Source organism: Equus asinus, chromosome 8 (genome assembly GCF_041296235.1).
Source record: "Equus asinus isolate D_3611 breed Donkey chromosome 8, EquAss-T2T_v2, whole genome shotgun sequence".
Lineage (NCBI taxonomy): Eukaryota > Metazoa > Chordata > Mammalia > Perissodactyla > Equidae > Equus > Equus asinus.
This window is the reverse complement of record NC_091797.1, coordinates 73,181,569-73,253,657: the sequence shown is the minus strand read 5'-3', so window position 1 is coordinate 73,253,657 and position 72,089 is coordinate 73,181,569. Positions and strand designations below refer to the sequence as shown.

The window sequence follows — 72,089 nt, the reverse complement described above, 5'->3', positions numbered from 1 at the left end:
AATCAAATATCCCTGAAAGGTACAAGTATAATTGACAGGACTTCTGAATTGGCTAATTTGTAGAACTAGACAATCTTGAGAATGTCTTCCTATTTCTAAAGGTTTACATGTAAAAAATGTCTGAAGCAAGAATCTATGGAAGGAATGTGAACAAACTCTCCAATTCTCAGGGGAAAGCAAACTATGCTGATCCATAGCAAAGTTGTCATGGCTCTGGTTTTATTTTAATTGACCAGGTTAATGTGGTTTTAGCCATTACACTAGTCCAGGACCCATTGGCTACCTAAATTAACGTTATGTTTTCATGGAAAGGAGACCATCTCAAGTTAGCAAAACTCAAAAGCAGAAAGTATTATAAGAAACAGAGGGTCCCATGGGACACAAAGTTGAAGCTGAAATGGGACCCAGAAACGGGGAACTGGAAAGCTCCCAGGAACCCCAAGGTTATTTGTCTCTGCCTCCCACCTCTTCTGCACTCTCCTCGGATGCTGGAGACCTACTCTCTCTTCATGGCAGGCAGAAGATGACTTCTTTGATTTCTAAGTTTGAATGTTGTGGTCTGGCTGGGTCAGATCTTTGGGGAGCTGCCTTATTTTCCATTGCTTGTATGCACATGATATCAACCATAACATATGCTTTCCCAGACTTGTAGAAAATGCTCAGCCAATGTGCAGAGGGAGTTGGTTGACATTCAGGCTCCTCATCTAGGACGTGATTCCTCCCAGGACGTGTCATTCAGTCTTAAGCCACAATCAAACTTGACATCCAATTACAGTCACTATTGGTTACAAACACAATTTTACTATAATTAACATGCCAAATTACTGCTAACAAATCCAGTTAAGGAACATAAATTTCACCTTGTTATGCATAACTATGACTTATGAAGGACAGCAGGGGATACTTTTAAATCAGTTTTCATATTTATAATGGTAGGTTATTTTCCCATGGAGAAGGAAACAGCATCCTCTCACAGATGGAATACTTCTGTTTTGAGAAGGAAGAAACTTTTACTATTTTCCAGTTTCACTGAGGTGTAATCGTCAAATAAAAATTATTCATATTTAAGGTACAACCTGATGTTTTGAAATACATATACGTTGTGAAATAATCACCAGAATCAAGCTAATTAAAATATCTATCACCTCATAGAGGTGAGCTCAGTTAAGATCCACACGCTTAGCAAATTCAAGTATACTGTAGAGTAGTATTAACCATAGTCTCTGTGCTGTAAATTAGAGCTCCAGAAAGTATTCAACTTGCGTAACTGAAACATTGTACCCCATTTATCCCTGCTCACCAGGCCCTGGAAACCACTTTTCTACTCGCTACTTTGATGACTTTAACAATGTTAGATTCCACGTATAAGTGAGGTCATACAGTAATTGAAATGTGTCTTCTTTACTATCTCAATATATTGGATCTATTAGATACCTAGGAAAATAGAAATATCTGTTTGTCTATCTATCTATCTGTCTATTATCTATTACCTATGTATCTATGCATTAACCATACATCAATAATTTTGGGATTTGAGGGAAATGGAAAATCTTTAGTCTGGGCTCTGTTATGTGATCAAAAAGCAGACATCACTCTAAAGGAAGATCCTTTATTGCAGTGAAATGTTTCCTTATCTGTGTTAAGTAATCTCGCCAGAAAATAATGTCAAACTACTTAGAGTCAATGAATATCAGAAAGAGAGAAAGAAAGAAAGAAAGAAAGAGGAAGGAAGGAAGGAATATTCTTGCTACTTATGTCTTCCTGGCCCTACAGGAAGTGGCTTATATAAAAAGTTTCTGAATCAATGACATGGTGTAAAAACATGTGGGTCAGCAGCAACCACAACATAGTATAACTAATACTGATAAGCACTGTCTCTTGTTACAAGGAGCCTACAAAGATTTTCAAATCTAATTCTCATACCTAATGACTATAAGAGTGTTTATTAGACTATATGCCGGGCACCATGGTAAGTGCTTCACCTACCTCAGTGGTTCTCAACTAAGGCCCATTTTGCCCCCAAGGGGATATTTGGCAACATCTGGAAATAACTGTGGTTGTCACAACTGGAGAGATGCTACTGGCCTCTAGTGGGCAGAGTCCAGGGATTCCGTTAAATATGCTTCAATGCACAGCACACCTCCCCTGAATAATGAGTTATCTGGCCCCAAATGCCAATAGTGCTGTGGTTAAGAAACCCTGACCTGCATTCTTTCCTTCTATTTTTTCAAACACCCCTTGGGACAGTTAATATTAGTGTGGCACAGATGGGCCTCGAGGTCACCAAACCATTTCCCTTTTCCTCTTGGACCACATATCGACAACATTTCTCAGAGGCCAAAAGACTGATTTCTATCCAACGGAATGTGGGTCGAGTGATGTTGTCACTCCATTTTGGACTTATAAACCCTCCTGCTCAGTCCTCCCTGTTCTCTCTCTTCCCTCACTTGTTGACCAGCTGCAGAAGATCAGACGAAGGACTCTAAGTAGCCATAGAAGATAGAAGAGCCACAATGTGGAAGAAGCCTGGGCCCCTGAATGATTGAGTGGAGAGTCCCCTCACTGACCCACCCTGGACGGTGAGTGAGAAATAAATCTTCCTTGTGCAAAGCCATTGAGATTTTTGGTGGTCTGTGGCATCAATCGCCCTATTTTGACCAATGTAATTATTGTACTCACTTTCCAGATGAGGAAAAATGAAGGTCACAGAGAATCGATGCTTGGTCAGAAATGTGGTTCAATTTCTCCGTAATTCTCTCAGCTCTACCTACCCCATGTCACCTTGATCCTCATTACTGTTTCAATTCCACACCTCCTTGACCTACATTATCCTCAATATCCCTACCCTGGCACAATAAAAGCTTTGCTTTCACTGATTGACCTAGTTTAGGTTGCTTGCCCACCTTTGAACCAGTCTCCATGACCAGAGCGAAGTTATGCACTGATTTTCTTGGGTTATCTGCCTTAACCAGTCACGGAGACCACGTGAGAACAGAGTCATGTTGATTCAGGCATCTGATATTGGAGCTTAACTTCATCCACTCAAACCTCACGGCTCCTGTACCATCTGCTATGGGGCCGACCTCTCCTAGGACATCTTGTGGATGGGAATATGACTTGGGATTTTCAGGCTATAAAGAACCTTTGAGAGAGTCACCTTGGTCCCTAAAGCAAGAGGGACTCAGCTTTGCTGAAAATTTCACACAGCTCAGAGAGAATGTGATGTCTAAATGGATGTTTGCAGTCAGAGATATGACCATCAGATTGTACACATGAGATACAATGAAAGGAGCTGCCTCCATGACTTCCCAGCCCACTGTGACTGTCATCCAAAGACGTGAGTTCTAAGGCAATTTCGCAATGCTCCCATCTCAGGACTCTAACTGTCTCGGGATCTCTCATCGCCTGGTGAAAGGGCATCGGCTTCCACGGTAGGTGAAGAGAGACTATCAAGAATCATAAAACCCCAGCAGTTCTGAGCAAGGCAGTAGAGACCCGGACCCCTCACAGTCCACCCAGGAGAAGCGCACATACATGCTCTGTATCTGACTACTACTGTTGGGTTTATGTTCCTAAACTGTTGAGTACGGACATACATGTTTTCTGTCGACTAGTTTTATCTAAGTGGAGTTTTCTTATTAGTTTCCTCTGACTGATTTAAAGTCAAAATTGGCCTTGACCCACGGGAGCAGACGGAGTGAGATGGCCGTAAGGATGACTTAATTACTTCATCAGGCTCGTTGGATGCCCTTACCAGAAGGGATGTTCTATGTGCGAAATCATTTAGATGGTAACAAGTGTCTCTTGACCTCGCCACATTAGGAGTTAGAAAATTGTGATTTTCAGCTCTCCTTCCTGATCAGTCAGGGGGAAATGTTGCAGCCCCTTGGATGAGGGCCAGCTCTATGATTAGTTAACAAAGGTCGCAAAGGAAGCAAGTGTTGGGGCCCCAAATCACACCCAAGCCATGCAATCCAGAACTTGACTATTAACTGCTTGACTGTGTCAGTCCTGGATATCAATTAAATTAATTCCAAAATGCCACCTTGCATCACCCTTACCACAAATACAAATGGATCAAGGAATCAAAGTTTAGGGACATTCATATTTAGTGGTTTTGTTGTAGAGGATCTTATTCTAGAAAAGGTCATTATCTGTATGGGTGACATTTAACGGTTTTGCAACCTCCTGTGACATTTCCTTAGCGCATAAAAGGTGGTAAGTGATTAATATCTAGAGAACAATGAAACAATTGAACTAGAAATGTCAATCACAAGGAAAGGTCAATTATCAAAATACCCCAACCTTTTCTGGACCCGAAGGAGAGAAACATTTTGGAGTTCATACCTACTTCACTTATGGGACAAACATTGGCAGCTCATTCACATTTGCTTTAAGTAACATATTAGAGGGAATGGCATCCTTCACACTTGTTTTGTTTCTTCTTAGTTTAATACAGTAAATGACCCACTCAGAAGAAAAAGAAATATTATTTTTCAATCAAAAAGTTTATAAGTATGAAAACAATAGAATATCCAGTAAAATACATAAAAAATGGAGTTTACAGTATTTTCTTAATGGAAATTTTAAAAATCTTTTATTGCAGTTTGTTTACTGAGCATGATTAATATTTTGTTCTATTGTATTTTGTAACCTACACCTCTGATGATTCTCACTCCTTCAGTATTAATGTTGTCATAAGTGTTGCAGAGTGTCATGGCAAAGACCGAACCCCACAGACTTTATGAAACCTTGATGGTTAAACTTGAGGGGTGGTGGAGATTGTCTTTCTAATGATGTCATAAGTTTTCCTAATTCTTTGGAAGTTATAGCTTTAATCATTGTACCCTAGGTTAATTACAGCAACCTAGCAGCAGTAACAGATAAATCCATAGTATCCATCACCCCAAGGAAGCGTATTTAGAGTCTAATTGGCTGCTAGGGTGTGAGGGGCTCTGCTCCAGTCACTTGGGGATCCAGTCTTTTCCCATCCTGTGACATCCCCTAGGATCCCAAAGACGTTGGCTGGCTTCCTTGCCTTTGACCTACAGATAAGGAAAGATAGTGGTAGGAAGATTACATAGGAGGACATTAAGGGCCACACCTGAAAGTGCCATAGAGGAATTTTGCCCACATTTCATAAACCAGGACTAAGTCATATAATCCACTTATTGCAATTACCCAAGAAGTTGGGAAATGGAGTCTAGCTGTGTGTCCAGGAAGAAAGAAAAGCAGACATTGCAGAGATAGAGGACACACACTCACTGTACATTTTAATGGATCCCTTCATTGTGAATCCAGCTTCCCAAGAGAGACTAAAAACACCGAAAAGCTCTATTTTTCAGTCTCACTGTCACAAGTGTGTACGCATGTGACGTGGGCTCTGACAATTAGACACTTTCATGTGACTTTGATATGGGAGCTACATCAGGCTAGATAGGTGTGACTCAGGGCGTCCCTATCATGGAAGTGGGTAGCAATATGCAGCACGTTTCTTGGATCAGTGGTGGTGCTGGTGGCTTTCCAAGTGTCACAACCCTTATGGTTCCCTCTTATTTAAGGTTCCTCTCATTCCCATGGCCCATCCCATATAATGACCCCTTTTATATCATGGCTCCATCCATAACATGGCTCCTCCTACATCATGGCCCCTCCCATCAATTACTCCTCTCATATCATGGCCCCTCCCATTCCATGGCTCCTCCCATATCATGGCTTGGCCAATCTTTATTCTTCCTTTGCCGTCCTGGCGCTGAGGAGTGTCTCTGAAAGCCGTCACTGGAAGCTTAAACAAGAACCTCTTCTACCATTGCTTGTAACTATTTTTGAGCTTTCTAATATTCCTTATAAGTCCTTTCCTGATTAAATAAGTAGAATAAATCTTATCTGCAACAAATGATGCTGAATGTAATAGGCCTTTGTTTTTAAGAGAATAAAAGCAAACATAAAAGACACACATGCCTTAACACTGACATTTCACTGTCTTGGACCAGAAGAAGAGATTTCTTTTAAGCCACACAATTTATTATTGCTATCATTTAAATATTACAGGATTTCATCTCTAACTTTGATATCCAACTTCTCTTTTAAAAAGATAGAAAAGTCTGGCACATTCAAGAATAGATATAGAAGACACTTCATTCATTACTTCAGGAAACATTTATTTAATGTCTATGATTTACCAAACGTTGGCAAAAGAAAGCAAATTCTAAGGTGTTTCCTTGTGGTCACATTGTGTCATCTGATGCACATGTAAATATTGTCTCTTGTGAGATAGTCAATAATGTCTCAAAGAACCTATTTCCACTTTATTTAATGAGAATGGGTCTCAGTTAATGGATTCCTGGTCCTTAATGTCTAGATAGGTCTCAGAATGAGAGAGTGTTTTGGCAGCAGGAGTGCGCGTTCCCACAATCACACGAGTGCTTAGCCCTCCTGAAGCTGAATCAGCAGCATTCAGATTTGGGTTTCCTGCCTGGTCCTTTTTAGTGGACCAAATTTTGGAGCTCCATAAAACGACTTTATGGTGATTGAATTACTCTTGTCCTTCGGGAATGACCAGGCTCCCAAAGATCTTCATCACTGGGGCAGGGGACAGGGGCATGAGGTTATTGCAGTTCCTGGTGACACAAGCCTCATTCTGCTCTTTAGACGGGGCATTTCCTGGTGCAAAGTAAAGGTGTTTAATGCAAAGCACAAAAACATCAATTTTCGGAGGGCACAGCTCTGGGTCCTACATTTCTGATATAAATCAGGGTTCCTCAAACTTGGTATGATTGACATTTGGATGGAGTTATTCTCTGTTGTGGGCCGTCCTGTTCTTATAGGATATTGACAAGCATCCCTGCCTTCTACCCACTAGACACCAGAAACATCCCCCATTCAGTTGTAACAACTAAACTATCTCCAGATATTACCGAATTCCTCTGCGAGAGAAAGCACCTCCACCCTGGTTTGAGAACTAAGTGTTTTCTGGGGGGAGGAGGGCTATTTCCATGATGATATTATAGCACCAAGGTTTGAAATCACACACTCCTCAATTCCATGGAGGCATTTTGCCTGTAAAGAATTCATTATTTTTAAAGTGTTCCTAATCTTTGCAAATTCACTTGGACCGATAAATTTGACACTTAAGATGGTCATCCAGTTTAGGTAAAAATTCAGACATAATTTCTTAATTTGCTTTAAACTTGACGCATTTTTCACAACGTTTTTATATGGATCATTTTGTTTGCAAAAACGCTACGTTGGATCTCCCACCTCATACTCATTCCTTACACTACTGTAACACCATATTTGATGCCATTGGCGTTTTCACAATGATGTGACCTCCACATGACTGCTTACGTGCTTGAGCAACCAGGGAAGAACCCATCTTCTCCATATTAAATGTAAGGAAACTGAGGCTCAGAGGGTCATGAGATCAAGGTCCCAGTTGCAGGGCGAGAACAAAGACTTGGACCCATGTGACGCCTAATCAAGTGCAGCCCCCACACACCTTGCTGTCTCCACAGGCACTCCTGGCCCCCACACAACAAGGGCATCACGAGTGTTGGTTCTCCCCTTTTCCGCTCACTCTCCTACCACCTGGCCAACTTCTGTGGTGGATATTGCGGAAGGAGAGCAGCAGGAGGGACATAGAAGGTTCTGGGAAAGATCACAGGATTTAGGGTCTTGGGCTCAAGTCTCCACCTGTCCCCATTCTGCTGCATGATCCGGGCGAGACAGCTCAACTCTCTGAGCCCCACTTTCCTTATCTTTAAAACTAGGCCATGATGATCAAATCTAACTCACGAGGCAGTTTGTGAGGATTTGAAGACAATCAAGCTAATAGACTCCAATTGTTAAAAAAAAAAATGAACTCCGCATTTGAAAAACTGAATACAAATTACGAAGTATGCTGCGTAAGCAATTCATAGAAGATGAACTGCATATGACTTGTAAAATTAATTTTAAAAATTTAAATTCACTAGTAATTGATGAAATGGAAATTAGTATAATAGTTTGATATCAAATCATGTCACCTTTGGGACGATAGAGTTGAGTCTATTCCACGTCTTTCTCTTTCCCCTCCATCAGTGGATTATGGAGGAGGATGAAGTCCAGGAGATGACACGGCCACAGCAAGAAGAAGACCTGGGTCCCTGAGTGACTGCATGGAGCAGATATGCCTATTCTCCCACCCTGAGCTACGATGTAACCAAAAACCAGACCTCATGGATTTAATCCAAAGAGATAATACAGCCCTCCATAACTGAATGAAGTCATGTGATTTCAATGTCTAAATTGATGTTTGTATTCAGAGTCACATTTGCCTCAAAGATGCCATAAAAGAAATTTTGCCGTCTCTCAGCAGCATACTGGACCTCAAAGATGTTCCCTTTAGTCAGCACAATGTAATAAAGATATCGAATTAGTTACAAAGTTTTAAAAATCCAGAAACTCCACATAAAATATAGATTTTTAGTATTCCGTGAAAACGTTGGCACTGTTGGGCTCATGTCATGACAGGAGGTGAGTAGTAAGTGTCCACTATGACACGAAATTTCCCATTCTCCCCGTGGGGCACCCTCACTCATTTGTGTTACTTCCCTCTCTTTTGACTTGGTGACACATGCCACATACTGAGAGTGAATAATGGTAATTCAGGATTTTCCACACTAGCAATTTGAAAATTATTCTTGGGGTATCCAAACATTATTTGACCTTTAAAAGGAGTCTAAACATTTCAGAAATATGAACTTCATTTATCTCCTTTCAACGTCTGTATTTCTGAACGTCGGCTCAGTCACAAGCAAAGAACTACTCAACTGTTCGATTTCTTTCTAAAAGAAGTTTTGCTAGAAGACAGACCCATAACATTTCTTTCCTTTTTCTCTTGTGTGGCAAGACAGGAAAAAAGTATCCAGGGTCAATATCTAATGAATCGGTCATTTGTATTAAGGTTATAAATATCCGCCATCCCCGGTCCAATGTGAGACCTCCATCAAGACTTCTCTTGAAGCATGAAATCTAATTCATTATTGTTTTAGAAATGATTTCCCTAGAGTATCAGCCTAGAACAAGCTTCTTTATCAAAACCTACTACTTTGTATCATTTGCAATCCAATTAAAATTCCTTTTTTCATACTAATGATACTTTAAAGGTGGTGATTTAGTTTCAGATACATCAACATGGTTGACAGTGCATTTTATTTAGTGGGTGGCGTCCTTCGGGGCAGAAGAATACAATTTCCACGGAAATTTTCAGGCTGGCTGTTTAAACCCTCCCGGCTTCTCAGATTGGCTATTCAGCTAAAACTTTAACTTCTCACTTTCGTCCGTAACATTCTTCCTATTCCTCCCTCCTTTCTTTCTTTCCTTTCTTCCTTCACACCTTTCTTTGAATGTCTTCTCTTCTTTTCTAAGGACCACAGTAAACCACAAGAAGTAAGATAACGTTGTGACTATATGGAATAAATAAATTATGTCTCTTTCTTTTGCAAGTGAAAAAATGTGTTAAGCTTATACCAAAAAAGGGGAATTTATTGGCTCACAAAACAGGTATGCAGAGAAGCTGTGAGCTGCGGCGTGGCTGTATCTAGGGCTCAGTATAATGTGGTTTCTCTTTTTCCAACTCTCATTTGTTTTCTGTTGTGTCACCTCCAAGAAGATATACTTCTTTAGTGAAGGCAACATGGGCTGCCACAGTTCCAGGCTCACATTCCTCCAGTTATATGTCTAGTGGAAATGAAAGTTATTTTTCTTCCCTGGAGCTTCCACATATCTTGGGTGAAGTTCGCGTAGCAGTCTTGAGAGTGCTGTCCTTTGAAAAGCCAGTTGACAAGCTTGGCCCTTGGCTGCCATCTTGGAACTTGGATTTCAGGATGGTTCCCGACATCCCTGATAAGAGGGCTCACTGTGTCAGTATTATTTATATGCAAACATTACCGTTGATCCTGGCCACCTACGTTCCTTCCAGAAGTCTGGGATTTTGATATGTGCCAGGCAGGGGGTGCTTACGTGACCGGCACCCAATAAAAACCATGGGCGATTAGTCCCTGGTGAGCCTTCCAGGTAGACAACATTTCAGACATGTTGTCGCATGCTGCTGGAGGAATTAAGTACTTCGTTTGTGACTTTACTGGGAGAGGATTCTGGAAGCTTGCCTCTGGCTTCCTCTGGACTTCTCCTCACACACATCTTTCATTTGCTAACTTTGCTTTGCATCTCTTTTGCCGTAATAAATCACAGCCATGAGTTGGCTCTGTGCTGAGGCCTGTCAGTCCTCCTAGGGCGTTATTGACCCTGGTGGTGGTCTTGGGGACCCCCGCACACTGGGATTCACTCCGACTGCAAACTTGATTAGTGTGCTAGATCCCGGCAGGTCTAAGAGGTCAGCCTCCCTAGGTCTTCAGGGGATGGTGTGTGTCCACAGAGTAGGGACTGTACGTAGTTGCCAGTCATTTGGGCGCTTTTGATGCCAGAATCTGTCCTACCAAGAAAAAAAAATGGAAAAGAAAAGCTGATAGGATTCATTGTATTTTTTCAAAATCAAATTTTGCATGTACGTATCTAGAAGATTCAAATAACCCGGAGACTTATTTAAAAAAAAAAAGAGGCAATCTCTTACCTTTTACCCATTTCCCTCAACCGGCAGGCAATCACTTTTTACTACTTTGGTATTTTAAGTATTTGTCTCTGTAGTTCTAAACAATCTGCTTACATTTCTGTGTCTTGTTTCTTTGCTATTTGGGGGCGTTTTCGTCGCTTCTGGGTTGCTTTGTTCTATATTTGTTAACTTTTTGCTTGGGTACCCTTTGTGTTGTAGGATTTCCTCATTTGTGTGGTGATCCCCATTGTCCATTCACATCAGAGGGTGGGGAACAATCCGGGAGAGTGCTTGGCAGAGCGTGTGCTCCGTGGGCATCACGACCGAGTGGCCTGGCTGGTTGTTTATTAAGGAAGCCCCAATCTCAGTCACTTTAGGCATTTCCTCTTGGGCTGGTCAGGTCAAATTCTTCAGAAAGAACTTCCAGTCTCTTGTCAGGAGGCTCTTGGCCCAGCCAGCATCCTTCTGGAGCAGAGCTGGAGAAGCAGGCTGTGGTCTCAGGATGCAGCGTGCCCTGGGCTGTGTGGGAAGGGATGTTCTTTGTGCCTGAGACTTTCTGCTTCACTGTCTGCAGAGAAGAATCCAGTATCAGGAAGGGGCAAGGACCAGGTGAATCTAAACTCTGGGCAATAAATTAGATTGCTGTTCGCCCCCCTCCTTCCCCGTCAGTGGAAGATTTAGCATTCTCACTGTCGGCAGCTTCCATTTATTTTTGTTGTTTTTTTTCTATTACATCTTCTCCTTTTCCCTTTGTCCCTTGGATTTATGCCTTCAAAATAAAATCAATATTCTCATGTTAGTGGTGTTTGGGAAGGGTCGGGCGGGGGGGGACCGTTAACCTTCACATTTTACTGAAGGCTGATTCACTGAGTATTAAACATTTTTATTTGAATAATTTAATACCGTGTAAACAACATTATAATGGATTGAAAAATGTAAGCTTTCAATATATTTTCTGCCCCATATGATGACTATCAATTTCTTGATTATTCCATTGTGATGCATTCTCAGCTTTTAGTGCCTTCTAATTGCCAATAAAATACATAAAAATTCAGCACTGTGGGTTCATGATGACAAAATCAATTTTTTTTTCTGGTAAGTAGAGTTTGTTTTTAAATCGAGGTTTTTATGGAGAGGGAAGGAAGAAAAAAACAGCAAGAATGTAAAAGCATGTTGACTTATGTTTTTCCTGCCTGGACTTGCTCAATGCGTAACTCCTTGTGCCCTTCAACGCTCTGACCTCCCCGCCAAATCCGTTTCAATCCAGGCACCTGCATGACTTCCCCCACTGAAGTCCTGTAGGGGCGAGGCAGAAGGTCAAAATATATCCATAATGCATTCACACACTTACTCGCTCATTCTAAAGATATATTTCTTGAATGGACTTTATGCCAATCAGTGATAACTAGATCTAATCTCTAGGTTTTCACACGGTAACACTATGCCGTGATTAACGAGCTTGTAAGAAATCAGTAATATTTTATTTTTTTATTTACCATCAACCCAGCAGGGAAATAAGAGCGCGTTCTTTCTATTTTGCTTACCCAGTGAGTGAAAGAATCATTGTAGCTGGTAAATTAAAATAATTACTCTGTACCTTGATTCTCTTCACATTCTTTCTCTTTATTACCATTTTCATCCTACTAGCTGTCTCTGACTTTAAAAAGAGATACATTCTCTACAAGATAAAGAAATTTCATTTTGACGTGATTTGTATTAAATTAAGGAATTACATGCTTTTTATTGACAAAATTGAAAGCAATATATTAGAGGGCAGATCTTTCTTCCTTCCTTCCTTCCTCCGCCCCTCTCTCTCTTTCTTCACATACACCTTAGTATTATTTTTATGTAAAAGAGGGAGAAGCAAGAAGTGATCAAAGGAAACAAATATTCAGTTAGCTGTAGCTCATTCATTCTTGTGCATTATGAATCAGCCACTGTCTTAATTTTGAAGTCAGTATTTGAAATTCTTAGTCACACTTCATTCTACTCCATCTACTTTATCCTCTCCCTAGCACTTCTCTTTCCTTTACTGTCTTAGGAGTCATCTTTTATGATTTACTGGGAGGTCAAATTTTTCTTTAAATTTTACAATGATTGCTTTATACCTCCCTAACGAAAAAGGAATTAAGAGAAGCTGATGAAATCCCACACACAGGAGAGTAATTTCATCCTCCAGAAGGAGTCGGGACAGGGACAGCAACCCTCAAAATGCACGAGGAGCCAGAGCCAGCAGCATCTGAGCTGCCAATCACGTGGGCATTGCACACGTGCGCACACTGGGAGGGGCAAAGGTGCTCCTCATGTGGATTCTTACGAGTCTCATGAAAAGAGTTCTCAGCTCTGCTCTCTTTTCTAGATTTTAGGAGCAGCAATAAATGATACAGAAAATTAGATAGTCTTTTGTAATTTGCAGTGAGAGGAAGGGCAACTCTTTCTAGTAACTTCAGATTCCAAATGGCATTTCTCTGCCACAAACTCTTAGTCAAATTTCCAGTGCACTCTCCTTCAGAAATCGATTTCTGTAAATGAGTCCTCCAGTTCCCAGAATTTATTCTACATCTAAAACAGTGTTCTGAGAAGACATTAGCTCCTTCATGCCATCCTTCCAAATGAATTTCCTCGGGTCCTAGGGTGGCCTGAAGAGCAGCAAGGCAGACCTCCGGTGATGGAATCAAGAACGAGTGACTGGCTTACGGCTTCTTGGAATGGTGGCTTTGCATCTTGGTCAGGAAATTGCGGTTTCATTTCCTAAAACCCACCCTCAGAATGAAGTTGAGTTCATGTGTTAGCTCTCCTACCAACACCTCCCGCCCCTGGATGTTATTTCTGACTTGCTGACCAGACTCCACTGAACTCGTGAATCTGTTCAATGTCTTTGCACACCTGAGTCACTGATGAAGTCAGATGGGAGAGGAAGTGGTCCTGGGTTGAACAATGAGTGTCTTTTATGTGGAATGTCATAGCAGCTAATAGAGCAAAACGGATGTCAGATTAAAGCTAGGAAAGCCCATGCATCCATCATTGCTCAAAACACATGATTCACAGACTCTTTAAGCAACGAAACTTTATTTCAACCCCTTTTATAGGTATCCTTTCAAAATGTGTTCTGCTTTTTTGCTCTTTAAGCAGAAGATGATGAATATACGATAATGTGCCTGTGCATGCATGTGAGCGACTCTGTGTGTGTGTGTCACTGAGAATCATCACTGTAAACATTGGCTCTCCGGTTGGGTACCAGTCTTGGATGCCGGCATCATCTCTGGAGCTGACGCTCTAATCCTGCTTGTTCCTTTACTACATGGTCTTGAACAAGCAAGCTTTTTTGATTCTTCTCTTTGGTTTTTATAGTTTTGCCTCCCAAGCTTACTACCATGTGCTGTCACTTTTCATCGCTTTCAGCATGCTTTCTTGTAACAAGTTCCACCTGTGCAAATTTGCTTCTTGTAAACAACCTCTGCCTAGGAAAATTTATTTTCTATAAGTTTCAAAGGGAAGGATCTCATTTCTCTTGTTCATGTAGCACCTGCCACATAGCTAGGCTATACTAAGAGCCCATTAAATAGTCCTTGGGCAAATAACCAATTCTATTGCAACTGTGTGTAAAGTAAGAATAAATGGCTCTGAGAATCCAAATGGCTTTACTTTGCCTTTAGTTGATGAGTTTAAAACACATAAACTCACTGGATCTATATTGGCTTCTAAGAGGCTTTCGAAAGGTCTCTTAGCTCTCGGTTATGTCATTAGGAAGTCTGTTTTCTTGTTATGAATTCTATCATTATTAGAATTTTTTTGACTCAGATATCCTTGCCCACTTCTAGGGCATTCTCCTTCCTCCTCTCCATCCATGTGGCTCCAGAGAAGTCTTTGATGACTGCCTTTGAGGGATCCCCATTCAGGGATTTCAATTGAATTTTACTGGGAAGCCAGGTTGGCGAGAGACCTTTCAAGAAATATGACCACCCATTGCCTTTTGCATATTTTTTCTACTCCACTTAACTTTAATTACCTGACTCTTGCTCTAAATTCTTGGAGTGCCCTCCTGCCTTACTTACGGCTGTTTACACCCATTTAAATCTCTTCACATCAACAAAGCCACTTATTTTTTCCAGGTAATTTACTGGTCCAGATGTTACTTACTGCTTGCAGATTTTTTTGCAAGTCGATCCAAGGTCTGGCATTTTTCCTCTGTCTGCTCTGTGCATCATTTCTTCTACAGAAAATATAATGCACTCGAATTATGTGTGGACAGTTGACAGGATCTTTCACCAACTCTTCCACTTTATTTGAGAATGTTCCTGCATGTTACTCATGTCATCATGGAGAATTTACACCTTGAACACAGTGATGTAATGTGATGACAATTCCCACTGTTAAAAGGAAGATATCTTTCAAGTGTTTTTGTCCAATCCAATTATAATGATTTATAATGACTTGTCCAGTTTAACTTTTCAATTTCAGAAATCTCTTTAAAGAATGTGAAGATGACCACAACCCCATGCTCTCAATGAAGTTATTTGTCCCTTTAGAAATCTACCATAAGTGGGCCAGCCCCAGAGTGTACTGGTTAAGTTTGGCACTCTCTGCTTTGGCAGCCCAGGGTCATGGGTTCGGATCCTGCTCAGGGACCTATACCACTGTCAGCCATGCTGTGGCAGCAACCCACATACTAAGTACAGCAAGATTGGCACAGATGTTAGCTCAGGGTTAATCTCCCTCAAGCAAAAAAAAAGAGGAAGGTTGGCAACAGATGTTAGCTCAGGGCCAATCTTCCTCAGCAAAAAAAAAAAAGAGAAAGAAAGAAAGAAAGAAAAAGAAAAGAAAAAGAAAAAATCTACAGTAAGCATCTCAATATATTTTATTTGACAATGAGCTTTACTAACAGTTGCTATGGCTAATATAGTTCCTCAAAATATGTCATCATTTGTCTTATCCTATGAGAAATTCACTTCAAAAATGGTAAACGTCAAATCATTCATAGGGTTGTCATTTTCTTTAATACTGTCTCCTCATAAATTACAGTTCTCCAAACCATTTCTTGTTAAAGTAAATGAATTGCATTAGGTAATAGATTATATGTTTGCTTTCCGTTTGTTTGGCTTTTTAATTCTTTGAGAATAAAGGTGACAGGCGACAGATATGGAAGGAGGTTATTTAAAATACCTTCCCTGTGCATGGCATTCTCTGTAGGCTGACATTTCTAAGACCCGAACAATGGCATAAGCTAAGATGAGAATGATGATGCAGGACCTGTTCACAGATTTGCCAGAAAAGGGGCAGAAGGTGGGGGCTGCAGGGGAAGGAAAGACAGGCTTGGAATATTTGACAATATTTTACGACTCGAGATATTTTACCACTCTGGAGACTATCAGTTAGCTTCCAGAGAGGTGAGAAAGAGGACTGATGGGTTTATTCCAATCAGGAGAAAAGAGGAGGCATGTCTGACTTTGCTGCTTACACTGTTAGGTGCGCTGAGTGTCTGTTTAACTGGCTCCCCCGTTATATTGCTGTTCTGATTTTGAGATTCTGACGTCATACGCTCACATGTCATATCTCTCGTGGATGTGGTAAATGTTGGAAAGGGAAGAGTGTGTGGAAGAAAGCTTAGATGTGTGACCAGGGAAACCCTTGAGGGTCTCAGGAAACCGCATCAGGGAGTGTATGACGCCAAAACAAATGTCACAGTAACACAGTGGAGCCTTCTAGAAGCTGTGTGATGGGTGGTGATGTTGCCACGGTGAAGACTAATGGGATGCGTGCTTGTGTATTCTCGTTTTTTCTAAAATGTTCTCAAGTAGATAATTTAGAGCAAAACTATGTACATTTTCAGAGAATAATGGTTACTTTTCAGCACTTCTATTGGGTTTTCACTACATGTCTTCAGCTCTACCTGCTAAATCTTTGCAATCTCATTTTCACTGAATAAAACATAATTTTGAAAACACAAAGTTTTCCTAGAACCTGTGAGGAAACACAGAAAGAAGTACACTGTCATCTTGCTTTGAAAGGATACTTTAATTTTTTTCAAAAATATTTATATTTTGAATTTTTCCCAAAGTTATGATTTTGCAAGGTGATATTTTATTCTAAAATATCAGAATCTTAGTTGTAATATAGTTTCTTATATTTAAGTTGGAATATTTAGATTTCAAAAGGGAAATTTGAAGACCTGCTTTCTTAACCTAAAGCTTTAGTATCGGCATAAAAATGCTGAAAAACTTAAAACTGACTTATGAGATAGTTCTCTGCTTCAGGAAAAGGAAAAAATTGCTAAAAAAAAGTCTATGGGCCCTTTAAATGAGAAAGAAAACCTGACAAAATATACCTTTCCTTTAGCTTTGGAAGCGTCCGTTTGTTGTCTTCCCCCGAGAACATTTCCAGTAGTAGGACGGTCTCGGGAAACCACTGTAGGCAGACGGAGATCAGGAAAATTTTGATGATCATGCTAAGACATTGTTTGACTTTTTAACTCACAATCTCTTTGAATGCGCAGTGGAGTTTTCTAGAAGCTACGTGATAAGATTTTGTGATCAATCTTTCAGAGTTTAAAGAAGGAATTGAACATGGAGCTGTTATGTTCTTGTTAAATGTCAAAGCCTAATTGGTACTGTTTTTCAAATTAGAAGCAGAGAAGACGCTGGCACAGCTTTGGGATAAATCTCCTACTGCATTTATTGAAGGGGACACGCAACAGGCGAAAGGATATTAAAACTTTGCACAGTTGACATGACTGAATTCCTGATGGAAGAAAAGCTGGTAAAATTAATTACAGAACCGCTACTTCCTCCTGATAAAGCATCTCAAGGACTTAAAGATTTAGCTGCCAACACGAAGACTCAGTAAATATCTCATTTGCAGAATCACATTTTTGTATTAAAAAGGGATGAATCTGCGTGTTTGACTGGGCTCGTCGTTTTGCTTATGTTTATCTGGCATGAGCACCAAGGAATCTCCGGAGTTCATTGTTTGTGTGGTTGCTTGGCAACAACACAAGAGGTGCTGAAATAGACAAAGTGTTGAAAAACTTTGCATCTCACGGTTTCTCCTGGAACAAGTATGTTGACGCTTCAACTGCAGGTCAAGAGCAGCAATGGCTGAAACTGCTGATGACTTAGACCCATGAGAGCAGCGGCAGGAAACGGGATTAGTGCTCACTGTAAGAGCCACAGATACACTTGCAGCGCAGTTAACATCCTTGATAATGCTGGAAAAATCGTTAATTTTATTAAATCTAAGCATATGAAGATAGATCTTTTTATTTTGCGTGAGAACATAAGATATTTACATAAAGTGTTTCTGCTGCATCTTGGAATATGTTGGTGACAACAAAGAAATTATTTTGGTTATTGTTTGAGTTACGAGATGAACTAGCTTCTTTTTTTTCATGGAACTCCTTTTTTTCCATGAAAGACCAACTAACAGACAAACTATGAGTTGTTCAGATTTTGATATTTGGCAGACGTTTTCTCAAAAATGAATCAAGCAAGCTTGTCACTTCAAGAGAAACAACTGATGGTATCTGTCATGTTAAATTTAAACTCGTGAAAATTAGCATTTTGGAAACCTTGTATCTATCACCACAAGCTTAACAGGTTTTCAGTACTCAAAAACACTGCTGATGAGATCAGTGGTGATATTAAGGAATGTGACTATTTTTGGATGAAAATAATGAAAAGCAGGGGCAGGCCCCGTGGCCTAGTGGTTAAGTTTGGCACATTCTGCTTCCATGGCCTGTGTTTGTGGGTTCACCCAGACATGGACCTACACCACTCATCAGTCATGCTGTGGGGGTGACTCACATATAAAATAGAGGAAGATTGGCACAGATGTTAGCTCAGGGCTAATCTTCCTCAGCAAAAAAGAAAGAGAGAAAGAAAAAAGAAAGAAAGAGAAGAAAAGAAATTAGTGAACTAAATTCTTCCAAATGCATGTAACAAAGTTGTGCATAGCTAAGAACTATTCAACATTACAAGAGAGATAACAGATTTTAATATAGCAGAGTATGGCACATTCATTGATGTCGTTTCAGATGCCATGAGAGGTAAACCTAACATTTAGGAAACTGCTACTTATTGACTTTGAGTGTAGAAGCAAAGAAGGATATCACACTTGTCTAAAAAGACTTTTCAAATACTCCTATTTTTTCCAACTGCATATCTGAGTAATGTTGGTCATTTTTCATAGGCTTAAATCAAAATGTATCATAGCATACTGAATGCAGAAGCAGATCAGAGAATGCAGCTGTCTTCTATAAAGCCGGGCATGGAAGATATTTGCAAAAATGTAATCATTCCCAAATCTCTCACTAACTTTTTGCTTGAGAAATACAGCTACTTTTATAAAAATGATATTTATATCATAATGGATTCACATTGTTTAACTAAGTGGATATTTTTTAGAATTAGTTTTAATTTCTAATATAGCAAATGAAAATATCCACATAAAATTTTAAAATCCACATAAACATTAGAGTCATCAATAATTTTAAAGACTGTGAAGTGATCTGGAGACCAAAATGTTTGGGTAAAAATGGTTTAGGAGATCAGAAACTAAATTTTATCTACAACTCTTGCAGAATATCTAGTACATCGTAGAATTTTACTAACCATTTGTTGAGTGAATGAAAGAAAGATGCATATCTTCAGGCCTAATAAGTCATACAGAATGTGAAGAAGTCTACAGTGTGGCATCTGTGCTGTGTGCACGTGTGCACGTGTGTGTGTGCGTATGTGGGTGCGTGTGTGTTATATAAGCTGATGCTGACCGCTGTAAGAAACAGATCCCAAACTACGCAACAGCTCAGACTTGATAGAAGTTCATTTCCACGTCTTCTAATTCCACAGCAATGCGCCTGATCACATTGCCCTCCTCTATGTGGTAACAAGGAACTGAGTCCTTTCTCTTTCGTGACTCTGCCGTCTTCAACATGTGGCATCCATGGTCACCACACTTGTCTGAGTAAAGCCAGCAGAAGGGGAATGATCAAGTGGAGGAGACAAACATGCAGTTTAAGCTTTTCCGCCTCCATGTGACACACATCTCTTTTGCTCACATTCTGTTGGTGTGAACAGTTACGTTGTCACATCAATTCGCCAACGCGTCTGAGGCGCTGCCTCTCAGGGATAATGAACAAGAAAGATGGAACCCATTGCGTAGGTGTACAGGCCAGTCTCTCAGTGAGGGTATAAATGGGATTTTGACTCAGGTCCAGTTATCTGGATATCCTGGTTCAGGTCCATTATTTCCTTAGTGCCCTGTATGGACTGTGCCATGCAGTGTGTGTGTTGTGTTGCAGTAAAGTCTTGGTCTTAGTTTTCTTTCTTCAAAATTTAAAGACATGTGATTAGCCAGTATCTCCCATATTTTGGTACCAAATTTCTCACGAGTCTTTTTCACCTTCACTAAAACCTTCCCAAACCACATCCACTTCTCCAGTCCTTGGACCTATGGAGCACTCCCCGACAATATGACCACATGATGTTGAGTAACACTTTTTTTGGATAAGTTTTATATGGGATAGTTGGGAAGAAAACTTCTCAAGTTTTTGGGGCATGGATTCTGCATACACTGAAGAGTGCCCAGGTAAATTTTGCGCATATAGCAGGTACTCAACAGATATAGGCATGTTTTGAGAGTTTTTAACTTTGAAATTCATGCTGTCTTCTATGGGATTCTTAGCACAGAAACAAATAGCAACTTCTTCTAATTTAAACAAAAGGTGATTTATTGGAGGGACTTTGGGGATTCACAGAATTGGCAGCTAGCTGAATGTATTGGCCCAAGATTGAGGGACCCAAGGCAGCAGGAAAATGGGAAGTGGGAACTTCAACAGTGGTCTCCTGCCAGGACCCATCCAGTAAAAGAACATGCCCTGAGTAGAAAAAAAGTGTCATTTTCAGGTTCTTTCTCTGTTGCTCAGAAGGGGATGTCTTATTGGTCTAATTAGGGTTTTGTGCCTACTTTTCAAACACTGGGGAATATGAGCTGTGCTTAATTTCCAAATTTTGGCTCTATTTTAACTAGATAATTACAAGTACTTTATTGATCCAACCAAAACATTTTCAAGGCATAATATGGACTATGTGCTGCATGTTTTCATCTCATCAGCCCACATTACAAGTAGGTGCTGAAATCTATATCCAGGAGGAGTAAGGAGCTAGCACCTTTGGTTGATGCAAAGCACCTTCATGAGACTCAGAAATTCCCAGAAAGTTGGCAGCAATGAAACTAGCTTTAATAATAATATTACTCTTTGCACAATTTTATTATTTTATTTTATTAATAACTATAATGATAGCCATTAATTGAGCAATAGCTAGGTTCCACTTAGAGTGCTACTTTACATAATTATCATTCAACTTATCCACCCAGCTGTCCTGTGGAGTAGGCACTATTATTAGTTCCGTATCACACATTGGAAATCGAGGCTCGCAGAAACCAACTTGCCCGAGATGAGAAGGAGCGGCCTCAGGAAGGACAGTCAGCCTTCCCTAACCTAGAGCCCTGCTCTCGCTCTCCACGCTGGAGCCCCGTAGGCTCTCTCACGGGGTGGCTGCAGAGGTTCAGGTGCCCGGATGCCCACTTTGCATGACCTCTACCTCCCAAGGGCCTCAAAGGAAGGCCTCTGGCTTTATCTCCCAGTGAGACTGTGCTCACCATAACAAATCCACGCTGAAGGTTGGAAAGAAGAACGACAGTTATTAAACACCTTTAAAAGTTAAGTCCCATTGCCCAGCCGTAAAATCTACACAGTGCTGCCAATTTACCTTTGTATCAATGTGGCCATTATGTTGAGACTGGCATACTTATGGTACAATAGTTTAATATATGCTAAAAGTATTAATTTGGAAAATGTAAATATTAAATAAGCCACAATTTCTGTCACCTGTGCTAGCACTTCTCTATTAATTCAACTTTTGCACCTCTCTAGACCTGTGACAGTCTCTGATCTGTGATGACCTGCTGAGAGGAAACTGCGTGTAAATGATGGAGGATGTCAGTACAAGGCAGAGTCCCCACGGGGCGGATGGATATGGAAACAGCATGCTTGTTTAGCCCTGCGTAATTCTGTAGCTATAATCACACACAAATGCACAAACTCGAGAGAACTCGGAGCCCTCACCTGTCTCATTGTCTCTCGAATAGAAGCTTCCTTGTCCATCCTGAGGCAAGACTGACCTCAAGTGAGAAAAGAAAAATCTCCTTCTCCGCATCCAAAAGGGACGTGGGAAACACGAACACACGTGTGTCCACACAGGTGAGCCAAGAGCACTAGCAGGTGGACCCGAAATCAGCTGGCTGAGGCCTCGACTCTCCGATGCTGTGGCCCTGGACGGAGGATGTCACATGCTGTGGGTCAGGTCAAGGCACAGATGCACAGTCCTTGTGGCTTTCAGGCTGGAAACACCTGCCAGCTACCTGCCCGCGGCGGACCCAGCTCACAATAACTCTGCCTGTAGTCATTCCATTGAACTCTATAATATCTCTTTCCCAGACATCAGTACATCTTGTGAGCTCTACCTCAATGAGAGAAAAGCCTACATCTGTAGGGGCAACGCTGGCTCTTTCAAAATGAATGAAATATTGAACAGAACAGACTTCAAGGGTAAGCATTTAGCCTGGTTCAAAGAGAGCTGGTTAAAACATTGACTGTTGAGTGGTGGTATCACTCTTGTTTTCAGAAAGGATATTATTTCTGGAGTCTAAGGAATTAATTGAGTCAAATATCCAATAGCTTCTGATCAAGAAATGTATTATAAAAGTTTATGGTGATTTGATGCAGTGGCACATTAAAACTTTTCTGTCTATTACTCTAAAGCTCTCAATTACTCAATAACAATGTTTCTCTAAACTTGGTATTCTAACAGTCAGCATTTTGTGTTCTAAAGAGAAATATTGATTTTACTGTCAGATGTTCCCCAAAGAAAGCAATTTTACATTCTCTGAGGCTTAAATGTTTTCTGTTGAGCTAATAAGACAAAATATTTTAAGATATCCCTCCATAGCGTTAAGGCAGTCTGGCCGTCCCCAGGGAAGGTTGTGGGCCACCTGCTGCAGGGCCGCGAATATCCCAGATGTTACCGCACACGTGGCGGATGCCCTGAGTGTTCCTTGAGATGAAAGGAAAGCCCAGTTATCCCAAAGTCACATCCCAAAACTTAAGGTATTAAAACAGATCCCTAGTGTTTCTACTTTTTCTACGTGGATACATAATATAAATTTAAGCTTTTGACTAAAACATTATTTTAAGGCATATGCAACAGTCATAAAGTTCAAACTGAAATCTTTTTTTTTTTCAAATTAAGCAACAAGAATTCCACTTGCAGCTTTCTGTGACTCTGATTTACATTTCAGTTTTTTCTCTAAACTTGGATCGTTCCTCTCCATAGAGTATCTTTCATTATAGTATTCTTGGCAGCGTCCTGGCACTGGGCTGGAGGACACTGAAATTAACATTCTCAAACTCTGTAACTATAGGGAATTTAACTTGTTTTTTGCATTCAAGCAAAACTCGTCATATGACAGAACCAAATACCTGTCACGTTTTTATCCAGTGTTGACTGTGAATTCTGGAGAATTTGCAAGAATTCTACACAAAAGTAGCTACTGGGACTCTTTCCAGAGTTGGAGTGAATTTATGACACATTTGATATTGACTAATTATGTATAAAGTCTATTAAATTTGTCAGGACTGCTGATGGGGAAAGATTTTTTAGAACAATTAATGAACAATGTAATGAAATAGATTGTCTCCTTATGAAATATTAATATCCATTAAATGTGGTCATTACAAGTCCATATTTGTAATCTCCTCTTTGTGGATACTCTTCCTTCGAGTTGCAGATGGTGGTTTAAGCTCTTACGACCAGGCACACCAAATAAAAAGCTGAATAAAAAGCTTCTGAGAATGAGGAATGTCAAATTCAGGGTAGTGCTTATGTCACAGCGAAAAATCACAGCTGGGGAAAAGAAAGCAAGAGACTTCAAATCTGCTTTATATATATATGTTTGTGTGTATACATCTATATAGCTATATATCTATATATATCCATATCTATATCTATATCTATATCTAATCTTGTTAGAGGAATAAGAATAAAATAGAAACCCAGACACTATATATATTGGTATATGTATATGTGTGTGTGTGCAGCACATATGTATATATGTGACAATTTTGGGTGTCTGCATGTTTCTATTTTATTCTTCTTCTTCTAACAAGATTGCATGAGGGACTCTCTCTGGCTTAACAAAACTATAGGTAATAAGGACACACACTTACTCTTCCAAAGTAGGGTGATGGGCAACCACTTGTAAAGACTATTAATGAAAGCAATGAGTGCATGAAAGTTTGAAAGTTAAGAGAATTCAAGTGTTTAGGCATTAGGGAGGTCATTTGTTTTGATAGTTCTCTGTATACTTTAATCTCAGTCTCTTCCTAACTTGGGTAGCATGGTCTTCTTTTCTCACTACTAGACCAGTGAGGGATGCCATCTGTCTTGGGTTGCCATCCCCTAGAAGCAGACCCTGAAATGACGGTTCAAGTGGTGATGGTTTCTTTGGGAGGTACAATCAGAAAATGCTGGCAGGGGAGTGGATGAGTGAGACAGGGAAGAGAAAAACGTATAAAGGATGTGTCATCGAGCCAGTTAGCATGGGTGCAACCAGAGCTTAGTCTTGATGGAAACTCTTGGAGAGAGTGGAATGTGTGCGTCAGAGTCATCTCCCCTTGAGGACGGAGAGAGGGGCTCACGTATTTCTCCACCAGCTCTTGTCAGTTTCTGTTAGAGGGCAGCTTTGGGGGGCAGACATTAACACTCTGGCACTTTTGTCCCGCCGTGTGCGAAGGCAGAATGGGAACTTGTAGCCAGAGGGAGCCCTCAGCACATTCAGTTAGAAATTTGGTCTGACACACATGGGAATGTTAACTTGCCAAGAGGATATGGATGGAAAATTGATGACGTCTACTACAGACTCAGGGAAATCCCTGAGTGCGGTTGACTTCAGAGCTTGTGGGGGCCCAGAGATGATTCCAGACCCACATCTGGAAATGCTTAAAGAGGAGAAACAGTGGCTGGATCCAGTCTAGCAGAGAAGAGACCGTAGCAGAGAAGGAGGAGAGCAGAGGCACACCCTGGAATGAGGGATAAGGATGTCATAGGACAGCTGCCAGAGCACCGACCATCCTAAGGGAGATTCAGTTGGAGGGAGACTCTCCCAAGAAGCCAGTAAGTGCAAAGCCCTTCATCTGGAGGAACCCAAGGGCAGATAATACCTGGGCCAGTGAAATGAGACCTTCCTTCTGCCACTTACTCCTCCCTCCTGGCTTCTATCCTGAAGGAGCTCGAGGCGGCCATGAGAGAAGAAAGTAGGCAATGCAATGAGGAGAGGCGGGGGAGGGAAAAGAAGCAAATGTCAACCCCACAGCCTTCAGCAGATCTGGCTTCCAACCTAAAGCATTGCAGAGTTGGAGGACGGAAGTAGATTTAACTTTTAGTGAATTTTGGAATTCTGGTTGTTACACCAGACTGGATACATTGATTCCTAACATGAGGCTCTCTTTGTGACTGAAAGTGACCTAATGGCTTTCGATTCTTTGTGAATGACTGGAATGTCGAGTCAAATAACACTGAGAATTGCCTTTAAAATTACTCTGATGTACTGTAGTCGGGAGGGTCAAATGAGCTCATGCATAAGAATGGCATTGTCTAATAAACAGAAGCTGTTATCATTACCCACTGAACTGCAGGAGGGCAAGAAGACTTTTTTTTCACTGTTTGCATATAAATTTGACTATTGCAACAGAGACCACTTAGTGACTTATTTATTATAAATAAATTTACTCAAAAGAGAGAATGTATTTTCCTAAGTGATGAGGATTTTTAGGCTGCTTAATTTTAAAACAGTTTATGATGAGGATTTTTAGACTGGTTACTTTTAAAACTACAGATGAGAAGAAGGCTCCAAGGAGTGGAATTTGCTTGTCCCTTTGTTGGGAAAGATTTACATTTCTAAGGACAACCTCCATCTGTGAAGATGCCTCCCTCTCTGTGCCAGGAAGAAGGGGGATGGCCTTATCTCTAGAAACTCTTAATCAATGCCAGAGGCCAGAACTTAAGTTGGTTACTGTCTGGCAACCTCATGTAACTGACCCCCTCCCGCCAAATCCTCCTTTGTCTTTAGCTGAGGATAAAATTCAAGCAGTGACTTCTGCCATTTACTCAATCCGTTTTGATTCTTATCTAAAAGCTGTGGGACCACCAAATGGCCGGACCCTACAGGCACTGATACCATTTTAACTTTTTTACATATTCTTTGTCTTGTAAAGAGATAACTCACATACCTATGCCTTAAATTAAGCCTTACTCTCCACCCAACTTTGCAACAGCAGAAGCTCTGACTGCCCATGGGTCCTGTCCCCATGCCAGCGGGGGCAGCAGCAGCGGCTCTGCCTGCCCATGGGCTCTGTCCCCATGCCAGCGGGGGCAGCAGAAGCGGCAGCAGCAGAAGCTCTGACTGCCCATGGGTCCTGTCCCCATGCTACACTATTCTCTAAATAAAAGAGCACTACTGCCAGATCTTAAGAGTCTAAGAAATCTTTCTTTCGACTCCTCGGCTCACCGACCCCGCATCACTAAGTATCTGTATGGATCAGTATGGTGACTTCCTCTGCAAAGTCACCAGGGTTCCAGGCTCTTTGTGATGTGTTACTCAGCCATCCCTTGGCGGTGGCCTTCTCTACCATCGTCCCTCGGCATCTGCAGGGAATTGGTTCTAGAAACCCCTGCGGTTCCTAGCCTAGCATGGATCAGTGGAGCAAGAGATTCTGTCATCATAGTCACTCAGGGACCCAGGAGGAGGAATCTCAGTCTTCAGACAAACTTCGTAATCAAGGAGGCAGAGAAGAGAGCGGGAGAGTCGAGACCAAGCAAATGAAAGCTTCCATTTTTATTTTTCTTCCACTCAAACAATTCACATGGCCCCACCTCACTATGAGGGGGGCAATCAGAACAGCCCGCTGTGTCTCAGAAGGAGAGGGGCACTGGGCATCTGTGAACAGTACTGAGATCTGCCTCTATGCTCAATAAATACTTGTTGAAAGAGCAAATTGATCAATACTGAAGGTTATTTTTGAACTTGATTCATTTATTCAAAAATATTTATTAACTACCTACTGTATAACAGACGCTACACCAGGGAACAACCATTGGACAAAACAAGGGAAACTATAATTAGACTGTCCCCTTAAACACGGACTCTATCTCTCACCATTTCATGTTGAACCCTGCAACTTGCAACTCTAAGAGATGGCCTGATTCCAAAAATAGGCAATCAATATGTGGCACAACAATTTTCATTATGTGCAAACGTTTTTTTTAACAAGCATAACTGTGGGTCTTTCCGATCCATCATTGACAATAATCAAATGCATTAATGATGTCTTTGAGGTCAGCAGTTTTCTGCACATCAAAAAGTGATGAAAAGCTCTGTTGTCACTGGCCTTTTTTTAAAGCCCAGGACGCACTTCACACTCACTGAATTGGAAAGTCTGGGGGCAGGCATTTGTGTGTTGAAATGCTCTCCTATAGAACGAAAGTACCATAGGGACAAGACGTTCATCTGTCGGTCTAATACTGTGTTTGAGGTGCAAAATAAACATTTGTGATAAATTAGTATGCACTGCTGGTTAAGAAGCTCTGATAAATGAAACATCCTACAAGGATGGAAGCAGATGCCATATCACAAAGGATCTTGCGGAACTGTAGGAATGTCAGAAAAGGATTTTTTCTGGATTCCTTTCTGTCCAGGCTCCATGTGAATGGAGAAGGGCAGGTTGTGAGACAATGAAACCTTAAGAGAAGTGGGTTGTCCCCCCTGACTACAAGAATATGCAAAATACTCACCCATTTAGAAGGGCTTAAGAGACCCACCCAGATGGTGCCCACGGAAGCCCGTATCCCAGCTTCTGGTGGAGAGCAGGAGCAGGAGAGGGCGGGCAGAAACCCGGCATACCTTCTCACTGGCAGCCTCCTATTCCTGTCCACATCCCACTGGCCAAGGTGAGTCTAGGGTCAAGCCCCGCATCACCAGGGCAGAAGCACACTTGTCTCCTGTGACCGGGGGAGGGAGGGAGTGTCTGCTGAACCACCTTCCACATTCGTAGCATCCTCGTTATTATCACGATCACTATCACTTTCTGTCACTGTTATTTATTTATCATTATCATTACTGGTGCTCTCCCTCCTTTCCATCTGAACACCCTTCATTCTCTGCTTCGTGCTCTCCACATGACCCCCAAAATCTAATTGCACTAAATCATCAGTGACTGGATGTGACATAAGGAAGGGGTTTTGCCTTTTCTCCAACATATCACACAATGGGACAACATGGCCAGCATGTAGATAGTCCCCAGGAAATACTTGTTGTATAAGTGGAAGAATATTGGTCTTAGAACTTTCAAAGAAAGTATGAAAAATGCACTGCTGTGTATTTATATTGTCGAGCGTATATATTTATAACACATGTATACTTAAAATATTGACAAATAAAAATGGCAAGCAATAGGATATGTTGGAGTATATGAGGAAGCCATTTGGTATAAACCTAATTTGGCCTGACTTTTTTTTTCCTCCAAAAGGGCCTGACTGGCTATTGAGCACGCATTGCATATCTGCTTAGACATTTCCTATGGCCAGAACAAAGGCCCTTGAGATAAAGGTGCAACTTCCCCCCGACATTAGCATTTTTCCTTAGGCTAGGAACTGATTGCTGCACTCACCTCCCAGCTCACCTGTGACCACCCAGCTGGAGACAACAGACTGCCACCATGCTGTGTTCACCGAGACAGAAGACCTACCTGCTGTTTCCATCAATCGCTGTGTCAACAGAGTAGTCTCGCGACTATTGTAAAAGGGACATTCCAATCATATGTGAAACATCCTCTTTAAGGGTATATAATGACCCTGTATACCCCCCCCCCCCACCTTTTTGGAGTGCTCTGTTCCTTTGTGGAAAGACTCTCCCGGGTTATAATCCTCAGATTTAAGCTCAGAATAAACTCACCCAAATTTTCATTTATAGATTGGATATGGATTATTTTCATCGACAATATGGATATTATAGCTACATATATGTGTATGTTTGTATATATACGTGTATGTTGTGTGTGTGTGTGTGTATGTATGTATATACAGCTGTTAAAATGTCTTTGGGGATTGCATTAGTGAGGGAATCTGTGCTACTTTTGTGTGTCTGGTGGGTTATAAAGACTGGCCAGGACCGTGGGAGAAGCCTGAGGACAAAGAAGTAGACGGGGATGGAAAGAATGGTGGACCTGCTTGCAAGTGCAAACTACGTATAATTGTTCAATGCAAAGTGGAGTGTTACAGGCTGAGAGGGGAGACAGGAGTCCCTGATGCCTCAAGACTGCATATAAAGCTTGTCGTTTATTCCATCCTTCTGTTGTGCTAACTACCTATACAAGCCAGTTGTTGCCAAAGACCCTTCGGCACGTCAATATAACTACAGCAGGAAGAGCAGACTAAGCTAATGCAAAAATTAGGTTGCTAACAAAAACAATCCTCATCATTATTTGTAATTATTCACTGTTATCAACTCATCCGATGCATTAACTTCTTTTTCATTAACTTCTTGCATCAGCTACCATCTAACTTGCTTTTCTTCTATTTAGAGTTCCAAATTCCATCTCCCTTTTTCAAGAAAAATAACTTTGATTGTAATGATAACTCAGGATCTGACTGACAAAAAATTTTATAAGACCAAAACGCAGAATCATAAGTTCTTTAGTTATTTCCAAAAGTGCTCCACTTGGATTTACATTTTTTTAAATGAAAAGCATTAGTCCTTTGTTCATTAAGTTTCAAGTAGATAGTGCTTATAACTCTTATTAAAACGTTTCAAAGTAGTGCAAAAAAGAAGATGGACAGAAAAATCAAATCCTGTAAGTGCTTAACCCTCAGCAGTCTTGATAAAAGCTATCATTAAGAAAGAAGAAGTGCAGATTACGGAAACGAGGTCACAATTTAATTGATATAAATTGCAGCCACCTGCTCATCTTATTTCCAAGGGAACGGATTTTATGTGTGTGATGAAGTACTTTCTTTGTGGGACAGGAAAGCTGCTCGGCGGTCTTCATTGCTTAAACACTTATTTAAATGTCCTAAATGCAGCCTGCTCAGCCCGTGTCACCGTCTCGTCAGCATGTGAGCACCTGTGGCTGACTTAGGAGTCAGAAGAACAGTAGACCGTTTCAGATGACAACACATCCTCCAGATACAGAAGTTCTGGAGGATCCACTGAGTAATTAATTATGGATTTCAAATAGGAAGACATAGTCACAAGGTCTCGGTTTGGCTCATGGAGACTAGAGTGGCTCGTAGAGCTGAGGTAGGAAGGGATCCAGCTGCAGAGAGCTATGAGTTTTCAATCTGGGTGTGGTTCCATTCAGGTAAATAGGGAGGAGCAGGCCACTTGGGGGTCATGCCGTTAATATGTATCTCCCCATCCTGGGAACTCAGGCCCAGAACGCATCAGGAGGAAGTCAGAGAAACGTCAGCTGGTTTTGAATTTTCCCATGTGACATTTTGCCTCAAACTGTACCTTTTTTAATGTATGACATTATTTTGGAAATGCTATTTGAAACCAAATTATGTAGAACTTGAAGACAACATTGTTTAAAAAACCCTAGATAACCGTTTACTATCAGGTTTGCTGCTGCATGGGAAGATTCTCCAATTAGCAATAGATTTTTCCTTTGGGAGGTAGGATTTTAATACTTTTAATTTTGTTTTTGTTTTCTAATCTTCCTTTTTCTATTTTTTCTAAAATTTGTTATATGATGGAAAGCTTTTAAATTTAAAAAACAATTTAAAAATATGTTTTCTAAAAGGGAGGGAGATTTCGTTAATTTTAAATAGAGCAACTGTAGGCTTGTCAAATAGCAATGACGTATTCACTTGTATGTCTTCCTTTTGTTGCATTTCAGTTGCTTGGAAATCATTTTTTTTATTGCTACAACTGATTTCCAACAATTTCTATACACCCTTGCTGGAGCTCATAACCCACTCGTAGTTTTAATTCCTTTCAAAGTACTAAAGAGGGTTTTGCTTTGCCCATAATACAGAAAGCTGAAACAGCACTGCTTCCAATCTAGCTATGAGAAAAAGGCAAAGAAACTAAAAATCACAACTTTTATGTAAGCTACCGGAGAGCTGAGATTGTTGGGCAGTTAAATACAGTAGCCACCGCCCCCAGACCCCCACCCCACCACCGGTATCCGAGGGGAGTACATTCCAAGACCCCCAGTGGATGCCTGAAACCGAGGACAGTACCGAACTCTACACAGACTGTGTTTTGAACTATCAGACTAATGATCGGGGAGCTTATACCTGGTGGATCCCCTGGACAAAGGGATGATTCACCTCCCGGCGGGGACGGAGCAGGATAGCGCGAGATTTCATCACATTACTCAGAGCAGCTCGCAATTTAAAACTATAAATTGTTTATTTCTGGAATTTTCCATCTAATATTTTCAGACTGTGGTTGACGTGGGTAACTGAACCCTGGAGAAGTGAAACTATGGATAAGGGTGGCGGAGGGGCTGCTGTATCCTGAAATCCATTCAGGGCCGGCTCTGTGGGGAAGGAGAATGGATGGCACGGACTGCTTTAATTGTGGCAGAGCATCAGGAAGGGACGGCCACCCAGAACCGGGCAAAAGCAATTTTAACAAATTGCTAAAGGCTGGGAGCGGGCTACTGTGAGGTTGTAGGAATTCTAACTGCCCTGGACATAAGGGGGATTTGTAGCACCTGCAGAATCTTTCCTGCAGACGCTCCACTTGATGCTCGTGAGAAAGCCTGAAGGCAAGAGTGAATATGGAGAAAGCCTGTCTTGGTGGCCTGGTGAGTGATTGCCGCTTCTGCAGGAAAAGCATGAAGCCGTGCCGGTCCCTGTTTCCCCCACATGTACCACTTTCCTCATATGAAGCAAAAGCCTTGAGGTCCACTGCCTGCCCAGCAACATGCTTGAGTTTGTCCCTGGGGAATTCTTTGGGACATGGAGAAGATGTGTGTATGTGCCATAGGGAAAGGTCAAACCAGAAAGCAGCTGGCCAGCTGAAGGAGAGAAATGTCATGCTCAAGAGCTTCCTGACCTGCTCAGCAGAACTTCTAACTCAGGGGCGGAAGAACTGCTAATAGGGACTGTGATCACCTTGTGCAGGTCCATGTCTGAGGCTCATCTGCAGTATTTACTTCAGCCCTGGTTCTGCATCCTCCTTATTCCAAAGCAGCGGTGTGCTCTAAATACACACATGTTTTTGCCCCTAATAATAGTAATTGCTTATCTCTGACAGCACATTATGGCAAACTTTTTACCTAACCAGGTGTGAAAGAGAAAATCATTATGTGTCTACCGATGGTTGTCATATGCCATTTCATCTAACAGTAACATATTTTCCATGAATGATTTAATACAAGGAAACATAAAATATGCATATGTTTGGAAATCCAATTATTCGGCTGAAAAATGCTATTTTATTGCAGCTTTGTTTTCTTGGCCGCTCTACAGCGTCCATTTGAACATCCTGAAGGGTGCTTTTTGCACCTGATGGAGAGGTGATGCTTTTTCTGAAGTTCATGGACATCAAATGCCATGTCCGTCTAGAAAATATGAACTATCTGTTCAGGATCCAGTGGGAAATCTAACTCAGGCTTATCACAAGATCAGGTTTAAGTTTGTGTTTAAAGATATAGTTAATGCTGTTTAGAAGACACCAACTATTTATCGAATACGTATTATGTTCCAGGCACTCTGGAACTCATTGGTGGACAATTTAGGCAAAATCCCAGCCTTCACTCAGCTTATGCCTGGATGGGGAATATAATCAATGAACAGGCTGTTAAACGACAGGGTAATGAATGTTATGGTGGGAGGTACAAGAAATCCGGGGACGTTGTAGCAAGAACACAAATCAGGATGTCAGAGCTTAGAAAGGCCTCCTCAGAAATTTATGTGTAAGAATAAGGCTAATTGGAAGTAGAAGCGGCGAAGGAAGTGAAGGGAGGTCTTCAGTCAGACAGAACATAGGCGTAGCAGACGCTGTCAACGCCACACCTGTACACCTCTCCCCTTATGCATCTCTGTGCTTGAAGGCTCTCCCCCCTTCTCTCTTGCTGCTGAAAGCTGCAAGCAGGCAAAGGGCAGAGGAAGGAGCACCCCTCCCCCCCAGAAGCCCTCAATCCATCAGTCTTTTCCAACCCCTTCCACCTTGAATCTTGTGTGGCCTACAACTTGCATAAGTCAAGGCTGTGGGTGTGGCGAGGTGCCATTGCTGAGTCTAGCTTCAGAGGCCTTGCACACTTCTGCTTTTCTTCTTGAACTCTCATCTCAGCTGGGTCTTCCCAGCTGAGTTCATCCTAAATTTGCCCACAGCCAACTGAAAACAAAACAAAACAAAAACGCTAAGCTAGTAACAGTGAAAATCAGCAAAACTGCCCAGTTCACTCGTAGTCTTGTGAATAATAATAAATGATTATTGTTTGAAGTTACTGAATTTGGAGTCACTTATTATGCAGCATTGTTATGGCAATAGCTAACTGATACAAAACATATCACAATGTGTTTTTTTTTTTTTTTTTTGCTGAGGAAGTTTCTCCCTGAGCTAACCATGCAAATCTCTCTTTATTTTTTAGTATGTGGGCTGTCAACACAACGTGGCAGCTAACCCAGCAGTGTAGGTCTGTGCCTAGGAACCGAACCCAGGCTGCTGAAGCAGAGCATGCCAAACTTAACCACTAGGCCATGGGGGCCAGCCCCACATATCATAATTTTAATCAGGCTTATTGAAGGTTTTGGAACGAGAGTGAGTTCATTATAAAGTACTCAGTCTTAGATCATCTCTCTATTATCTTTCTTACCACTCATGGCCCTCTCCCTCCTTTTCTTGCTGTCCCTGTTAAGTAAATTCCCATTCATTCTTTAGTCAGTGGGAAAATATATACATATATTTGGAATTTCGTACTTGATATATGATAGAAATACTAGACTAACAAAGAGTATATAAGAGATTTAAAAAATCAAGACAATTTGATTAATTCCGATTTCAATTATTCATCACTTAAGAGTCTTCTGCGTCAGTTTAGCAAAAGTAAACCTTTACTCAGTTGAAGACAAAAACAAAAGAGTACTGTTCTCAATATTATAGATGGCTAGCCCTGTGGCCGAGTGGTTAAGTTCACGCACTCCACTTTGGCGGCCCAGGGTTTCGCTGGTTTGGATCCTGGGCGCGGACATGGCACTGCTCGTCAGGCCATGCTCAGGCAGTGTCCCACATAGTACAACCAGAAGGACCTACAATTAGAATATACAACTGTGTACTTACGGGTTTTCGGAAGAAGAAGAAAAAAGACAAAAATGAAGAAGATGGGCAACAGATGTTAGCTCAAGTGCCAATCTTAAAAAAAAATAAGAAAAAAATTATTATAGGGAGCATGGTTCACAGACATGGAAGAGAGCCCTGTGACTGTCACACAAAATGCAAAACACTAGTTCTAAAGATCTTGATCAGTTATTAAAGCCCACTATACATTGGCATCGTTCATTAGCAAAACACTGTATATATCCAGAATTTTTAATCTTCTCTCTGTACAAATGTTCAATATCCTGAACTTTCTTTGCTCCATTGGCTTAAATTAAGCTCTTTGCCTTTGAACTTCCCTGACCTTCAAATGCCTCTATTGTTCTTTCTGGTGGCTCAGGTGGCAGCTCAGAGTAGAGACGCTCATCATCCACTGGAACAAATTAAGTGGCTAGGATTCATTAGTAAACAATGCTGATTTTATATTTGTATCCAACCAGAGAATTTCTGAGTCCAGACTGAGCAAAAACCCCATTCCTTATTCCACTCCACTGCACCTTTAAAACTAGTAGCATCAATTAAATTCAAGTTCCTCTCTGAACTACTGACTGGATCTTATTTTCTCCTTTTGGTTTCTTTTTAGACCGAAAAAGAAACTCAGCTTCCCTTGATTATAAACAATGGGTTAGCTGACTCTCACCAAACACACACTTCCTTCTAATCACTTGTTACAAGTTTATCCTGCTTGACTTTTCTATCTGGGTGATTCTGAAATATCTTTTTGATGAAGAAAGTGGCTGGGGTTGGCTTCAACATGGTCCCCTTATAAAGGCCAGGAATGACACAGGTATAGATCCTCAGTCATTCACCACTGGTCCACGCTAAGGAACTGGAGTGGACAGTCCATGGAAACCATGTGGTTTTACTGTGCTTGCTCTCCTCTTTGACATTCTACAGAGGTCCCAAACGTGGCGAGACTGGCTGCTGATTCTATGGAAGAGTCAAGGAGAAATAATAAATCCCCTCTCATCCCCTAATGACTCTGATAGACAGTGAAGCTATCAACTCGGATTATAGACCATCCACCTTAGAACAAAAGTGTTTCACTTCAAAGTAGATGTGCAGAATTCCTTCCACTAGGATAAATCTGAGTTTGTCATTAACATCCATTTTCCTTTTGCCAAACCTTTATCCCTATTCCATGCCAAGCCCTCTGGTGGGCACCGGGATCTGGGGGGTGAATCTGGTGTAACTCCCTGCTCTCAAGGATCAATGGGGCTTGTACTGTGTTCTATTTATGCTGTTAACTTTCACTGGATTTCCTCATAATGCACAAGGAAATCCATATTTCTTTCAGAAATAATAGACAATTCATATTTAATGATTCTATATCCTTCATGCATATTGGCACCCCTCCTTGCATTGCTGCTGCCTGTGGGAGGATCATAAAACTTTGCCCCCCTGGACTCAGAAGTGGGCATGAGACTCGCTTTGGCCAATGTCATGTGAGCATAAATATGTCACTTCCACACAAGGCTCTCAAAGTCAGCATGTGTTTTACTCTGTCCTCTTTTCCTACTGCCATGATGATCAGCAATATTCCAGACAGCTGAGGCTCCATCAGCTGGGTCCCAGAGAGAAGAAGACATGAAGGAAAGCTACAGCCCACTCACAGTGAACATGCAGAGTGAGTACGAATTAAACATCTTGACTGTAGGCATTGATATTTTAACAATATTTGTTACTGCAGCATAACCTAGCTTGTCCTGACTGACACAATGGATGCACTAAAAGAGGAGAAGATCCTCATAATTCTACCATCCAGAAGAGACCATGGTTCCACTGTGTCTTCTAATTCTAAGGCTATTCTCTCTCCCTCAATCCTCTGCATTTCTTCTCTCTGACGTTACATTGATGACTATATATTTCTGACATTATACATCTACAGTTCTTTAAATGTAATCATATTATAAATGGGTGTTGACAGAAAACAAAGCTATGGTTGCAAGTGCAGATGGGCCACGGGGAGATGGGTAGATAGATGTGTAGGGAGCAGATGTGCTATGCTTACCTCTGTATCCTCAGGTCCCACGCGTGCACCTCACAGCTATCGGCTCTCAGTAAATTCTTATTATTGAATTTACATAAGTAGCAAGGGCTACTTAGACATTCATGAGAGTGAGCTTGCACTAGAGAAAGGAAAGATCCTTGTTCTCCCTTCCTGGCACATGACCTGCTGACCCTGGACACTTACTGGTAATTGATGAATATTTATGAAAACTGCCATTTCAATTAAAAGATAACTGCTCCAAGCTAAATTAATTGGGCTGAAGACAAAAAAAAAAAGACTAATTTGAATTCTAGAAGATAACAAATGAGGGGCAGAGGTTGTCTTTGTTCAGAGCCACAGAAAAGAACTCAAGAGTTACGGGTTTAGAGAAGGGACATGCCTGAAAACATTTCTAAACCAACAGTCTTTGAAAACACATTTGCCGTCTTCACTAGCTGGCCAGAATCACCAGGGGATAAAACGAGGCTTAAATGTAATATCTGTTAAAGCGGGCTGCTGTGTTTCCAAATGCCAAAGGGCCACATCCCATGGGCACGCAGGATGCCGCCCCTGCTTTCACTCAGCTCCCCTGAAACTCCCAGGATGCATGAGGAGCCTCACTCCCGGAGCCCCGGTACCATGTCACTGCAGTGTCACCACGGTGGCGGACATGGACAGTGACACCTCCCACCCCACTGAGACTAACCGTCTTCTTCAAACTCCTGGCTGATGGGGAGGCAGGCTGGGAAGACTTCACGAGGAATCACTAACCAGGTTGTTTAAGAAGCCTTGATTTTCTTTGACCTCTTGCTCCCGTTGTCTCTACTTTAGAAGTGTTTTCAAGTTGGACAGGATGAGCCATGCAAATAAAGAAAACTGAGTGGATGGTTGGGAAGCAGGCATGGGCCACTGAGCCACACAGGGCGTGAGCTGCTTGATTTGTGCTTCACATGAAATGAAATCAGTTCCAGTTTGCGGCAAACCAAGGTGCGTACCCACGATGGAGCCCATGTGCCTAATTAGTTAGCAAACTCCTAAATGTGTCCCCTTGCCACTGGAGATCACTGTCCTCAGAAAGCAATTTCAGCAGAAAAGTTCTGACTTTCTCAAGCTTCCCATTTTCATAAAAGATATTTTACCCCTTTGGGGCAGTGCAGAGCTGGGTGTTAAGCCTCATGCACAGAGCTCGGCTCCCAGGGCACAGCTCCCCGCCCCACCCCTCCGCCCCTGGGAGAAGGGGCTGAGCTCTTCAGAAGGAAGTTCCCATTAAAAGGTAATCAGTCCCCACTCAGTCAGTGGGGACCCAGCTCCCTGGCCGACACACACTTAGCATTGCCCGAGGCCCTCAGCCTTCTCTCTGCTCTGCTGGTCCGGTTCCCAGAGGCTGGCAGCAGCTGAGATCGTGTTCAAAAGTCCAGGGATGACGTTTCAAAGTGGGGAGTAACAATAACCCTCATAACTCCCTGATGGCAAATGAGAAACCGAATGTATGTATGAGGGGTGTCATTTGGCTATGAGTGACAGGAAACAGATTAATTGACTGCTGATTTTATATTTCTATTTAAAAAAAAATAGAAACAACACATAATTCAGGAAGGTTTTTTCTCTGAAGTGCCCTTCAGATATTCTTTGGAGAATATATAAAAACATTGGACACCCCTTTAGTATTTGCTCTAAAAGGCTGCTTCTGTAACGCCCAAATGTGTTAGGTCACAAAAAGTGGTTTCTCCCTGGGACATCCCAAAGATTATCCTGATGGGAGCATCAGTCTTGGTTTCTGTGGATTCCACATCCCTCGATTTGGGCCTCGATTTGGGGAGACACCGTCAGCCACTCTGGGGTTCATGGATCCCCCATCCACACCTTGCAGCGTCCCCTCTCCTGATGGGCACAGCGTCTCAGCCAGGCTGGGTCACCTGGTTGGGGAAGCAGCAGGAATGAGGCTGGAGTTCATGGTCCCCTGGGTTACTCTCCTCCATGTCATCAAATCAGTTTTATACAGACTGGAAAGAGTTTGTAAGTAATAGTATAAATATTAGCATTGTCATCTTCTCTTCCATGAAACCATTCAAAAGCAACAAAGAGAATGAGAAATAAAAGTGCAATTTTTACTTTCTGTGAAACCATTAAAATTGCATACCACTTAAGGGGAGAAATGCCAGCCAAAACAATGCAGGCCGAGCAGGCGAAATGCAGCAGAAAGGAAAGCAGACATTGATGTGTCTGTAGATCTAAGACAACGCCAGACGAAATAAACATTGTAATTATCAGGTCACATCTGGCAGAGCAAATTACTTAAAGCCCTTATTTTTTCATAATGGGGACAGGATATACGAGGTGGTGACGTATTTCCTAAAAATAGTTTTATTCCAAGAAGCAGGAGAGACAGGTCAGATGAAATTTTTTTTTTTCAAATAAGCCATATTGGCAAATACAGCAGCAGAGGATTTAGAAACTCAGAGAAGCTTAGCTCCTAAATCCTCAGTGGGATAGAAGGCTCCTATAGCAATAAACAAAATATCATTAAGGTATTTTCTTATTTATATAAGAAATACAAACAGCGGAAGAACAAAGGTGATGTCACGCTGCTTTGCCTTGAAATAGGCAGATGCTGTGAGACACATGTGGGTCCAGCTGTGTGTGCAGCATGATGTCATTTCAGTGTGACCCAGGGGTGTATCTCTGTCTCCTTTTGTTTGCTGTGTGCTTCGTCTCCACCAGCATCTCAACATTCCATGCCATTACTTCAGGTAAAGGCAAACACAGCAGAAGGAGGAAAATAAGGAGTGTTTTTCTGACTTTTGGGCTTTGTAATTCATGGCCTGCATGGAGACAAACGAAAAGTGCTCATATGCAATGACAGTATGGAAGGTTCTGGAAAACAGAGATGACTTAAACAACGTGGCATTGCATGTGCACACACACTCACACACTCACAATCCACCTGAGAGATTAAACATTCTCACGATAGGTGGAATGGAAACAAGGCAGAAGTTAAGGGTGTGGGCCCCTGAAGAATGGGACCCTTGGCATTTATTATCCTTCTCCATTCTCTACCTGAAAGGGAAAAGCAGAAACATCAAATATGTTTGGGTATTTTAAGTCAGAAGGTCAGAGAACTCCCTTCCAGAAAGTTTGAGCCCTGGGAAATAAGAAAACTCCAATTTACAACTAATTTATAACCTTCTAGGCAGACAGGTCTGAGAAAGCCTGCCTGGGCCCCGTTTGCAGCCTGGAGAGAGGTGGGGAGATGACGAGAGAGTGGGACTTGAGGAGCCTGTGTCTGGGAGCAAGCAGGGCTCCACGGCGCCCCGCCCAGGCTGCAGACAGGGCACTGGCCGTGTGGTGTCTCTTCAAGGTCCCACCCCCGACACCTGAGGAATGAACTAGCTCTCCCCCAAAATTGAGAGAAATGAAGGGAGCCCAAAGTGTCTGAGATGCGCAGCAATGAGACTTAAAATAGAAACTAAGCCGATTGGTAGAAAAGTAAATGAAGCAACATTTTTTGGTACATTTGAATTTATGACCTGAAAAACTATGCACATTTTCTTTGTATATTCAAAGGGTTTGGTGTGTGACTCCATCTCTATGTCTTTATAAGCGCACACACACACACACGCAGGGATGAACATGTAAAGCTACACACATAAATAAGAGGGGAGGGAGAGGAGACAAGAAGGTAGCAAAGGCTAGAAGTTCACAAATAAAGTGAAAGGAGATTGGCATCCATTCTCTTTCCCCCAGAACATTCTACCTTGTAATCACACAAACTATCCATTAATGGACGGATCACTTGATGGCCTCCATCAATGCAGGGGCAGCTCAAATGCAACTGGCGCCAGAGGCTGGAAACAATGAATAAGCAAATCAAGAAGGAAACTAACAATATTTATCATTTGCAGCCCTATTAAGCTGGATGTTTTTGAGATGTTATATGCCTTTCTCATCACTATCCACATTAAATGGAATAGGCTAAGATAAAAGAACACGCTACGCTATTTTTCTTTCCTCAAGCTGGCACACCCCATATTATGTTCAAAGGAAACAACCATTTGCAATTTCCTTAACCACAATCTTAGCCCATCATGTGCCACTCCGCAGACCTGGGCGCAGAGGAAGTGCTCATCGAGAGCGGCCTCTGAGCTCCAGGGAAGAGAAGGAGGGAAGTTCACACAGCTCCCAACGGCAGCACAACTGAGCGGATCCGCTCAGGGGACTTTGTTGTGGAAATGAAAGGGGAGATCTTCTGTGAGGGTGCAGGAATGTCAGCTGAAGGAGAAACAAAGAGGACGGTGGGGAAAACACACATTTTTATTGGCTTTTAGATATGGATCGATCCGAGTCACTAGGAAATTACGCATGGGCCTGTAGCGAGAAAGCCAGGACAGAGAGCGGGCTGCCCTGGGACTAACAAGTGAGATCAGATTGCTTACACGGGGCTGCAGTTACAGAATCAAGTCAGCGCCACAGGCTGCACGTTAATTATCCCAAGGTCGATGGTATAAACAGCCTCCTATCGCCACTGTGATTTCCACCATAAGTGAAAGAGCATCTGGCCATCCACATTTCCTCGCCTCTGCCTTCAGCTATAATTTCTAGCCAAGCCTACACCACAGCCATGCACCTGCTGGGGACAGAATAGGATCAGCAAGGAGAGAACAGTGGAATGAGACGAGGGCAGAATGGAGGTCTCTGGTTTTTAAGCTTACATTCTCTTTAAAATATAAATGGAACTGTCACTATGTCTGTCCAAAAAAAAATAAATGTAATAGAAATGAATGACTGCGATATAAAATTGCAGCTAGATACCCATTCCTAAAATACTCATTCCTTTTGCTTAATAAGGAGTTTAGAAAGTGTGACAACATCCCTTCACCAAATACGCCATCTGCATCAGCGGTGCCGAGACCAAAGGGGAGCGGAAATGGGGAATCATTTCCCACCTTGTGGGTTAATGTAAGTCTAAAATCCCCTGCACGCCAGCAGAGGTGCATGCCCTCCACCCAGGTGGACACCAATGAGGTCTAACTGTTTCATTTATCATATAGGGGAAGTCGTTGATCTTCAATTTATGGAAGATGAGAACACATGACATTAATCTCCAAGTTTATGAGCTTTCTGTTCTATTATATCATCTTTAAAAACACGAAGCCATTTAGGAATTCTTGACTCTTGCGACCCAGAATACTAACCGCTTGCAGCAGGCAATAGCAACACATGCATTTAAACCCTAACCAGGTCCCTGAGTAATGAGTGTACGTGAGTGTTACCGAAAGTTTGGTCTCTGATCCTGGTGCCAATCCAAATAATGAGAACAGAGGCCTAAGTGGAAAAGGAAAGGCTTTACTTTGCCAGGCAGAGGGAGCACAGTAAGGGCCCGTGTCTCAAGAATTGTGAGCCCCTGGTTAAGAAACAGGTGGGGGTTTTTATTTGGGGTTTTAGGTAGGGGAGGGGGCCATGGCCTTCTCAGTTAGTGTTTTCTCATCAGCCTGTGTCTGGGGCTGCTTCCAGCAGAGGAGACAAAGGATTTCTCAGATGGTGGAAGGCAGACTCTGCCGTCCGGAAGCCGAGGAGTTGGGCCTGGGGAGCTTCGGTTTCTTGATATTCTCTGGACATTAGTTTCTCTGTAAAAGAACTTCGAGGTCCTGGGATCAGCCACAACTTTAGTGGGAGCCCAGCGTGAAGTCATCTGGATTGGAACAATGTGTACCTTCTATTTGGTTGCAAAGCTCAGGCAGTCAGAGGTGTAGGGAGGAAGACATTTCCTCTATCCGAAGTGGGTTCGTCTGGCCGGAGAACGAATTAAATTCACAGGAGACAGGATAGCAAGAGAAAATTAAACAAAGCTTTATGAGGAACCGTGGCCCAGGGCCTTTCTTCCCAAAGGAAGAAAGGGAACCGAAGAAGTGGGGTGCACAGAGTGGTTATATACCCCCAAACAGGGTGTTTCACATGTGATTGAAATGTCCCTCCCACAATAGTCACAAGATTGCCCTGTCAGCACAGCGCTTGATGGGCACAGCAGATAGTGGGTCTGCTGTCTCGGTGGTCGTAGCAGCAGGCAATTCTATTGTCTCGAGCTGGGTGTTCAGAGGTGAGCGCAGCAATCAGTTCCTAGCCCAAGGAAAGATGCTTAATCCTGAAGGAAATGCCAGCGTTGGGAGGGGGAGGGAAGTCAGTTACAGGAGGTTACCAGACAAGCACAATAAACAAATGCAGATTTAAGTCCTTGCCTCCCCATTGATTAAGAGTTTCTAGAGACAAGGTCATTTCCCTTTCCTGGTACAGAGAGGGAGATATCTTTACAGATGGAGAGTTCCTTTACAATGTAAATGTCTCTTACAAAGGGTAAGCAAGTGCTACTTTTCAGTTGCTTTCCTGTCTGCAAAGAAACCAGCCTCAAATAATCATGCCAAAGAGACAAACGTTGGGGTGGCCAATTCCAGACCCCTGCAGAGGTTAAAGAAACAAACATTTACACATGAGCGTAACTAAAAAACCAGGGAACTGTGAAATGTGTTCCTTTAGTTTTAACCTCATACGTGCTGGGTTCACTGTAGGGGAACCAATATGAGGCCTGATATTAATTGTGAGCCAGTAACGTTAGTTTATACAGTAGGTACCATGCCTGACATTGTGGAATTTAAAACTTTATAGTTTATTAAAATTATAATAACAACCACAACCACAACACCATCTAATTCCAAAGCAAAGCAAGAGTATCCAGTTCTCTTCAAATCCAATAAAAGTCCATGGGTTGCTGAGAACAGTTCCTGCAAACATCGATTCGCAGTTCTCCTTCTCTAAAAAGATCCTGCCCCTCAATTTGACTCAATCCCTCCGTGAAAAAACAGCACAATTTCTATTTTCCAAATACGTTATTATTTAATCAAACTGGCAGAGGAAAGCAGTACCTTGAGTTAAAGAAACACTAAATTGCTTTCTTTCTGCTTATAGAAAAATCGATTGATCTTTAAGTCAAACTGGATTTTCATTTTGTTATATTGCAAAACACATTTTCAAGAGTCTATTTAGGGTTATCAGACAGCAGATGCAATATTAAAACTGGGCCACACTATGATCTTCCAACCCGGGTCCCAGGACGCCATTTGCATGTATGATTCTGTTCAGTTTAATGGGAATGTCGCCCACCCAACAGCAAGAGAGCCTGCCTCCAGTTAGGAGAGATAGGAGGAGGGGTTACCATTACACTTCCTCACATTGGTTTTCACTCTGAAATTCATAAGCAAGAACTGAGGTTTAACTTCCTCACAGAGCTGAGACATTGGTGGAGGCTGGAAAGATGCCCACGGTCTTAGGCATGTCCTTATCCTTGACGCGCATGGGTGCTTTCTGCGCTGCACCTTACGGTCAGTTATGCAGTTCCATTTGTCGATGAAAATAATCCATAACCAATCTGTAAATGAAAATTTGGGTGAGTTTATTCTGAGCTGAAATCTGAGGACTATGGCCCGGGGCCTTTCTTCCCAAAGGAAGAAAGGGCACCGAAGAAGTGGGGTGCACAGAGTGGTTATATACCCCCAAACAGGGTGTTTCACATGTGATTCAAATGTCCCTCCCACAATAGTCATAAGATTCCCCTGTTGGCACAGCGCTTGATGGACACAGCAGGTAGTGGGTCTGCTATCTCGGTGGGTGTAGCAGGAGGCAAGTCTATTGTCTCGAGCTGGGCGGTCACAGGTGAGCGCAGCAATCAGTTTCTAGCCTAAGGAACGACATTGGGAGGGGGAGGGAAGTTCCACCTTTATCTCAAGGGCATTTGTTCTTGCCATAGGGAATCTCTAAAGCAGATATATAATGCCTGCTCAACGGCCTCGGTCAGGCCCTTTTGGAAAGACAATGTCAGGCCGAATTAGGTTTACACCAAATAGCTTCCTCATATATTCCAATATATGCTATTACTTGCCATTTTTATTTCTCACATTCCTCCATCCCCCAGGCCCAGAGGTGAAGTCCACATTGTAAATATCAAAAAATGTGTCCCTACTGCCTTGGATTTCTGAACGTATTGAGAAGCAGAGCCCTACACTTCCCTCTGTGCACGAAGGAAACAGAGGACTCACCTGGAACAATCGGTACAGTTCAACTTCTAAACCAAACCCCAAATCTAGAGATTTTAACTGGTAGCTCCAGGCCATATTCGCCCCCAAGATTTGTTCCTCAATCCCTTTGCTTCTTGTAGTATTGTCTGCTCAGTATTAACAAACAAAAAAGATTGACAAGTTAATTGTCAATAGGGGCAGTGTGGGAATTTCATATCAAATTCCAGGTTTCTGTCTTCTCTTAAAACAACACAAAAGGATATTTGTCCACATGGCACCACATTTCTTCCTGGAAACTATTAAGAAAAGAAAAGGGGTGTCTAGTCTTTGGGGCAGGGCTTGACTCTTCGTATTTCCATAGTCTCCACCACTCCTCAAATCTGGCCAACTTGATTTTCCTGCCTGGCCCCAGTAGGCATTTAAATTTCTCTTACTAATCTAAATAAAATAGAATGAAATGAAAAGAAAACCCACATGCGTATTTTTTTCATAAACACCCTTCTTCCATGAGTCATTTTGTTTATTCAGTTGATTTTGTTTATTCAGTCTGAGGTGCCCACACTGCTCTCTGTCGAGTACTCTTCCTGGCTAAGTGCAATACCTCTGGGCTCAGGCCACCTGAGTTTGAATCCTGACCTTCATACCAACTGCATGACCTTGGGCAAGTCCAGAACTTTTGTGAGCTTCAACGTCTTCAACCATAACATGGAGATAATAATAGTGGCTGCCTCTTCGGGTCACTGAGAGATAAATGAGATAACACACTGAACCCAGTTAGCCCTGGAGAAATCTCTGAATCCGTGTTTGCAGCTGCTGCCATTGCTACTACCACCATCATCACTGGTATTAGTAATTGTGCTATAAAACAACGGTTTCAGAATGAAGAGTCAATTTCACGTTGCCCATTAGTCAGACTTCCCTTCTGCCTTCATTAAGCACAGAAATCAGGTGGTCTGAGACGGCCCCTCCTTATATTTGCCATCCTGATAGTCTTTCCTGTCACCTGAGCTGTTAACTATACGTGTCCACATATCAGGTGAGAAAATGGAACAATAAAAAAAAAATTCCCAAGAATTATGGTGGGGAAAAGGAAAAGAGAAACTCTATAATTTGCCTCCTTCGGTGCAATTTTCTCATTTTTGTATCTTCTGAGACACCGTGCCCTGTGTCCTACTGATTAGTCTCATAATAACATGAATGGAACAATTTATTAACTCATGCACTTTTTTTGGGAACCTGCTTTGTGCCAGCACAGTTTTAGATACTGGGTTCAGGGAGATGAATGAGATAGATCTGGTGCCTATTTTCAGAAAAATTCAGTCTAGTGGTTTGGAGACTGCAAAAATAAGAAAACTAATAATATCATTTCAGATACTGAAAAATGTTATTACAAAAATAAATCGAGGACAGTAGTTCCAGATTACAAAAGAGGCTCAAGGAGGCCTTTCTAAGGAGAGAAACCTGAATGATGAGGCAAAGTCAGTCACGGAAAGAACTGGAAGAAGAGCTCTAAACCAATAAAACAAGAAGTGAAGTGGCCCTGAAGTTATAACTAGGTGTGTTCACATGTCAGACAGGCCTATATGGAAGGTGGTAAGCATGCATCAGCCCACATAATTGTCCCAACAGCTCAATGAGACAGGTGTTACTATTACCCCCCTTTTAAGGATGAAGAAACTGAGGCATGAACGTGTATTCATGTGTATTCATGTTCCATGTGAGCTGGAAAACTCACCCAGATAGACTGCATTCTGGGCCATAAAACAAATATTAAATTGAAAAGAATAGAAGTCATACAGTGTCTGCTCTCAGACAAAAATGGAATTAAACTAGAAATCAATAACAGAAAGATAACTGGAAAATCCCAAAATATGTGGAGATTAAACAACACACTTCTAAATAAGACATGGATCAAAGCAGAAATCTCAGGAGGAATTTAAAAATATTTTGAACTAAATGAAAATGAAAACACAACTTACTAAAATTTGTGGGATGCAGCAAAAACAGTGCCTAGAGGGAAATGTATAGCATTAAATGCTTATGTTAGGAAAGAAAAATATCTAAAACCAGTAATCTAAGCTCCTACCTTAGGAAACTAGATGGAGAAGAGAAATTAAATCCAAAGTAAGAAGAAGAAAAGAAATCATAAGAATTAGAGCAGAAATGAATGAAATTGAAAATAGGAAATCAGTGGAGAGAATCGTTGAAACCAAAAGCTGGTTCTTTGAGAAGGTCAATAGAATTGATAAGCCTCTACTGAGGCTAAGAAAAAAAGGGAAAGGACAGAAATTACCAATATCAGAAATGAATGAGGGGATATCACTACAGATTGCCTGGAAGTTAAAATAATAGTAAAGGAATACTATGAACAACTCTATGCTGACAGATTCGATAACATAGATGAAATGGACCAATTCCTGGAAAGATACAATTTGCCAAAACTCAAACAAGGAGAAACAGACAATCGGAATATGCTTATATCTATTAAAAAAATAAGAAATCGAATCAAAATTTATAACTTTCCAGAACAGAAATCTCCAGACCCAGGAGCAACATGAATGGGTAAATAAACTGTGGCACATCCTGACAATGGAATATTATCGAAGGCTAAAAAGAAATGTGCTGTCAAGCCATGAAAAGACAGGGAGAAATCTTAACTGCATACTGCTAAGTGGAAGAAGCCAATGTGCAAAGGCTGCTCACTGTGTGATTCCAACTATCTGGCATCCTGGAAAAGATGAAACTATGCAGATGGTAAAAAATCTGTGGTTGCCCGTGTTTGAGGGAGAGACGGATGAATAGGGAGAGCACAGAGGACTTTTATGACAGTGAAAATACTCTGTATGATGCCAAAATGATGACTACAGCCCATTACACATTTTTCCAGACTTAGAATGTACAATACAGAGAGTGAACCCTGATGTCTACTGTGGACTCTGAGTGATAATGATGTGTCAATGTAGGTTCATTGGTTGTAACAGATGTGCTTCTCTGGTTGGGGGTGTAGATAATGTGGGAGGCTATGCATGTGAGGGGCAGAGTGTATATGGGAAATCTCTGCACCTTCCCCTCAATTTTGCTGTGAACCCAACTGCTTTAAAAAAAATTGTTTTAATGAAAAAAAGAGAAAGAAACAGGTTTGGAGAGGTTAATAATTTCCCCATAAGTGAGGGAAGTAGGAACTCAGTTTAGATTATAAAGTCTTCCTACCAGAACCCAGGGGCTCAGTGACTCAGCCCTGCAGGTCGGCTTCACTTTCAGCCGCTGAATTCCACTGGTTCGCTTCCAGGCCCGTGTCCCCATATGACTGACACATAGTCAGCTCAGCCCTTGCCTTGTCTGGCCACCCCCATGAAATTCACCAGTTCTGGTCCCTACTAAAATAACCTTGGATAGCCAAGGTCCTGCTAATGGAGAATTAATCAGTGGTGGGCACAGAATTCGACAGAATATGTATCTCATATTTATGCAAGAAAATTCCAAGGTGGTAAACAGGGGCTATTTCTGTTTTTCTGCTCAGTGTTTTCCTACATTCCTCCCCAACTTGGTGCCTGACGACTGCAGAGAGCTTTGAAAAGGCATCAATGTGCCACACCTACAGCAACTTCTTTCTCCCCCAAACCACAGGAAGACTTCGATGTTAAAACAGCTGTCAAAACTTTTATTACTCTCACTACTTTGAAAAGGAGTTTACACGATCCACTGAGGTTGTGTAGAAATCATCTCTGTTGCTGCTTTAGTCTGGAGAAGAGAAAATTGGATGCTGCCTGCTAATCACCCACTAATGAGGACATGCTAGATACAAAGGATTCTTTTAGTGGATTAATTGATGCTATTGCTGAGTGAGATGGAAGGCCTCAGCTAATGACTTCGGGAGAGCACTCTAAACAATTAATGGTGACTAAGGAAACAAACAGTATAATAAATACCGCTGCGGACACTTTGATGGGAAAAGTCCCTGGCCAGAGCCGTCCTCATTTCAGAACGTGGAAGGAGCAGGGAGGAGAGTTATGGTGGGACAGTGGCGGCACGATCTGCTTCTGCTTCACTCCTGCTCCAAGGAGGCAGCCTTCCAGGGTCCCCATATGAAGTGTGGGGTGTCCACCCAGCGCCCCAGTCCAGTCAGTCCCAGCTTCTAGTCCTGTCCCCTAGTCTTGCGATGTTGAGATATATATGCTAAGCCTTGTTTTCCAGAATTGTCTTCCAGGGAAAGAGGCCTGAGAAGCAGTGGTTACCTCCCAGGGCATCTATACTACCCTGGACCTGGCCTTGCGTTCATCATCAATGTCTTCGCTCTCCACTGCACTCATGGAAGTTTTGGGTTTTGTTTTTGTCTGTGTTTTTCAATTATTCCTTTCTTTACTTTTGTGCACCTATTTCTACTATCTTCAGTGAGAGTATTTGCCTGCCCAGAAATGCAATTACAGAGTACCCATTGCTCGTTTATTTAGCATTGCTTGACTTCTTATAAAGTCAATAATTACCATACGCTTAGGAGCCATTTTATCTATTTTCTGATAATTACATTTTTGAAGATGCTATCAAGTGCAAATTATTCAGTCCAGAAGTATTTCTAACGACCTTTGTACTTATCAGTGAGGCGGTGCAAACACAAAGACTATATTTTGGCAATGACGCTAAGAGACGATCGTGAAATATAAATCCAAGCTCGTATTAAAAATTAAATGAATAATGGCAAGATCGGCCAGTCCTCTGTCTTAAACTTTTTGTTCCTGGGTCCCTACAGATGCTGTCTATTTCCGAGGTGGACTGGCCGGGTCCTAGCAGAACAGACATTTCTCAGTCATTGCTATTTTTGGAGCACTGACACAGAGACGGTAATTTAAATCCATACAATGGACATAGAACCAGAATATTCTTCCATTCTGATGTCAAATATTGCTTCAAAGCATCCTCAGAAAGTTTGTTTTCTTGAGTAGGCCCCCCATTTCTCCTTCCCCATATACCACGAAATAATTTGAAGCATGAAGAATGGTTAAACACTTTGGTACTGAGGAGATGAATTTGAATTCCATCGTTACTGTGATAAGAGGAATTTTGAAAGTTTTTTAACCAATCTGACTCTCATTTTTGTTTCTTGCCTTCATTGTTCATTTTTTGTTTTCCATCTGTAAATAAGACAATACCATCTTGTAGACATGTTCTAAATATCAGAAGTACATTTGTTAAAGAAATTCTGGCCTAGAGTGGATACTCAAAATGGTGGTTAATATAATCCAGTTTATAAAAAGAATCAATAGTCTTGCTTAGTATATTTAATAAAGATTATTATTTTACGTGAGTTTATTGTGGCTTTATAATTAATGGATTAGAGATTTTTCAAAAATATTTTTATGGCTACTAGGACCCTCATGCCCTCCCCACTTTTGCGTATGCTGTTCCTTAACCTGAGATGCCTTAATCTGTCTTTATTTTCAGAGTCTGTGCATTTTCCTTTTCTATTTCACGGCATTTGAAGATTCCAGCTTACAATGGAGTCTTTCCATCCTTCGTGCTCCTGGATAATTTTGGTTGAACTTTTTTACAGCAACTTCTTTACCCTGTCTTGTAATCGTCTGCTCCCCCCTCCTAGGTAGTAAACTCCTGGAAAATGTGGACATGACTGTACCATTGTTTGCTGAGGTGTCATATAATGAATTACTGGTACGCGATTTAAATATACGAACAACTGAAAATAAGTAACGGAAACGTATTTTGTGTGTCTGAACCCACGCTCGCTCAGTTTTATAGACAGCATTGTTATCAGGCGCCTGCATATGTAGCAGACGGCAAAGCTCCTTTCCCTGTCTAGTGGGTTATGATACACCATGAATATTTCATACCTTAAGGTACCCTTTCTACTTTAGGAAATTACCAACTAGGATTTAAGATAAATATTTGCTCCTCAGCCCATACGTGCGAAAGACGGTACTAATTTTCTGAGAGCAGAAGTTGTCCTTTCTGGAACTCCTGTTTATAAAACGGGCACACGTCACATCTTCAGGTGCTATTTATGAGTCACCACGTGCTGTTTGCCCGTATCTTCCAGTTTCCTGCAGTCTACCTGCTTCCTTCATTCATTTATGGCACTTCTTTGCTGATTGTGACCCCTAGAAAATTCCACAAATAATGTTTTATTTGCACCCATGATCTGTGCTACAGAGGAAAACAAAACCAAACCAAACAGGGCTTTTGAACGGCATGCTGTATAACAGACCACAGACGGCTGGTTTCTTGGTTTCAACCCCAATAATCCCTCCGGGTCAGGCTTGCGGCATGAACCATGGGCAGGGCAGGGGGAACACTTCTTCCCACCGAGCTTTACAGATGGAAGCAATTTCAAGCTCCATTAAATCATGATTCATCTTTGCTTGGTGATGTACATGTTATTCTGGCAAAATACATTTGTTTCCTTGAGCTGATATGCTGTAGAAATTGTGTGCACAAGGGCTGGGCAGGACATTCTCATTATCGTGAGGGTTCAAAGCTGTTGAAAAAAGTGCCAGAAGCTAAGAATGATGTAAATCCTGATATTTTAACTTTAAGCAGGGTGCTGAGCCATTATAGCATGTAATTATTTAGCTATTGTAAGGCAAGTGTTCCCAGCTCTGACAGATTAGTTGACTTGACATTCAAAAATTTATGGTGTGTTTTTATAGAGTGACACCCATTGGAGAAGGCCAGAACTCACGCCATTCGGCGTGTCCCCTGCCTGCCCTGAGCAGCTCCTTTAATGCACCTGTGACTGATATAAAGGGGACGCATTTAAATGTTTCAGCAAGAGAAAGTGCCTGCAGCTTTCCGGAGAGATATCTCAAGGTCGGGGAAGTTCTGAAGTTGACGTAAAGAGAAATGAGAACTTTTTTTTCAATTAATTCTGTTTTGAACAATCGAATCATGGAAACACTATCAAAATTACTTTATTTTCAGTATATTTCTTTAAGCCTATGGTTACTTTTCAGCTAATGTACACTCAATAAATATACCTTCATAAGGCCACATGCTCTTGTAGAGTTCACCTGTAACAATCTCTTTTTTATAATAATAATTGCTGTTTATCAGGCGTGTTCCATTGTGTTAGCGCTATAACAGTTACTGTAGGGTACCGTCTGTCTTATTCTCAGCTGAGCAGCTAATTACTACGGCTACCATTGATGGCGGATTTATCATGTGTCAGGCGCAGTCCCATGAAATAGACGCGAATCCTTTATTGAATTCTCACAATCACTCCAAGCAGTGGATAAAGCTGGTTTTAGTTCCCTGTTGCCGCTGTAACAACTACAAGTGTAGAAGCTGAAACAACGCAAATGCATTATCTCGCAGGTCGGTACGCAGATGTCAGCTGACTGTCATCAAGGTGTTGGCTGGGCCTTGTTCCCAGAAGCTCTGGGGGTGAGTCAGCTTCCAGGCTCATTTAAGTCCTTGGCAGATTTGAGTTCCGTGACGCTGTGAGATTCCGTTTCCTTGACAGCTGTCTTTTGGGGGTCTTCTGAGTTTCTAGAGGCCATCCACATTCCTCACAGCGTGGTCTCCTTCCTCTGTGTCAATGGCAGGTCCAGACCTTCACACACTTTGAATCTCTCTGCTGCGTCTTCACTCTGCTTTCCTCTTCTGCCACAACTCTATGACTTTAAGCCAGAGAACATTCTCTGTTTTTTTTTTTTTGTTTTTGGTAAGGAAGATTGGCCCTGAGCTAACGCCTGTTGCAAATCTTCCTCTTTTTGCTGGAGGAAGATTGTCCCTGAGCTAACATCTGTGCCAATCTTCCTCTATTTTGTATGTGGGAAGCCACCACAGCGTGACTTGATGAGCAGTGTGTAGGTCCACTCCTGGGATCCTGTAACCGAAAGTTCGGTCTCTGAACCCGAGGCCAATCCAAATAACGAGAACAGAGTCTTGAGTGGAAGAGGAACGGTTTTTACTATGCTGGGCACAGGGAGCAAAGCAAGGGCTCATGCCTCAAAAATTGCTAGCTCCCCGATGAAGAATGGGTAGGGGTTTTTATTTGGGGTTTTGCGTAGGGGAGGGGCCCATGTAGCTGTGCAGGTCGGTGTTTTCCCACCAGCCTGCGTTTGGCCTGGAGAGGCTGCTTGCAGTGAGGCAGTGGGCAGGGGAGGAGGGTGAGATAGGAGGATGGCAGGGGGCCTCCTTCGCCGTTGTCTCTTGTCTCGTCTTCCTGTCTGAGGCGGGTTCCAGCGCCAGGAGTTGAGGAGTTGAGGTCTGGGAAGCCTCCTCTCCTTGATATTCTTGAGACAGCGGCTTTCCTGGCAAACTTCAAGGACACATGATTAGCTAAACTTTAGTGAGACTCCAACACCAGGCCACCTGGGCTTTTAACAATTTGTAACTCCCATTTAGTTGTAAAGCTCAAAGAGTCCAAGTTTAAAGGAACAGGTATTTACATGTGAGTGGAGCTAGAGAAGCAGGAAAGGGGGTTGTGGGTTTTAGTTTTAACCCCATATACGCTGGGTTCAATGTGGGGGAACTGATATCGGGGCTGATGTTAAGAGCCTGTAACAATCCGAACCCACAAACCCCACCGAAGTGGAGCACATGAACTCAACCACTACCCCACTGGGCCAGCCCCCCTTCTCTGCTTTTAAGGGCTCATTGATTGTATTGGTTGAACCCAGATGACCCAAGCTAATCTTCCCACCTCAAGGTTCATAACCTTAGTCACATCTGGGAAGTCCCCATTGCAGTCTAACAGAATATATTCACAGGTTCTGGGGATTAGAGTATGGACGTCTTCGGTGGCCATTATTCCACCCACCACCCCACATCCATCCCAGTTTTAAAGATGGAGAAAATGAAGCTCTAATTCATTCATGTGTCCAAGAAAGAAGAGCTTATAAATGGTAGGATCAGGAACAATTCACGTCCCTACCCCCCACCCCGTCCCTGTACGTCAGTAACCTGCAGCCCGCATGCTTTATTTAGCGCCACACTTCTTCACCAAACACAAGTTTACATTCTATCCCAAACATGTTCGCCATTCCCGCAAAATCATCAGCCATCGAGTATATGAGATACATGGGCAGCCAGCAGAATGCAGGCCAGTGTTTTGTAATGTCCGCACAGTAATATTTTCTGACCACTGTCTGTATCCTTTTAATCCGTTTGTAGAATTTTTTTCTAATTAGTAGTTACCTCATCTGTCCATGTAAGATCTTGTCATCTGGCTCCCAAGAAGCGATGCTAAATGAGGGCAGCACAGACATTAACCTCACCAGCTGTGTTTGCTTAAATTATGTTTGAAGACATACCTATGATTTCAGTGGTTTTAATCTTCACGGGAATGAATCTCTTTTCTGATAAAGTAAAAAATCTTGGCTACCCCATGCTATTGTGAGGATTGAATTGTGCATATTACAGAGGACGGGAGCAGGGCCCAGAACAAGACACCTGGGTTCAAATCCAGACTCCATCGCTCGTTGGATGGGCTTTGAGCAAATCACCTAATCTCTCTCTAACTTAGCTTATCCAACCACAATATGGGTGCAGTAAACAAAGCCACGTTGAGAATTAGTTGAATTTCACTAGATAGCATTTACAGCAACGCCTGCCACATGCCAAGCCCCATGGTAGTGTTTGTCATTTCAGGTGGGCTGGGATTATTTTTAGAATATTACTTTTTCACTCCAACTCTACATGCTCTACTGATTATTACCTAACCTTCTAATCACGACTCAATATAATAATTATAAACATGTATTTTGACATTGTGAGAATCATGGAGGCAAATGTAGGGTTTATACATGGTCATAAGAGATAAGTCATAAGAGATATTTGCTCCAATAATTAGAGGCCCAAGCTGATGCTTTTCTGAGATCTTGTTTCCACTATGTGGACTTGTTTGTTTTATTTTATTCTATTGTCTCTTTTTACTAGCTGTCATAGCACCTGTGTGTTGCTTAATCTCATTTACCAATTTCGTGGTATTAAAATGCAGAATAATTTCTTGTGAGGCTCCAGGAGGCCCTTCCATATGCACAGAAGTGAACTTCACAGGATTCTGGGGTGTTTCCACTGCACAGAGGTCTAGTTTTGTTTGTGCTCTCATTTGGGCAGGTGTTCCCACACCCCAAAATAGAAGGCAAGAGAGAGGATCTGGGGGGATCCTCCCCGGGGTCTGCACGTCCTGGGAAACAGTATAACACCATCAGCTCCTCTTGGTCAGTCGACGCTCTCTCCGCAGCTTGAGACCACGATGCTGCTGTGTAGACCCCCACACGGCTCCTGCTCACCTCCTCTCACCCTGACCGCCTGCCCTAACCTGGATGGTGGTAAGTACGATTTATCAAGTTGTAACCCGTCCAGAGATCTCATTAACTTCATTGATTCCTTTAAAGGATGACCGATTTATTGACATTTATGTGAATTAACTAATTAGTCTGCAACCAGAGGTCAGGACAAGAATTGAAGAGAAAGTATTTCTGGCTAAAAGTCAGCATAGACTGAAATCTATCTCTGAGACCCAAAGACTGGAGACGGTCAAGGATCCTGGGGTTCAGCAGTCTTAGGGGTTTCCTGGTTTATCAACCTCACCTAACATTAGCCCTGTGACAGGACTCTGAACCAGGTGATGGATAATTAGAAAAAAATTAGAGAGTACTTTATTTCTGTCATGATGTTCTCAGTTCTAGAATTTTCATTTTATTTTTTCTTTAAAATTCTACTTCTATGAAACTATTTTAGTTTCATATTATCTATTTTCTCAAATCTATTAATCATAATTCCATATCTAAAGACTAAAATACTGACATCACTCATGAGTCTGTTCCTCTTGATTGTTTTTTCGCCTGGTCTAGTACATTGGAATTCTCCGAGGGTCTTTATACATTTTTTATTAAATGCCGAACATTGATGTAAAACCAGTTGAGATTGGCTAATGCCATGTTCTTCCAGAGAGGTTTTATTTCAGTTCCAGCTTGCACTCGGTTAGAGGCAGTTAACGTTTGTCCAATCATAAATGGAGTTGATTTGAGGTTGCCTTTTGGTCTTTCTAAAGCTTTATTTCTGGTTCACTCTCAACCCTAGGTCATAGCCATTTAGTACTTTCAATGGAGAACTTAACTTTGGTATAAAAGTCCAGCTTCTTGGTAGACTCCAACACTAATTTTTGATGATTTTTAGCTAAAACCTAAGCTCAGTTTCTCAGGCTCCGAGGGCAGCTTTCTGCTGATCTTAGCCTCTCCCCGTGAGCAGTTTAAGAGTTGGCAAAGACCTTCGAGGCAAACAGAGGCTCAGTTTGGGCTTATACCCTATCTATCCTTTCTCTATGGAATGGTATTTCTCTCAAGGGTTGGGAGCCTTGATAGCTCTGAACTCCGATTTTCATTTCCCAACCTTGTAGGAGTCCAGAAGCTCTACCCAGCTGGCACTTTGGGGTAAGTTTTCCGCTTGGCTCCTGTGGGTCCTGCTCTCTTCCAGTCTCAGTGAGCAAATATGTCTTAAGGAGAAAAGTGGCAGAGAAGGTCCGACTTCCATCAGTGAGTTTTCTCTCTCTACAAGATTTTGACTACATCTTGGCCAGATGTCTTGGCAGCCTCTGACACCTTCAAATACATTGCTTCACTCCAACTTTTCTGGTTGTTCCCAGTGGTAGATCGGGTTCTACAAACTAGTCCACTTCTCTGAAAAGTAAGTGTCCTCTCCCTGTCTTTTCTCTTATTCAATCTCTAGCCCATTGACTCTTATTTTTATTTTTAGCTTTTTCACATTTCTCTGATTTAGCTAGACTAGTGCATGTGTCTCCAAGCCTCTGAAAGATTACCCCTGGGAAAGGAGCTTTTCAATCTGCATCAGATGCATATCTGAAGAGGAAAGTGATTATTTTCTCATTTATTTGCCTACAGTCATAGCGTGTGGAGCTATATGCTTATCTCGGCTCCTTTAATGAGTCTAAATGGAGTTAATTTTCATTTTGATTTTAAGGCAGTAAAACCCATCAAATAACTTTTACATCCCCAAAGGAAGTTTTTTCATTAACTTTTGCAAGAAATAACTCAGTGGATCTGAAGTGGTCCTCAAACCAGGGGCTCACTGGAGGGCAGGAAAGGAAAATTCCACAGTGATTAACATTAGCATTTTTTTCTCAACTGACATTTCTGGAATCTGGGGAAATGCCATATCAGTTTTCAAAGGTTTATTTCTGATAGCTCTGAAAGGGTGAGGCAGCAATCCTAAATATACAATATCGCACGTCTTGCCATTCATGTTAAACTAAAGAGTCTCCTTCTTTGCATATCTGTGCCCACCACTTCACTTGATAAAAGGAGATTAAAGGGCTGATTCCCATTACGTTACATCTACTCCTTCAAAACCAGAGTCCAAAGTGTGTGCGACTAATGTCAAACAGAGGGATCAGTCATAACTCCACTTAGAGCTCCTGTTGACAAACCACAGTCACGGCGCATTATGTGCAGCTGGAATGCCTTTACTGGAGACTTACAATTGGTCCTTGTTTGTTTTAATAAATCTCTCAAAATAATAGAGATGATCTATTTCTAATTGTAGAAAGAAATGTACTTTCAATTGTAGAAACTATAGATTAGAGAAAAACAAGTAAAAATGTCTCATCTGCCCATTACCGTTGTTGATATTTGACGGCATCTCATTCCAGTTATTTTTATACGCATGGAAACTCCTATGCATGCTGTTGTCTACTCTTTCGGTTTACTTAAGCTCCTATCAACACTTTTCCACGCTAACAACAACTGTTTCCTGCCTTTTGAGCAGGGCTCAGAGGAGAAGGCTCGTTCCCTCTGGCCTGGCACCCGCTGGGGCACGGATCACCTGAGGGCTCGCTCACTCATATGTCTGGTGGTTGATGCCAGCTGATGATTAAGACTCACCTGTAGACAGGGCAGCACCACCTATTTGAGGCCCCCTGGCTTCCTGGCAGCATGGCAACTGTGCCCAATGGCAAGCGAGCATCCCAAGTAGAGCCAAGTGGATGCTGTATCTCCTTTTCCAACCCAACTTGCAGGTCACACATGGCCACCTCCTCCGCTTTCTATTCATTGACATGGTCACTAAGTCAGCCCAGGTTCAGGGGAGAGGGAAGCCAATTCCACCTCTTGACAGAGGAATCAAGAAGGTTCTGGAAGAGAGTGAGAGAGTGGAAACAACACTGGCAATTTTGTGGAAAATGGAATTTGAAGATCTTTTGATATGTGTTGATAAATATCATTTAAAAAATGGATATTATCATTTAAAACAATTTAGATTTAAAGAAAAATTGAGACGATAGTCCAGAGAGCTCCGCCACACCCCACACTCAGATTCTCTGTTCAAATTATGTTTTAGTGATGTTAATTTATTATATGTCTACCCTACACCATTTCCTTTTAAAAGGAGAAAATAAAGATCTAAGTAATTTTTTTAAATAATTAAAATATAAAATATATAATGAATATTGACATGAGTTCGCAATACTTAAAGACCTTTCATTATATGAATTAATCTGGAAATGTCTATTAGCTAAGATTTCAGTCATCACTAAAACTATATCTGTGCATTAACTCTTCTTTTTTGAAGTAGATTCAGCTTTTTGATGCTACCTAATCTGACAGATGATTGCTCCACTCCCTCGTTCTAGCACTTTGAAGCTCTACTAACTTTCTCAGAAAATGACCACACTCCTCCACTTACCCTGTGGAAAGAGCAATATCAATTTTTAAAAAGACCTTGTCAAAGTAATGATAGATTTAAATAGGAAAATGATGTTAGAAGTGGACAGAAAAATCAGCACAGTTTGGTTCTATGGCAAGTTTACCAAAATGATATGTGACTCAAAATTCTTGTTATCAGAATACCAAACTCTCCAGTTTTGTATGTCTTTCCAAGAAAACGCAGTTCCACTGCCCCAGAGCCATCCGTGTTTTGTACGGTCCTTGTTTATGAAGATTGGTAGCTCAATGGCAACTCTGGAACCAGCTCTTTCATTTGCTTGATCCTCTTTGAACTTGGGTGCAAAAGAAAGAAATACTGTGTTCCCCTCCTGGATGGATTCTCGGCCTCTGCAGCTGATAACTCAGGATTTCTGATGCTCGCCTGGCACCTCCTCCAAAGTGATGGATGAAATACTTAGACCCAAGGACCCATCTGGCAAGTGTCATCTGTTCCAGTCCATTTACTATCTGTCTTATTTCTCTTATCTCAGACCTTGGAACTTCTGTACCTTTTACTGAATGTGCATGTGTTTCCATGGCAACTGCGTCAGAGAAAAAAGGCGGGCAAAGGATTCAGGGTGCATTTGTTTATGATGATTTTACCCAGGTCACCGAAATGGTGGGGGCATGACTGCTTGAGTTTGCCAAGAATCAATAACTTCCTTTCCTTTTAAAAAAAATGGTCCAGAACCTTTCCCTGTTTGTCACAGGGAAGCTGGTCTGGCAAATATCCGTTTAGCCGGTCTCAAGCCTCATTGCGTTAAGTCTGAGGTAGGGCGCCTGCGATGTACAAGTTAATTAAGTCATTTAATGTTTTTAAGACACAAGTACGATGTGATTGTTGGAAAAGGTTCAAACAACATTGAAATACACAGTGAAGACAAGAAAAGACGTTGCTCTTTCTCCCACCATCCTATCCCCATTAGGTAACTACTGCTGGTGTTCCAATATGCAGCCTTCTAGACCCAAATTAACAGTTAAAACTAGAAGCAGATGGTTATCAGGTCCTGGCAGGTTTATATGTATGGGCTTATGCCGAATGCCTTAAAGACATTTGTGCTTGGTCTTCGCTCTGCCTGGAAGGTGTTATTCTCCCACTTCCTCGCTGCCTTCAAGTCTCGGCTGAAATAGTGCTTCCACAGAAGGGCTTTCGTGACCACCATGACTAACGGAGCACCCCCTCCCCTCTCAGTCATCTGTCATCTCTACCTGTCCTCTGCTTTACCTTCCTTCAGAGCACGACCCCTCTCTGAGGGCTTATCACATATTTGTCTGTGTATTTGTTTTATTGACTGTCTTTCTCCCCTTAAACATAAGGCTTATGTGGACTGCAACTCTCTCTCTTTGGGTCACAGTGTCACCGTGACAGACACAGATTTGGGACATCAATACATGTGTGCTGAACGAATGAAAAATGAACAAATGCTATGCGCGTCTCTCTTTCATATCCTGCGCTCATTGCAGACATTTTTAACCACTTGTAGTGTCTCATTTTTCCCATTAGGTCTGCTCATCAGTTTGGAGCTCTTTATCCAGTGCTCCGAGAAGACCCTGAGAAGGCGTTGGAGCTGCACGAGAACACAGCCTTCCCCACTCTGAGGGCTAAGGTCAGGTCGAGCACATTGAGAAGGACAGAACCTTGAGGCCGATAGATCACATGCAAATCAGGTTGTCAAAGTATTTCCATTTCTTCCCTATGATTGCTTTCAAAAGTGAGCTCACCTTCCGTCTCTGTGAGATCAGAAAGAAACATCGCCAAGGAAGATGCATTAACACTTACATTTCTAAGAATAACAGACCCTCTGCCTGTTTTTGAATTCTGCTTCCCTAAATTGCTAGATTCTCTTTTATGAAATTTTTCAACTCTTAAATTGAGATTATAATAGAACTTTCTCCAGAGTTGAGTTCTGGGAATTTAATATTAATATATGTAAAGAACTTAGAAATCTGACACATGATAATTTTGGGTATTTGCTATTATTATTATTATTGATAGGTTATTATTATTATTATATTATTATGATGATATTTTAACATTCAACAATAAGAATCTTTGTTATTTTTACATCAGCATCATGCAACACATCGTTTTCCTTTGCTTCTAATAAGAACATTCATGATTACATTTATAAATTCTAAAAGAGTGATTTCAAATGTTTTGACCACAACTCACATGAAGAAATGCATTTTATACCTTGACCAATACATGAGTGCTCATAGACACCTGTACACACACATACGCTGCAGCAAAATTTCACAAATCGATATTTGCCCTTACTAGCTGCAATGCTGTAACATATTTTCTATTCTATTCTAGTGAACTCTAGTTGGTTCTGTTCTAACCTAGGGTATTCTATTTGATTGCAAAATAAATGTTGATTCCAACCCATAAACCTATTTCACCCCACTAGCGTGCCGCGAGCTGCGGTTTGATGGACACTGTGCTAGAAGCAGCCCCGGGCTCTGAGAGCACCAAAGCTTATTGGAGATTTACCTTTTCTTTTTCTCTCATTTCTAATGGCTTCATCAAATTTTTTATATCCAATCTTATTTTTTGTACTGGTTTCAAATTATTATGTTTTATTTCTATTTGCTTAATGGTCAATCTTAAAATTTTAACACATTTTAGGTTAAACCCAGGCAATTTTAATAAGAAGCAGCATATTTCTTTTGTTTTTTCCTGAGGAAGACTTGCCCTGAGCTAACATCCTTTGCCAATCTTCCTCCTTTTTTTGTACTTGAGGAAAATTAGCCCTGAGCTAACACCTGTGCCAGTCTTCCTCTACTTTGTATGTGGGTCTCCACCTCAGCATGACTGAGGAGCCATGTAGATCCATGCCCAGGATCCGAATCCATGAACCTGGGTCACCAAAGCAGAGTGTGCAGAACTTTAATCACTCAGCCATGAGGCTAGCCCCCCACATATTACTTTTTTTAAAGTTTGGGTTCCTGGATCTGCATATATTCCTATCGATATATTCCAATATTAAAAGTGATTTTTAAATATTTTTACAGAAAGTTCTCAATTCTTGGGCATAGATAACTTCCTTGAAAAACTAAAACAAAGGGTAATGAGAACTCTCCAGGGGGCTGGCCCCATGGCAGAGTGGTTAAGTCCGCATGTTCCACTTTGGCGACCTGGGGTTCACTGGGCGCAGACCTGCACACAGTTCATCAGGCCACGCTGAGGCAGCATCCCACACAGAAGAACTAGAAGGACCCACAACTGGGATACACAACTATGTGCTGGGGCTTTGGGGAGGAAGAAAAAAAGAGGAAGATTGGCAACAGATGTTAGTTCAGGGCCAATCTTCCTCACAAAATTAAAAAAGAACTCTCCAGCAGGGTGATGAATCAGACTCTGACTCAGGCACAATTTATCTTGAACATCCTTAAGTTTAATTAGACAAAAGTCACAGCTGTGGGTATTGTTTCTGATTTGGGGAATGTGTCAGAAGGCATGAAAAATTAGCAAGACGTTGGTGAAAACTAATCCACCAAATTAAAGGAATTCCGTTTGAGGCCCCGTTCCACAGATGCCTCCGAGCCAAATGACTTTGGATGAGTCTTTCAATCTTCCAGTATGGCAGATGCATTGTGTGCAAAACAGAGGTGATAATTTCTACCAAGTAATGTTGTTGCAAAGATTGATGGAATTTTCTCCCCTGTGTTGTAGAGAAGCATAGTGTACGTCACACAAAGAAGGCATTCACATAGAAATTGAATGGGTCATCTGATTATTTGTTTTTTAAACCGGATGTCCCCAAATAACTAGCTATTGCAAAACGTGTTTATCAAGGACCACAACAAGTTCTGAAGCGTGCTGTGCAGTTTACAAAATGGGAACGTCTGTCCTCTGAAAATTTTAGTCTAATGAAATTGGTTCAATTATTTTATAAGAAAGAAAAGACCTTACGTTTCTCCGAAGTTTTACATAAATTATGTTCATTATTTCATAACAGATAACAATTGGGTATTTTCAGAAGTATATTAGTTTTTTATAATGAAGTTATTCTCCATCAAACAGAATTTAGGATTTGGGAAAGGCTATATCAATGAGGAGCCTGACTCATTTAATATTGTCTTGAAAGGGACTTGGGTTGTATGCACCATAACTTGGGCTCCAAGAATAACTTTTCATGGGGTCTGTTGTTTATATCTCTGTATTGTTGTTGTTGCTAAAGAACCCCATTGTGATCCTTCTGTCATTATAAAGGGACAATCGCTGGGGAAACAGAATTCAACATAATGAGCTGCACTTCACAACCACATTTATTGTAACTCATTAACTTTTATTGCAAATGCCTAATGAATCCTTATATTTAAATGTGAAAAGGAAAAACTAAAAAACAGAATTGATAACTTCTCCATGAGACATTCACAAGAGAAAGACATTTTGCTTAGAGCAAATTAAAAGGAATTATATTTCTAGCAGTAAAACTACTCTAAGAACGTTAATTTCTAGTGGTGAAAGTTCTATAATTAGTCAAAAAGGGCAGGGGGGTGTTTTGCTGCTGAAATTTGCAAACATGAAAATATATTTTTAAATAGTCATAGAAAAACCTCCAACATGTTTAACTATGACAATGATCTCTGCTCCACTTTGGTTTTAGGATCCTCTTCCAAGTGGTTAAATCTGGGGAAACTTCCTACTATTTATGCCTAGACCACGTGCAGTGGACGAGCTGAGATGCTGGGGCGTCATCGTGGAAATGCAAAAGGAGAGTGTGGTTGCAGAATAAAGACCCCCAAAGACGTCTATGTCTTAATCCTCAGAACCTGTGAATGTGTCATGTTACACGACAGGGGGGAATTAAGGTTGTCAATCAGCTGACCTCAAAATAAGGAGATTGTCCTGAATCATCGGGGTGGGCGCAATATAGTCATAAGGATCAAAGGACCCTTTCAAAGAGATTTAAAGCAATGTGGACAAGAGAGGCTCATGAGTCAGGGGCAGCGTGAGGCAATAGAGAATGATCAACTGGCCATTCCTGGCTCTAAGGATGGGGAAGGGGCCATGAGCCAAGGAATGCAGGCAACTTCTAGAGGTGGGGAAAGGCGAGAAAACAGATTCTCCCATAGACCCTCCAGAAGTGGCGAGGCTTCCGAGACCTTGCTTTTAGCCCAGAAAGGCCTGTGTAGGACTTCTGCCCCACAGAACTGTAGGATCATAAATTTGTGTTGTGTGAAGTCACTAAAGGTGGTCTGGTGGTTTACATTTGGGCTCTCACTGATGAGGCCCAGGTTTGTTTCCGGGTGAGGGAACCATTGGGTCAGTTGTCATCCTGTGGAGGCTGTGTGTTGCTATGATGCTGAAAGCTCTGCCATGGGTATTTCAAATACCAGCAGGGTCACCCATGGTGGACAGGCTTCAGTGGAGCTTCCACACTAAGACAGACTAGGAAGAAAGACCTGGCCACCCACTTCCAAAAAATTCAGCCATGAAAACCCCATAAACAGCAGTGGAGCATCACCTGATACAGTACCAGAGGGTGAGAGGTTGGCACAGAAAGGCCAGGCAGCTTTCCGCTCTGCTGTTCATAGTGGCTCCAGGAGTCGGAATCCGCTCCGCAGTGCTAAGAACAACAGGGTAATTAAGATTTTATAAATTTGCTACAGCAGCGCCAGAAAACCGATGCAGGATGCGTGATCTAAAAATCCACGAAGGTTAAATCACACTTGAACTAACAAATTTTCCCAAATTGTTCAGCAAGGTTTTGATCCAGTTTAACAGTGACATCGAGTAACTTATTTCTTCATGTAAGACATACGCGCCAACATACAGATACTCCTTAATGGATGCCACGCTACTTTGCAAGGCTGGTGTGCAACAAACACACCAATCCCCAGGACCCAGTGAGGCTAACTGTGGCCCAAATTCTGTTAATAAAATACTGTGGAAATCATTCTTTACGGAATGAAAATCCAAGGCCTGGAACAGTCAAAGGCCAAACTCTGACGTCAAGTCCACTGGGGGCGGGGGTGTGGGAGACGGACGAAAAACAGAACAACAGAAATCGTGGTGGTGACATTCTATCTCCTAGGATACACGTAAGGCAAGGGAATGTGTGATTACAACAGTGCAAATGCATTGTTCGAATACCTTAAATTACTAGCTTCTCTATATGAAAATCGTATTACAGATTTTGGGAAATTCATATCCCGCAGTACCTCTCTGTGCCTGTCTCTGCCTTGGTCTATTTACCCCCGCCCTGTCTCTCTCTCTCTCACACACACACACAGACACACACACACACTCCTTACCTAACGACGTATTTCCATGTTGTCTGGCTGGAGTAGGAGGCTGGTTGTGGAGTTTTGACCGCCTCCCATCCCGTCCCGCACTCCACTGCCCACAGCCTCATCCATCATTTGGGAGCTTTATGGGGGTCGATAGCCTCTTTCTTTGGCATATGCAGCAACTCTCCTGAAAGAGCTAGTGAGGCAGATGACAGAATCATTGATCTTACAAAAATCCATTTGTGGATACTTCCTAGTAATGCTGAGATGGTCCTTTAGTGAGAAAACCTGGTTACATCTTTGTAAGGGAGAGTCATTTTACTCTGGAGACCCTCAGAGACACCACTGAAGGGGCATTGGCTGAGAAAATCTAATAAGATTAAAAGGAGATGAGTAATCCTAAATCTCTAGGCCTGTCCCAAATATCCCCACTGGTGAGCTGACGGGATCTGGCCAGCCCTCAGTGGCTGAGAAACTGTGGGCTCCTCATGGGTAAACAAGGGGATTTTGTGTGTCAATAAGGCGTAACTAACTTAGTTAGCTGAGTCAGTGTATTTCTCTTACATTCTATGATTAACCAGGACCCAAATAAAATCTTGGTTGTCTATACTCTATCTTCCCTTGGGTTGCTAAATAGGACAGTGGGGATGCTGGGGTGGGGGTGGGGGGCTCTATTTCTATGGAGCTCTGCCCAGCTTTCCAGAACTCTAATTAATACCCTGAGCTGCATGGCACGGGTTAGAACCAACAGGCAGAGGCAATCTTAGCTCTAATCTGTCTTAAAATACTGCCCCTGATACCCCAACTCCCACTGTAGTAAATGTGCTTGAAGGTGGGAAGAAAGATGGCAGTGACATGGCTCAGGGGGGGTGGAGCCCCATGCTGCGGAGACACTCAGAGAGCTGGCATTTCCCAAATCCCTTGGACATTTCTGCTCTCACGACCATCTGGCTCCCTCGTGGGTTTCAGATATTTTGGGATGAGGTGGGGCAGAGAGTAAAGCTCTGCAATTCTGCCTGCCCCATGATTGCAGGAGACTCAGCGCCTCCCATCCTTCTTCAGTTGAAAGAAACAAAGGGCTTCTCTTTGCAATTATGGACTTACACAGCTATGCCCACCTGCTGTCTGGTCAGAAACCCAGGACCGCGGCTAGTGTCCCTTTTACATCTGCAAGAGGACGCAGGTTGGAGAGGTGGCTATTTTAACTATTTATTTATTCTAAGAGTCCGCTGCAATTGAAGCACGTGCTGTACACCTGAACCACACAGAAGATTCACACATGTCCCACATCTGCTTCCATATGGATGGCGTGTAAGCACTCTGGGGGCTCTGCTCTGCCCCGCACCCTGCCATCCGCACCGCGAATGCCCACTTCTCCTCAGGCCACACTCCCAGGCGTCTCTATGAGCAAAGAGCTCTGGCTAACGCAAAAGGGGCTCCTATCAGAGAAACACATGAGCTTGTTAACAAAGGGAATGAAAGTGGAGCCATAATGAGCTACTGGATCATAAATGAGAGCACGTGACATTCTCAGCGCTATTTACAACCTCACCTGGCGCGGAGCCCTGTAATGCTGTCTATGCAGTAATTCTGTTCAGACGACCTTTCATTAAGGGTTCTCACCGTGGCCAAACCCATTTGGAAGCTTCTGCTGGACGTGGAAGGTAGAGCCGACCATAAAGGTTAGGGCATTGCATCTTCTGAAACAAAACTGTGGCTCAAAGCTCTAAAGATGAGCCAGTTCCTGGGGAAGAGAACCTCAGGTTTAGAGCCAACACTTAGCGGTTGTGGTCTGTGTGGCAAAAGGATCGAAACAAACTTTGAAAATCCTTTAGGTAGCTTTGACATATCATAAGTATACGGTGCAGTTTACTGCGAAGGATGCTCAAAATATACTTTTAAGGATTTTTTTTTTTTTGAGAAAGATCAGCCCTGAGCTAACATCTGCCACCAATCCTGCTCTTTTTTGCTAAGAAAGACTGGCCCTGAGCTAACATCCGTGCCCATCTTCCTCCACTTTATATGTGGTAAGCCAACCACAGCATGGCTTGCCAAGCGGTGCTGTGTCCGCACCTGGGATCCGAACCGGCAAACCCTGGGCTGCCAAAGCGGAACGTACGCAATTAACTGCTGAGCCACCGGGCTAGGCCCAATATTTTTAAGGATTTTTAAGCACAAGTTAAGAACTCTTAAAAATAACCACAATGTAGTTATCTCACTTAAAAGTAACATTTCTCAGTATTATCAAATTTCTTATAAACATTAAAAGAATACCCCAAATTTAGCTATATTGTAAGTTGATATGATGGGATTTTGTTCCCCAAAATTAACAAGTCAGGCTTTCATTCCAACTTATTTCCATTAAACTCAACAAATCCTGTGATTACATTATTTTTCTCAAGTAGCCCATGGCTACTTGCTTAGACAGAGCTTGGTTTTCTGTGAGAATCAAATTAAATAGCTCAACAGAAAAAACAAGGATTGGTTTTGTCTAAAAGAGGAGTTTTGTTACGATCCTGGTGGAAAATTAAAGCACTGACTGGAAGAAGGAAATGGGCTTTTGTGACAAGTGAACACAAAGGTCGCAGCTGCCATGATGAAGGTCAGAATCCCCAGGGCCGGGAGCGACAGCGGGCAGCAGCCTGTCTTAACCTGCGGAATCTCCAGGGCAACGTCGGACAGCCGCAGATGCTCGTGGATGACGCTGCTGACGCGAAGAGACGAATGGCACGTGCCTGCCGCTCGACAGCCCGATTCTGTCCCAACACAACTGCAAACACAGTCTGTACCTGGTGGTCCTTAGAGAATCCTGGCTGGACACAGCGCCTTCCTCCCGGAGGTGGCACTAATTCCTACACATGATGGGAAAAATTCAGGGGAAGAGGAGCTCCAAATGGAAGTAAGACCTTTATCAGAAATGCGTGCTGTCCTCTGGCACAGCCTCACAACCACACCATTTGAATCAACAGGAATTTGAACATCACGTCGGTCACCAGCGAGGTGGACTTCTTTGAGAGGCTCTGTTGGAGCAGACAGTCCTCGCAGATCTCTAACATGCTTTATTTTGTGGAAATAGGAGCTAGGGATCGTGGAGAAGTCGCCTCGGGCCACTCTCATGTCATCACACAGGCGACAGGTGTGCTGGAAACTTCCTTCCCACCCAGAACATGCAGATCCATCCTCTCTGCCCGTGTGTGCAGGTGGAACCCCATCCCCCACTCCCCATCTATGGAGGCAACGTACTCGGGCATCGAGCCCTGGGGGCTCAGGGCCCTGTGTCCTGGCTGAGCAGCCCCTGAGCCTGGAGAGCAGCAGGGAGAAGCGGGCAGATGCAACCTCCCCAGGACACCCCTACTTGTCCCCATCTCCCTGTCCTCAGGAAACTGGCTCGGTGGCACCCGGCACGCGGTCCTCTCCCCTGGGCCTCCTCTGCACCTGCTGGACTGGGGCTGGTCCGGCAGGCGTGGGCAGCCTCCAGCTGCCTCGGTTTGGAAGCCTGCGGGACCTGAGCTGGTGAGACAGGAGGAGGCCAAGGCACCGTGATTCGGGGAGAGCTGTCGCCTGCTCTAGAGTTAGGAGGCAGGAGGCTTCCACACAAGATTAACCTGCACAGAAGCTTCCAGACCCGGAAGGCTCAGACTGGCCTTGGCCTGACTCCACTGTGAGAGGCCAGGTTGCAACCAGCTGCTGCCTTGACCTGGCCAAGCTGCCCCCATCACAGATGTTAACACACTCATTAATACACTCATTAACACATTCACTAACACACTGTTAATAACCCGGGCGCTGGGCAGGCTGGCTGAGCCCCAGTGGGTTCTGAGTTCCGTGAAGAGCAGGCTGCACATCCTGTGTCAGTGAACGGAGGGGCCTCCTGCAAAGCAAAGCTCCTGTTAGCCTGACCTTGTGCTGACAGCCAAGCCCCCTTGTGCTGACCTGCTTTCTCTGTCGCTGTGGGGTCTTTGCTCTGGTGCTGAGGCTGAGGGGCCTCATCGTGGGTCTCACATGAGCTGCACTGAATCCCCCGCTTCTCCAGCCATGGCCAGAAGACACAGACCCTGGCCTGGGGGTGTTTCCCCACACTTAGCATCAAGTAGGACCAAGGGAGACCCTGGAATTGTGAGTTACCTAAAACAGCCACAGATAGAAGGTGAGAGTGTGTGTGTGTGTGTGCGTTTGAGGAGATGGGAGACAGGATGATGGAATTATTAGTAATCGTCAAAAAAAATAACTAAATATCATCTTTGCAGGAAGGACAGCCCACTGGCATCTATGTACATCTCAAACACACTCCATTCAGAAGTTTCAGATTACTTTTAGGGCACAAATGTAGCTGTTTTATCTCATCAGGTTTGAGTGACAGGCACTGCTCCAGGAGCTATTATCATGCCCATTTGACAGAGGGGAAACTGAGGCACAGAGAAGCTGAGATCCTGCCAGGGTCTGAGAGGCTGGGAGCAGCAGAGCTGGGATTCAGACCCAGCAGCCTGGCCCTGGAGCCTGAGCTCCCGTCCAGGGCTCCGACCCTGCATCCTGCTGGGCTCTCCAGCACCCAGGGGGCCTTGAAGAGCCGCCGTCCCTCCTATGAACTTCAATTTGTTCTTACATATAGGAGGATAACACTACTTAACTTGTGAGCATCACTGAGAGAGAAAATTGATGTGCAAGTTGCAATACCCTGGGCACTTTAGGCTAATCCTCTTGTTCACGCCAGGCTGGGCAACGCTGTCTGCCTGACACCGCCGCCTTGCCGGGTCACTCGGTGTCTCCGTCCTCCTTTCTCTGTGCCCAGCACAACTGCCCACTGGTGAGCTGCCTTCCTCGCTCTGCCCTGTGCACTGTGGGCACCTCCATTCCTTCACTCTTGCTGCTTCCTCCATCTGAAACGTTCCCTCTAGGATTCCTTGGACTGTCTGTTCTTAAGGGAGCTGCCATCATATCCAAGAAACCTCACTGCTCCAACTGCAAAGGCACACACAGTCTCCAGCAGGCAGCCTTGCTCTTGCGCCCTGTCTACAACTTCCATGTACTGTGTCGTGTCTTCACAAGCAATCTGTAATCTCTCCAAGCGGCAAGTAGGAGGTTTTTCATCTAAGGCACCCAGCATGGAGTTTAGCTCACCGTGGGGGACAGATACTGTACACTGAATTTTGATGGGTGTGACTGTGTCACTCACAGAAGTCGCAGCCACCTGGACCACTGTTATTGATCACTGTGTTCCAAAGCTAATGCAGATATAGCTACATGTTTTGTTCACTGTTAGCATCTCATTACTCACGGAGTGTCCATTCCCTAATAAGACAGTTGTGGGATCAGTTATCCTCTAGGCAGCAGGTTGAGAGCATTGGGGGTCAGCAAACCCACAGAGATCCATCTGGGCTCTGAGCATTTTGCTCACTAATGAAAAGTACACGTCTTTCCATGCACAGAATGCAAGTTTCTCCTTCAAGGTGTTTACGTTCAATCTGAAGAGACATATCTGCAAGAAAGATGATGTTGAGTATTTTTTTTTTTTTGAGGAAGATTAGCCCTGAGCGAACATCCATGCCCATCTTCCTCTACTTTATATGTGGGACGCCCACCACAGCATGGCATGCCAAGTGGTGCCATGTCCGCACCCAGGATCCAAACCAGTGAACCCCGGGCCGCCAAAGCGGAATGTGCGCACTTAACCGCTGCGCCACTGGGCCGGACCCACTGTTGAGTACTTTTTACACGAAATTTTAGGTTATTATGGAAACAATTTAAAACTCAGGAATACAAGAACACAGTAACCCAGCTCAGAATTACACCTCATCTTAAAGAAACCGTGGCGTACACGACAACGACAGGCCATTCAGCTGTAGGGGGAGGAATGTACTTGACTTTTAAAATTATTTTTTGGCTTCAACAACACTTAGAATCCAATCTTCGCTCATGGAGATGAGTCATGCTTCTCCCTGCCGCTTACACAGAGGATGGAGAAGAGCAATCACGTGTATCGACCCCCCTGACTCCCTGCCTATTCATGTTTTCAAGAGACGTGTGGGAAACACATTTGCTTTGACAGCGCTGTGCTGCAGATCAAGTGAAAAACTCGGAGGAAAATCAGAAGCATCCATTAAGCTCCATCCCTGCACAAAATTACTGAATGCATCTGAGGACTGGTGCATAAGGATATGTGTGCAGAGACTTAAGCGTTTTCATCTAATAAAAGGATACTCGTCAGAAACACCTTATCCTTTAATCCAGTGGAAATTAAAAAGAAGATCAGCCCCTTAGGAAATATTGTTTTATTTGCTATTTAGCCAAGAAAAGTTTCTCCTTTTGTTTTCTCTTTCCTTTTTAAGAACTTACTGTGAAAAATATCCAGCATACAAAAAGACATAAAGAATAATGTAACAGACACGTGTATCTACCATTAAGCTCAAAGAAAATAAAAATAAAAAATACAAATACAGCTAAAGTCCCTCATCATTCTTTCCAAATTTCAGTCCGCCCCTTCCCCTCCAGAGGCAAAACTCTATCCCAAAGCTGGGGGCAGTTTCTTTCTATTTCCTTATGCTTTTAATTAATAATATAAATCAAACTTGGGGAAAGAATTGCCTTGGAAAGACACCTCACATGCCCAGTGCAGCTGAGCAGAAACTTTTCCCCACGGCCTCCCCTCTCCGAGGCCTATTCAAGGCTGCGCTGAGTCCTGGTCCAGGCGCCAGCTCCTCAGCCCCACACGATGACCGCGAACTGGTCCCTCATGCAAGAGTCACTTTGCAAACGTGTCCAGCAGGGGGTGCTGAAGACAACAGTGGGCAATCAAAGGAAACCAGGAAAAGACAATTCTAAATGGTACCATCTCATCACCAGGTCTAAGGGCAGTGCTCAGTTCAGTCACTCAAGAGTTAATTTTACTCTCAATTTCTGGAAAACCTCATTTACTTCCAACCATAACCTAAGGCCATCAGAACACCTAAATGTTTTCTTTTCCTTTTTCTGTATTTTTGACGTAACAGAATCTGAGTCTCAACAACGTTAACTAAAAGGGGGTTCATTGAATAGCTGGAGGAAGCTCACAGACCAGAGAGCAGAGCTTGGAACGGGCGGCCACGGTCGATGCTTCAGGAATGAGTCTGTTCACGTTTTTTCCCATTCTTCACAACTTTGTCCAAGTCTTTGAGTTCAAGAAAAAGGAATCCCAATGATGCATCTTGGATAAAGTGCCTCTCTCTTGGCCTTTTCCACCCAGACCATGTCCAATGCAGGGAGAGTTTCATCACTAAAAAAAACTAGGTCCTTACTGGGGCTGGCCCCATGGCCGCGTGGTTGGGTTCATGTGCTCCACTTCGGTGGCCCAGGGTTTTGCCAGTTCAAATCCTGGCCATGGACCTAGCACCACTCATCAGGCCATGCTGTGGTGGCTTCCCACATGCCACAACCAGAGGCACTCACAACTAGAATATAGAACTATGTACTGGGGGGCTTTGGGAAGTAGAAGAAGAAGAAGAAGATAGAACATTGGCAACAGATGTTAGCTCAGGTGACAATCTTTTAAAAAAAAAAAACTAAGTCCTTGTTAAAGAAAGAAAGAGGAATGGATGTTGGATGGTCTGAGAAAGATTCCATAAGTTCTCTAAGTCACTAGTGTAGGGGACTGGAATTGGCCACCCCAAGATATGTCTCTTTGGCATGAGGATTATTTGGGGCTGGTTACTTTTAATAAACTGCAGACAGGAAAGGAGGCTCCGAGGAGTAGAATTTACTTACCCTTTGTTAAGAGATATTTACATTGTAAAGGAAATCTCCATCTGTAAATGTGTCTCCCTCTCTGTACCAGGAAGAAGAGGGGATGACCTTATCTCTAGAAACTCTTAATCAATGCCAAAGGCAAGGACTTAAATCTGCATAATAATCTTATTCCTGTTTATTATGCTTGTCTGGTAACCTCCTGTAACTGACTCCCCTTCCACCCCCAACATCCTTCTTTGTCTTTAGCTGGATATGATATTTAAGGTGGGGGCTTCAGCCATTTTGGCGAGTTGTTCAGCTTGCCTGAGCCTCTCCCATGTATACATGTTATAAAGCTTTGTTTAATTTTCTCCTGCTATTCTGTCTCATGT

General features: G+C 42.5%; 1 long non-coding RNA gene across 3 annotated transcripts; it reads right to left on the bottom strand.

Moving 5' to 3' along the window:
• Window positions 1-41,770: 41,770 nt before the first annotated feature.
• LOC139045906 (uncharacterized) lies at window positions 41,771-64,356 on the bottom strand. 3 transcript variants are annotated; one of them, XR_011505293.1, is made up of 4 exons: window positions 64,024-64,356; window positions 63,246-63,335; window positions 56,941-57,188; window positions 51,831-52,355 (listed from the first exon to the last, which is right to left on the bottom strand). It is a non-coding gene; the product is annotated as an uncharacterized lncRNA (long non-coding RNA). The 3 variants fall into 3 exon arrangements; XR_011505292.1 differs by lacking the exons at window positions 51,831-52,355; window positions 63,246-63,335 and adding an exon at window positions 41,771-43,437; XR_011505291.1 differs by lacking the exon at window positions 63,246-63,335.
• Window positions 64,357-72,089: the final 7,733 nt, after the last annotated feature.